The sequence below is a fragment of the Ranitomeya imitator genome, chromosome 5 (assembly GCF_032444005.1).
Source record: "Ranitomeya imitator isolate aRanImi1 chromosome 5, aRanImi1.pri, whole genome shotgun sequence".
In the NCBI taxonomy this organism is placed as follows: Eukaryota; Metazoa; Chordata; class Amphibia; order Anura; family Dendrobatidae; genus Ranitomeya; species Ranitomeya imitator.
The window spans coordinates 537,320,115-537,392,203 of NC_091286.1; positions in this window are offsets into that span (position 1 = coordinate 537,320,115).

The window sequence follows — 72,089 nt, forward strand, 5'->3', positions numbered from 1 at the left end:
TGGGCTACACACAAACAAAATAACTGATTAGGGAACATGGTAGGCCGCTCTGAACAAATGTGTTTTGAGGGAGTGCCTAGAACTATGCAAATTGTGGATGGTCCTAATTTCTTGGGGTAGAGCATTCTAGAGGATTGGCGCAGCACGGGAGAAGTCTTGTAGTTGGGAGTGGGAGGTACGGATTAGTGCAGAGGTTAGTCGAAAGTCATTTGCAGAGCGCAGAGGTTGGTTATGCCGATAGACAGAAATGAGAGAGGAGATGTAAGGGAGTGCCGCACTGTGAAGATCTTTGTGGGTGACAACAAGTACTTTGAATTGTATCCTGTAGTGAATGGGCAGCCAGTGTAATGACTGGCGAAGAGCGGACGCGTTTGAGTAATGATTAGCTAGATAGATGACCCTGGCTGCTGCATTAAGGATAGACTGGAGAGGGGAAAGTCGAGTGAGGGGGAGGCCAATTAATATAGCATTGCAATAGTCCAGGCGGGAGTGGATCAGGGCGACAATGAGGGTTTTTGTTGTTTCTATAGTGAGAAAAAGGCGGATTCTAGAGATGTTCTTTAGGTGTAAGCGGCATGAGCGGGCAAGTGATTGTACATGGGATGTGAAGGAGAGATCGGAGTCAATCATAACACCCAGACAGCGCACCTGCTTCCCGGGTGTTAATATGGTGCCACCCACGGAGAGGGAAACAACAGGTTTAGGGAGGTTAGTAGATGGTTGGAGCAGAAGAAGTTCTGTTTTTGAGAGGTTGAGTTTCAGATAGAGAGCAGACATGATGTCAGAGACTGCGGACAGTCAGTGGTGTTCTGTAGTGCAGCAGGGGTAAGGCCAGGGGATGACGTATATAGTTGTGTGTCATCGGCATAAAGATGGTACTGAAAGCCAAACCTGCTGATGGTCTGTCCAATTGGGGCCGTATAGAGGGAGAAGAGAAGGGGGCCAAGGACTGAGCCCTGGGGTACCCCGACAGTGAGAGAAAGAGGAGATGAAGTGGAGCCAGAGAACAGAACACTGAAGGAGCGGTCAGAAAGATAGGAGGAGAACCAGGAGAGCAGTGTCCTTAATGCCTAGTGACATGAGCCTAGAGAGTAGGAGACGGTGGTCAACAGTGTCGAAAGCTGCAGAAAAATCAAGAAGAATGAGCAGAGAGTGGTCACCGTTACATTTTTCTGTCAGAAGGTCGTTGGTCACTTTGATGAGTGCAGTTTCTGTCGAGTGTAGGGGGCGGAAGTCGGACTGTGAAGGGTCTAGGAGGGAGTGAATGGAGAGGTAACAGGTAAGGCGGGAGTAGTCTAGGTGCTGCAAGAGTTTAGAGATGAAGGGGAGATTGGAGATCGGTCTGTAGTTGTTTGTGCAGGATGGGTCGAGGGTGGGTTTCTTTAGTGATGTTATAATGATGGAGTGTTTGAAGGAGGATGGAAAATGCCTGAGGAGAGTGAGAGATTAAAGATTGTAGTTAGGTGAGTAGTGACGACTGGAGAGAGAGACTGGAGGAGATGAGAGGGAATGGGGTCGTAGAGCATGTAGTCGGACGAGAAGAAGAGAAGAGCCAGGAGACTTCTTCTTCTGTGATGGGGTCAAATGCGGAGAGTGAGCCAGTGGAGATGCAGGGAGGAATGGGAGTCACTGAACTTGGTGTCTGGGAGCGGATTTCCTGATGGATATTGTCTATTTTCTCTATAAAGTGGGAGGCCAGGTCATCAGCAAAAATGTCTGTGATAGGGGCTTGAGCTTTTGGCCTGAGGAGGGAGTGAAAAGTGTCAAAAAGTCTCTTGGGGTTGTTAGATAGTGAGGAGATCAGAGTGGTAAAGTAGGTCTGTTTGGCGATGTAATAGGAACAAGAACCCAAAGTATGGAAGTCAATAACTACATGATGGAAAGAATGTATTGGTATAAATCTGCAAATAAAGTGTAAAAAAAAATAGCAATATAATAAGAAAAGTGTAATGGTATAAATACAGGAATAAATTACGGACAAGGAAAGGTACCATGCAATAAAAATGCCTTTATTGAAAATATTATACAAATATATATATATTTTGGGCAACAAATGGCAACCACAAAAGGTGTGCCTATAACTGGAGGAAAATAAAATATATATAATCCAGCAAAATAGCAATATTGAGCGGACACGCAAGGAACTAGGTATATATATACAGAAAAAATAGGATAATAAAATATATATATGTTTTAAAAAAAGGTAATAGTACAAAAATAAATGTACATAAATGGCCAGAATAGAAAGCACTCAGCAAATATAGGGAAAGCTGCAATATATACAAATAACTATATGTATAAATAGAAAAGGTATAATAAAATATATGTACTGTACAAAATAATGTGCAAAGCCTAGCAAACAAGGTGCAAGAAAAAGTGCATGAAAAAGTGGCCCAAGTCTATGTAATCGATATATAAGGGAACCACCTGAGATAAAAAAACAGAAGTGCATGCAGGTTCACACCGTAGCATATAAAAGGAGTGAACAATATGCCAGGAATGGCAGAAAGTGCTGAGTGCAAAGTCTATATAAGGCCAAGATAATTACCTATTCCTACAGGGGGGTCCGATCCTCCAGGTACAGCGCACCCCGACGCGCTTTTCGGACTGTGTCCTTCGTCAGGGGGTCAATGGGGTCGTAGAGCATGTAGTCGGATGAGAAGAAGAGAAGAGCCAGGAGACTTCTTCTTCTGTGATGGGATCAAATGCGGAGAGTGAGCCAGTGGAGATGCAGGGAGGAATGGGAGTCACTGAACTTGGTGTCTGGGAGCGGATTTCCTGATGCATATTGTCTATTTTCTCTATAAAGTGGGAGGCCAGGTCATCAGCAAAAATGTCTGTGATAGGGGCTTGAGCTTTTGGCCTGAGGAGGGAGTGAAAAGTGTCAAAAAGTCTCTTGGGGTTGTTAGATAGTGAGGAGATCAGAGTGGTAAAGTAGGTCTGTTTGGCGATGTGAAGGGCAGAGTTATAGGTCTTTAACATAAATTTGAAGTGTATGAAGTTAGGGTTAGGCCATGTTCAGAATTTAGTCAGTGTTTTACCTCATTATTTGGAAGACCAAGCCAGGAGTGGGTGATATACACAGAAGTGGTGACATGTTTCAATTACACTGTGTGCAGAATTATTAGGTAAGTTGTATTTTAGAGGATTATTTTTATTATTGATCAACAACTATGTTCTTAATCAACTCAAAAGACTCATAAATATCAAAGCTTAATATTTTTGGAAGTTGGAGTGGGTTTTTTTTAGATTTGGCTATCTTAGGAAGATATCTGTTACACAGGTAACTATTACTGTGCAGAATTACTGGCAACTTAATAAAAACTAAATATATTCCCATCTCACTTGTTTGTTTTCACCAGGTAAACCAATATAACTGCACAAAATTTAGAAATAAACATTTCTGACATGCAAAAACAAAACCCCTTAAAAATTGTTACCAATATAGCCACCTTTCTTTATGATGACACTCAACAGCCTTCCATCCATAGATTCTGTCAGTTGCTTGATCTGTTTATGATCAACACTGCGTGCAGCAGCCACTACGGCCTCCCAGACACTATTCTGAGAGGTGTACTGTTTTCCCTCTCTGTAGATCTCACCTTTTATGAGGGACCACAGGTTCTCTATGGGGTTCAGATCAGGTGAACAAGGGGGCCATGTCATTATTTTTTCTTCTTTGAGACCTTTACTGGCTAGCTACGCTGTGGAGTAGTTGGAGGCATGTGATGGAGCCTTGTCCTGCATGAAAATCATGTTTTTCTTGAACGGTTCCGACTTCTTCCCGTACCACTGCTTGAAGACGTTGCCTTCCAGGAAAAGGCAGTAGGTCCGGGAGTTGAGTTTCACTCCATCCTCAACCTGAAAAGTTCCACAACTTCATCTTTGATGATACCAGCCCATATCAGTACCCCATCTCCACCTTACTGGCGTCTGAGTCGGAGTGGAGCTCTCTGCCCTTTACTCATCCAGCCTCTGACGCATCCATCTGGCCCATCAAGAGTCACTCTCATTTCATCAGTCCATAAAACCTTTGAAAAGTCAGTCTTAAGATATTTCTTGGCCGAGTCTTGACGTTTTATCTTATGTTTCTTGTTCAAAGGTGGTTGTTCTTAAGCCTTCCTTACCTTTGCCATGTCCCTGAGTATCGCACACCTTGCACTTTTTGTTACTCCAGTAACGTTGCAGCTCTGAAATATGGCAAAACTGGTGGCAAATGGCATCTTGGCAGCTTCATGCTTGATTTTCCTCAATTCATGGGCAGTTATTTTGCGCCTTTTTTTCCCAACACGCTTCTTGCAACCCTGTTGGCTATTTGCCATGAAACGCTTGATTGTTTGGTGATCACGCTTCAAAAAAGTTTGGCAATTTCAAATCTGCTGCATCCCTCTGCAAGACATCTCACAATTTTGGACTTTTCAGAGCCCGTCAAATCTCTCCTCTGACCCATTTTGCCAAAGGAAAGGAAGTTGCCTAATAATTAAGCATACCTTATATAGGGTTTTGACGTCATTAGACAACATCCCTCCTCATTACAGAGATGCACATCACCTGATTCACTTAACTGGTAGCTGGCTCTCAAGCCTGAACAGCTTGGAGAAGGACAACATGTATAAAAAGTATCATGCGATCAAAATACAACTTGCCTAATAATTCTACACACAGTGTATACTTTTCCTCTATTTGTTCCATTCCTGATTTTGGCTTACAAATACTGATGTAAAATACTGACCAAATACTGAACTCGTGGACAAGTTCGTAATATATGGCTACAATGCATTTAACACAAATAATGCTGCAAAATAAAAATAATTGATGCCATATTAATTTCTTGAAAGCATTTTCGGAGATGAAGTCATAAAAGATCTTACAAAAATATGAGCAATCAGAAAGTAAAAAAAATAGTACTACACAGGATAAAACTCACTTTACCTCTTGTCAGTCATAACTTCATCATTGATGAAATTAGAATTTTCAGCACTGATCATTTTAATGGGGCTTGTTTATAATCTCCACCAATCATGTCAATGTCATTTCGCATAAGCTATGGCTAATTGTGAAAAAGTAACAGAGAATTAAACTTGGTTGAATCAACTACTTTCTGGAATAAGTAAAGTATACCTTGCATTTCAAATGAAGATATTAATTTCTCTCTTTAGTCTGGGAGCTATTACTGGGCCTCTTATTAAAATACTTTCATGTCATAATTTTCAAAGTAAATTACAACTTAGCTACTACATGTCATGTTCCTCACTTTCATGTTAATCATCGAGATATTTGACATGTTTTACAAGTGTTTCCTCTTCACTTCTTCGCAGAAAAGATTAGCTAACTGAGGTTTTCAGTGGATATAATAAAAACTAACGTCCATTTCTCAGTTTTATTCGAATCCACTGGCATTTTTCTTTTAACCCCTCTGTGACCTTAGACGTACTATCCCGTCGAGGTGCCCTGGGCTTATCTGACCCTGGACGGGATAGTACGTCATAGCCGATCGGCCGCGCTCCCGGGGGGAGTGCGGCCGATCGCGGCCGGGTGTCAGCTGCTTATCGCAGCTGACATCCGGCACTATGTGCCAGGAGCGGTCACGGACCGCCCCCGGCACATTAACCCCTGGCACACCGCGATCAAACATGATCGCGATGTGCCGGCGGTGCAGGGAAGCACTGCGCAGGGAGGGGGCTCCCTGCGGGCTTCCCTGAGCCCCCCGCAGCAACGCGATGTGATCGCGTTGCTGCGAGGGTCTCACCTCCCTACCTCCTTCCTCCAGCCCCTGGATCCAAGATGGCCGCGGATCCGGGTCCTGCAGGGAGGGGGGTGGATTCACAGAGCCTGCTCAGAGCAGGCACTGTGAAGGCTGCAGCGCTGCATGTCAGATCAGTGATCTGACAGAGTGCTGTGCAAACTGTCAGATCACTGATCTGTGATGTCCCCCCCTGGGACAAAGTAAAAAAGTAAAAAAAATTTTTTCTAAATGTGTAAAAAAAAATAAAAAAAAATATTCCAAAATAATGAAAAAAAAAAATATATTATTCCCATAAATACATTTCTTCATCTAAATAAAAAAAAAAACAATAAAAGTACACATATTTAGTATCGCCACGTCCGTAACGACCCGACCTATAAAACTGTCCCACTAGTTAACCCCTTCAGTAAACACCGTAAGAAAAAAAAAAAAAAAACGAGGCAAAAAACAACGCTTTATTATCATACCGCCGAACAAAAAGTGGAATAACACGCGATCAAAAGGACAGATATAAACAACCATGGTACCGCTGAAAGCATCATATTGTCCCGCAAAAAATGAGCCGCCATACAGCATCATCAGCAAAAAAATAAAAAAGTTATAGTCCTGAGAATAAAGCGATGCAAAAATAATTATTTTTTCTGTAAAATAGTTTTTATCGTATAAAAGCGCCAAACCATAAAAAAATGATATAAATGAGGTATCGCTGTAATCATACTGACCCGAAGAATAAAACTGCTTTATCAATTTTACCAAACGCGGAACGGTATAAACGCCTCCCCCAATAGAAATTCATGAATAGCTGGTTTTTGGTCATTCTTCCTCACAAAAATCGGAATAAAAAGCGATCAAAAAATGTCACGTGCCCGAAAATGTTTTCAGTAAAAACGTCAACTCTTCCCGCAAAAAACAAGACCTCACATGACTCTGTGGACCAAAATATGGAAAAATTATAGCTCTCAAAATGTGGTATTGCAAAAAATATTTTTTGCAATAAAAAGCGTCTTTCAGTGTGTGACGGCTGCCAATCATAAAAATCCGCTAAAAAACTCGCTATAAAAGTAAATCAAACCCCCCTTCATCACCCCCTTAGTTAGGGAAAAATAAAAAAATATGTATTTATTTCCATTTTCCCATTAGGGCTAGGGTTAGGGCTAGGGTTAGGGCTAGGGTTAGGGCTAGGGCTAGGGTTAGGGGTAGGGCTAGGGTTAGGGCTAGGGTTAGGGCTAGGGTTAGGGCTAGGATTAGGGCTAGGGTTAGGGTTAGGGCTAGGGTTAGGGTTGGGGCTACATTTAGGGTTGGGGCTAAAGTTAGGGTTAGGGTTTAGATTACATTTACAGTTGGGAATAGGGTTGGGATTAGGGTTAGGGGTGTGTCAGGGTTAGAGGTGTGGTTAGGTTTACCGTTAGAATTAGGGTTAGGGGTGTGTTTAGATTAGGGTTTCAGTTATAATTGGGGGGTTTCCACTGTTTCGGCACATCAGGGGCTCTTCAAACACGACATGGCGTCCGATCTCAATTCCAGCCAATTCTGCGTTGAAAAAGTAAAACAGTGCTCCTTCCCTTCCGAGCTCTCCCGTGTGCCCAAACAGGGGTTTACCCTCACATATGGGGAATCAGCATACTCAGGACAAATTGGACAACAACTTTTGTGGACCAATTTCTCCTGTTACCCTTGGGAAAATACAAAACTGGGGGCTAAAAATAATTTTTGTGGGAAAACAAAAAGATTTTTTATTTTCACGGCTCTGCGTTATAAACTGTAGTGAAACACTTGGGGGTTCAAAGTTCTCACAACACATCTAGATAAGTTCATTGAGGGGTCTAGTTTCCAATATGGGGTCACTTGTGGGGGGTTTCTACTGTTTAGGTACATTAGGGGCTCTGCAAACGCAATGTGACGCCTGCAGACCAATCCATCTAAGTCTGCATTCCAAATGATGCTCCTTTCCTTCCGAGCCCTCCCATGCGCCCAAACGGTGGTTCCCCCCCACATATCAGGTATCAGCGTACTCAGGACAAATTGGACAACAACATTTAGGGTCCAATTTCTCCTGCTAACCTTGGAAAAATACAAAACTGGGGGCTAAAATATAATTTTTGTGGAAAAAAAAATATTTTTTATTTGCACGGCTCTGCGTTATAAACTGTAGTGAAATACTTGGGGGTTCAAAGCTCTCACAACACATCAAGATGAGATCCTTAGGGGGTCTACTTTCCAAAATGGTGTCACTTATGGGGGGTTTCTACTGTTTAGGTACATTAGGGGCTCTGCAAACGCAATGTGACGCCTGCAGACCATTCCATCTAAGTCTGCATTCCAAATGGCGCTCCTTCCCTTCCGAGCCCTCCCATACGCCCAAACAGTGGTTCCCCCTCACATATGGGGTATCAGCGTACTCAGGACAAATTGGACAACAACTTTTGGGGTCCAATTTCTCCTGTTACCCTAGGGAAAATACAAAACTGGGGGCTAAAAAATAATTTTTGTGGGAAAAAAATTTTGTTTTATTTTTATGGCTCTGCATTATAAACTTCTGTGAAGCCCTTGGTGGGTCAAAGTGCTCATCACACATCCAGATAAGTTCCTTAGGGGGTCTACTTTCCAAAATGGTGTCACTTGTGGGGGGTTTCAATGTTTAGGCACATCAGTGGCTCTCCAAACGCAACATGGCGTCCCATCTCAATTCCTGTCAATTTTGCATTGAAAAGTCAAACGGCGCTCCTTCCCTTCCGAGCTCTCCCATGCGCCCAAACAGTGGTTTACTGCCACATATGGGGTATCAGCGTACTCAGGACAAATTGGACAACAACTTTTGAGGTCCAATTTCTTCTCTTATCCTTGGAAAAATAAAAAATTGGGGGCAAAAATATAATTTTTGTGAAAAAATATGATTTTTTATTTTTACGGTTCTGCATTATAAACTTCTGTGAAGCACTTGGTGGGTCAAAGTGCTCACCACACATCCAGATAAGTTCCTTAGGGGGTCTACTTTCCAAAATGGTGTCACTTGTGGGGGGTTTCAATGTTTAGGCACATCAGTGGCTCTCCAAACGCAACATGGCGTCCCATCTCAATTCCTGTCAATTTTGTATTGAAAAGTCAAACGGCGCTCCTTCCCTTCCGAGCTCTCCCATGCGCCCAAACAGTGGTTTACTGCCACATATGGGGTATCAGCGTACTCAGGACAAATTGGAAAACAACTTTTGGGGTCCATTTTCTCCTGTTACCCTTGGTAAAATAAAACAAATTGGAGCTGAAGTAAATTTTTTGTGTAAAAAAGTTAAATGTTCATTTTTATTTAAACATTCAAAAAATTCCTATTAAACACCTGAAGGGTTAATAAACTTCTTGAATGTGGTTTTGAGCACCTTGAGGGGTGCAGTTTTTAGAATGGTGTCACACTTGGGCATTTTCTATCATATAGACCCCTCAAAATGACTTCAAATGAGACGTGGTCCCTAAAAAAAAATGGTGTTGTAAAAATGAGAAATTGCTGGTCAACTTTTAACCCTTATAACTCCCTACCAAAAAAAAATTTGGTTCCAAAATTATGCTGATGTAAAGGAGACATGTGGGAAATGTTACTTATTAAGTATTTTGTGTGACATATCTCTGTGATTTAATTGCATAAAAATTCAAAGTTTCAAAATTGCGAAATTTTCAAAATTTTCGCCAAATTTCCGTTTTTTTTCACAAATAAACGCAGGTACTATCAAAGAAATTTTACCACTATCATGAAGTACAATATGTCTCGAGAAAACAATGTCAGAATCACCAGGATCCGTTGAAGCGTTTCGGAGTTATAACCTCATAAATGGACAGTGGTCAGAATTGTAAAAATTGGCCTGGTCATTGACGTGCAAACCACCCTTGGGGGTAAAGGGGTTAATAAAAAACCTCTAAAACTGTAAAATTCAATGACATAGGAGTATACGTACTACTACTGGCCTGCAATATTAGTAATAATAATCATCATTATATAGTAAGAGTAGTATGGTCACAATTTCCAAAAATTTCCAAGTATAATCCACCTTAATTCAGTGTTCAACAAACCAAGAAAAAATCCAAGAGTGTTGTTTTTTATTATTCCTACAGCATAATAATTGATACAGTTTAGGCAATGTTTTACGTTATACGATCAAAAGACTTTTGCAATATTAACAAATGTTCTCTTTTTGTAGGATAAAACCTTTTTGAAGCTGGCAAGTAAATCACTAACTCCAGCTCAATTTTCTAAAGAGCATTGCATACAAAGTGCATAACATATTTTCTTTCCACGGGAGGTAGTTATGACAAATTAGAAGCCGAAATATTTTCGGATGGTGTAAAGATCCCAGCTGTCACTTGGGACATAGTGATCAGATTTCTTATAACCAAGGACCCCATGGTGCATTTGAGAGTTCCATATGGTCATCCAAATGTTTCAGCTAAATCCACCTAAAACGTATGATATAAAATTTTACAAGCAGAAAATAAAACTCTTCCTGTCAAGACACTGTACTGCAGATTTCCAGAATTCAGAAAGCTTAAAGCTCCCTGCTTACATTTAATCAAGTTGTTACAAAAGACCTAACTGCTTAGACTAGAGGACTGTAAAAATGTATAATCACCGGACTGCACAAAGTAGAACAATACTAATAATATAATGAATGTAAAATATACATGTATATATGTATAGACACATACACAGTTATATGCATCCAGATACATTTGAATATGCATTTATACACATAGATACACACCTATATATCATATAAATATATATATATATATATATATATATATTACAGTATATACACATTTTATGTGAACCTAGATACTAAGATCTATCTATACAACTAGATACAGATATATGTAAAAAAATAAAAATAAAATATATTTCTTACATTACATTTATTTTACATTCTTTTGTTAAAATTGAATACATCCTTTTTGTTTTTGGTGTTAAATTAATATTTTAGATGCCTTAGATGTCTTTATGCATGGTTATTTTGTAAAGTGCTGTTTTGTTTCCATTTTTCTAAACTCTATCTACCTTGAATTATTAATATCTTAACTTTGGACAAAACACTTCCATTGACATAAGTGATGTCTGCATGAGCCATGCACATTAAATGACCAATGCATAATTTATTAATTTATAAATGTATGTGTCCATGAAAGTATTTGTCATACGTAACTGTCAAGCATACATCTGTTTCCCAAAACAGAGCAACTCCGAGCAACATCTGCCTAAAAAATATCAATTTTGTCCTCAAAGACATAAAAAATAGGGTTATTTTCTGCAAAATCCCCTTCATGGATATTTAAATAAATAAAATAAGTATATATTTCTACTAAAAAAGATTACCGTATATACTCGAGTATAAGCCGAGATTTTCAGCCCATTTTTTTGGGCTGAAAGTCCCCCTCTCGGCTTATACTCGAGTCATATACCCGGGTGTCAGCAGGGGAGGGAGAGCGGGGGCCGTGTAATCATACTTACCTGCTCCCAGCGCGGTCCCTGCAGTCCCTGGCTTCTCCGGCGCTGCAGATTCTTCCTGTACTGAGTGGTCACATGGCACCGCTCATTACAGAAATGAATAGGCAGCTCCACCCCCATAGGGGAGGAGCCGCATATTCATTTCTGTAATGATCGGTGCCATGTGACCGCTCAATTACAGGAAGAAGCTGCAGCGCCGGAGAAGCCAGGGACTGCAGGGACCGCGCCGCAGCAGGTAAGGGGAGCGCAGCGCTATAATTACCTGCTCCTCGCTCCGGCTCCGTCTGCAGCGTCCTCTAGCAATGACGCTCAGGTTAGAGGGCGCTGTGACGTAGTCAGTGCGCGCCCTCTGCTGAGCGTCAGTGCTGGAGACGGAGCCGCACGAGGAGCAGGTAATTATTGAAAGCGCCGGCGTCCTGAGAAGAGAGGTGAGTATGTGATTTTTTTTTTTTATTTCAGCACCAGCAGCATTCTAAGGAGCACCTATGGGGCCATAAAGGTGCAGAGCATATATGGGGCACAGCATTATAAGGAGCATCTATGGGGCCATAAAGGTGCAGAGCATATATGGGGCACAGCATTATAAGGAGCACCTATGGGGCCATAAAGGTGCAGAGCATATAAGGGGCACAGCATTATAAGGAGCACCTATGGGGCCATAAAGGTGCAGAGCATATATGGGGCACAACATTATAAGGAGCATCTATGGGGCCATAAAGGTGCAGAGCATATATGGGGCACAGCATTATAAGGAGCATCTATGGGGCCATAAAGGTGCAGAGCATATATGGGGCACAGCATTCTAAGGAGCATTTATGGGGCCATAATCAAAGGTGCAGAGCATATATGGCACAACATTATAAGGAACATCTATGGGGCCATAATCAAAGGTGCAGAGCATATATGGCACAGCATTATAAGGAACACCTATGGGGCCATAAAGGTGCAGAGCATATATGGGGCACAGCATTCTAAGGAGCATTTATGGGGCCATAATCAAAGGTGCAGAGCATATATGGCACAGCATTATAAGGAACATCTATGGGGCCATAATCAAAGGTGCAGAGCATATATTGCACAGCATTATAAGGAGCATCTATGGGGCAATAATGAACGGTATGGAGCATCTATTTTTATTTTTGAAATTCACCGGTAGCTGCTGCATTTCCTACTCTAGGCTTATACTCGAGTCAATAAGTTTTCCCAGTTTTTTGTGGCAAAATTAGGGGGGTCGGCTTATACTCGGGTCGGCTTATACTCGAGTATATACGGTACATAGATAAATGCGTTATGACTTTTAATATAAACAGAAAATTTGAAAAAAAAAATAAAGAAATATTGTGAAAGCATTATATACTGTATAATAAACAATGCAATGTTCCATTACAGTGAGTCATTTTGAGGATTTATTTGCATGGAATTGTGATAGCATCGCATATCACATTGGCTTCAAGCAAATACTCAATCACTGCTTGGTTAGGAATTCTATTATTTGATTGAAGTAAAATTAAATTCAATTCTGAAAAATCTAGTCACAGTGGCTGCCCACTATTAGGCAAACCCTTTTGGACAAACCCTACATGAACCAGCGCTGATGTACTCGCTGATTGTCTGCAGCGCTCATGTGACAAACATTGCCACAAGATCACCAGAGGTCACAAAAGATTCAGGACATTGAAGTTGAATATAAGTATGTTTTGTTTTTTTTTTATAAAAATGGGGAAAGATTTGGACACAAGTCCAGGGTAATTCAATATTTAGGCTTCTTTCACACTGTGTCCTTGCCCATATTCACTTGTCCCATCAAGGTTTTCGTTCAAATCCTCTTTCAAAATGTGATTTGGCAAAATACGCCATTGGGGCCATAGAGCCAACCTGTGCTCTGACGTGTATCATTTTGGACATGCATGCCTCCTGGAGGCTGACACCCAGACGTAGTGACTCTGTCAACATTATAATTTATGACCTTTCGGCGCATAAGCTCGAATCCAGTTTTGCAGGTGGTTCGGTCGCAATCTCTGACTGGACCACAGAACTTGGGCAATAACCCAATGTGAAAGCACCCTTACTGAAATTGTTGCTTCACAGTAGTATGTTTAAAATATTGTAGGTTGCCTCCATATGCCCCAATTTTCATAGGAAAGAAAAGATTGCAGGCTGCTTCTTCAGATGCCTTCTGTATGGAGATATTCTGCTCTAGTAGAATTGTGTATGAAGGAAAAAAATCTCTTTATGGCTTCCAACAATGCTTGTTCAGTAGCATATGAAAGCAGTCATATGGTCTTCATAAGTTCACATACGTGCTCCACAATATGTGGGTTTTTTGTGTACATGAGGCCTAAGGCCATTGTCCCATGTGCTTTCTTTCCGCTGTGTTTTTTTTTTGCTGTTTTTTATGCAAGTGTGCGCAGTAAAATATGCAATATAAACCTGATTTGATTATTATATCTTAGTGACTTTTTTAAGCATTTTTTCCATTTGTTTCTTGTGAAGAAATAAATGCAATTAATTTCTGGGATTCTGCACTCTGAAAACAACTGCATTTTTGCATCAATTTTTCAGCTCCCCATATAGACCTATAGTAAAAAATGCAACATCATTTTTAAATGCTCAGTGGCCATGAGTTTTCATGAAATCACATCCGCTCTGTTTGAACCGTTAAGTTTTGCAGTGGATTTTCTGCACGCAAGAAAAGAAGTGGAAAAAAAGCAGCTGAAAAAATTCCGTGGGAGTCTTTGTAAAGAAAAATAAATTTAAAAAATATTTAAAATATTCTAAGTATGACAAATCTATCCTCAATTATTCTGTAATAAGAAGTAAAAATGGGTAAATAAATAACAACAGCAATAAAACTAATATGAAATCCTTATATATAACACTTTAATTCATGAGAATGATAATGACTTGTACCAGTAGTATGGAGCTAAAGATGATGTAATTGAGCAGGTTCACAATATTTCCCAGGGACATCTGAATGTTACAGAATTCTGTGTTCTTGTGGAATCAATTTTCCAGAATGTCGTACAATCGTTTGCCAGACACACATCTTACAGCTGACTTGGGAAGCTTATTCTGCCTTATGGTTATGTATAACACACAATTATTTTAACCTAAAAAGTAAAATATTTAAATTAAACAAGAACTAAATCTATCCTAGGCTACATACTAGGAATCAGTGAGCTGCAGGCTAAAGAAGTTATCTATTCTTGGTATACATTATGTTGTTCTTTGTCGATAACTTCATTTTTTATGTTTGTATTTCACCTTGTATAATACACAAAGGTTTAATTAACTGAGGATTAATAGAGGTAGTTTATAATTAAACTGAAGTATGAACTGATGTCATCATCTCAGTATGATGATATACTTTTTCATGCCAAAGCACCTGTTGTTTTGGAAGAAAACAGCTGATATCATTATCTACTCAGTCTGATAGTCCTGTATCCTGCTGCTTAAAAAATTATTGCAAGGATTACCTGAGATGGGGCATCTATTTTTCACGCATTAAAAAGTCTAAAAATTCTCTTTTTTTTATGAAATAATCATTTAAGGCTTTTGAAAGAGATACAATGCTTTTAAAACGTAATGCTAAATAGTAAAACTATGGAAATGTGTATTTTCCACTGATCTATTTAGAAATATTTAGATATTTACAGCAACAGTTTTTCATCGGCAATGTAAAAATTCCATGTAAGATAATTTATACTGTAGATAAAAAAAATGCTATGTACGCAGAACATACAATATAAATGAAAAATCTTCTAAAAATAGGTAGAAGATAATTTGAAATGTAAAAAATTCCACAAAAGCAAACTTTGAACAATCTCTTTTTATGGAACCCAGTGGTAATATTAATCTAAATTTTTATACAAACTAGGAACATGTGAGGTGAATGCTAGCAAATATTAGGCTGCCGTCACACTAGCAGTATTTGGTCAGTATTTTACATCAGTATTTGTAGCCAAAACCAAGAGTGGAACAAATAGAGGAAAAGTATAATAGAAACATATGCACCACTTCTGCATTTATCACCCACTCCTGGTTTTGGCTTACAAATACTGATGTAAAATACTGACCAAATACTGCTAGTCAGTATTTGACATCAGTATTTGGAAGCCAAAACCAGGAGTGGAACAATTAGAGGAAAAGTATAATAGAAACATATGCACCACTTCTGTATTTATCACCCACTCCTGGTTTTGGCTTACAAATACTGGTGTAAAATACTGACCAAATACTGCTAGTGTGACGGCAGCCTCAGACCTGAGTGAATTCACCAGTTTCACTCAATTTTCTCCAAAAATTCAAATTGCAGCAAATTGATGTACACTGAATTTAAAGTACTGCACACATTTTCCTGAGGGCCATAGCAGGGACATTTTATGAAAGCCCAGTGCTCGTAGTGTTGCACTGCCAGGACACCCCCTCCTCCCAGCACGGGGCCCACCGCATCGCTCCACTCCTGACGCCACTGCCTGCCTCCTGTGACCATGCTGCACCTCACTCGTCCTCACAGGTAACTGCATTCGGATTATAAGACGCACTCCCATAAGTGCACCTTATAAACTGAAAACTAAGGTAAATACCTTCATGCCGAAAAAAAGACAAACATACCCTAGGAGTGATACCTTTATCTTATCTCGGTAAGTCGCTTTATGAAGGAGCCTTTGTGTGCAAAATGTAAAGTGCTGCGGAATATGTTAACGCTATATAAAAATAAAGATTATTATTATTATTATTAATCATAGGATCATAAAATGTTAGAGTTAGAAATAACATTAACGGCCATTTTGTCCAACCCACTGCTCAATGCAGAATTCACTAACACATCTCAGACAGATGTCTGTCCAGCCTCTGTTTGAAGACTTCCATTGAAGGAGAACTCATCACCTCTCATTTCAGCCTGTTCCACTCATTGATCACTCTCACTATCAAAAAGTTATTTCTAATATCTAATCTGTATCTTCTCCCTTTCAGTTTTATTCCAATGCTTCTCATATTTCCATGTGCAAATGAGAATAATGGTGATCACCCTACACTGTGACATCCCTTCAGATATTTGTAGACAGCTAATAAGTCTCCTTTCAGCCTTCTTTTTTTAAAGGGAAATATTCTCAGATCTTTTAACCGTTCCTTGTAGGACATTCTTTGCAGTCCGCTCACCATATTGGTAGCTCTTCTCTGAACATGCTCCAGTTTTTCAATGTCTTTTTTAAAATGTAGTGCCCAGAACTGGATGCAGTATTCCAGATAAGGCCTGACCAAGGAGGAGTAGAGGGGATAATTACTTCACGTGACCTACACTCGAATGCCTATGTGATCGTAATATGCAAATTGCCTCTTTTGAGAAAAGGAGGACTTAAACTCTATAGCGCCACCTGTTGGAAGTAGCTATCCTACAAGTCACAATCAACCCTTTAACGAGTCGTGCAATATGACTTAGGATAAAAGCCAAATTAGTATCTCAATTCGCAGACACGGTGTTTTGGGCTGTTGGCCCTCGTCAGTGCGAAGCATGAGAACTAATTTGGCTAGGTGAGAGGCTCTGGACTTGGGTCTAAGGGCACTCTCCATAAGGAGAAACGATACCCCTATGTGATTGTAGCCATTCTTTACTGATGTGCTGCCATGCACACTATTTGCACATTTTATTCAGTGCTTTATAGATTTATTTTTCTATCACTTTTTCTAAGCTGTGATGTCCTCTTAGTATCTTGATTCATCCCAAAAGGGCTGTTGCATTGATTGCTTTTGATAGTCCCTCCTGATTGGTGTTTGTATAACATAGGATGTGATAGATGCAAAACATAAGGAAACCAACCCAGCTATGCATAAGATCAAGTGAGTCTTCTCTCACTGATGAAATCTGCTACAATTCACAGTAGCCATTTTAGTCAGGTCACTGATTTCACAATTGTTCAATGAATTCCTAAAAATTTTGCACAAATTCAATTTACCTTGAAATGCTTCAGTCAAATCTAGTGCATATGCAAAAAAAAGTATTTTTATGTTTTTTAAAACTAATTGTTAAATGCCTTACTAGGAAGTAATGATGGGCAAACCTGTGGATGTTCAGGTCTAGCGGGTTCAGTCGAACATCTAAAAAAAAACTTTGGTCCTGGTACCAGAACGGTCCTTGAAACCGGACTCCATTCAGAGGAATAGAGGGCCCCAACATCCATTGTCTGCCATGCTGTCATCTGAATGATCATTACCATCTGTCAGATAGCTGTGTTTCCCAAGCTGTCATGACAGCGTGAGACCGAACTGTGACCAACAGTAAAAAGTTTACGAAAGATCACAGGCATTGGGTAATGAGAAAGTACTATTCCTATCAGCCTACATCTGCTGTCGCTGATAACAGTGAGAGCAGGCGCTGCTAATGGGAGTATTCATTAGCCGGTTTCTGTGCTGTAAATTAAAAAAAAATAATGATATGGGGTCTCTCCTATTTTTGATAACCAGTGCAGACAAAAATGAAAGCTGCAGGCTTCACCCCTAAGCTGTCAGCTTTATCATGGCTGGTTATCAAGAATAGAAGGGTTCCCACAACACTTTTTAATATGATTTAAATAAAAAATATAAAAAAGTGGGGTCCCTCCATTTTTGACAACCAGCCAAGCTAAAGCAGACAGCTGGGGGCTGGTATGCTCAGGCTAAAAATAGTAGCCCGCAGCTGCCCCGGGAAAGGTGCATCTATTAGATGCAAATATTCTAAAGTTTTAACCAGCTCTTCCCACTTGCTTGGTGCAGTGGCAAGTGAGGTAATGGTTGTGTGGTTGATGTCAGCTGTTTTATGACCGTCAACATCAAGTTCACATGTTAGTAATGGACAGATGTCTATAAGACACCCACATTACTAAACCCATAGTTAGATTAAAAAAAGAAATAGCCAAAATAAAATCTTTTAAGACACAGACTTCTTTATTTGAAAATTGTATGTGCTATTTTTAGGCAGGGCTCCAATATCCATAGCCCCTTGCCAACCTGACAATACCAGCCCCAGCTGTTTGCTTCAGCTTGACTGGTTGTCAAACATTTGGGAAACCTAATGCTGTTTTTTTAAATTATGTATTTAAATGATTAAAAACAAATGTATAAGGACTCCTCTATTCTTGATAACCTGCCTTGATAAAGGTGACAGCTGATGGTTGCAGCCCGCAGCTGTCAGTTTTGTCTGTGCTGGTTATCAAAAATAGAAGAGACCTCACATCATTTTTTAAATTTATTTATAACACAGTCACCAGCTGATAAATACTCCCACCAGTGGCACCTACTCTCGCTGTTATCAGTGTAGGCTGCAGGGAGTAGAACTCTCTCATCAGCTGACGCTTGTGACCTTAGGTTAACTTTTTAATGTCGATCGCAGCTGATCTTACACTGATCAGAGCTGCCGTATTTCTAATGCTGTCCTGAAGATAACTGAGTGGGAAACAGCCAATTTTTAGGGTGCGGAATCTAAATAGTAACATGGATTTCCTGGAGAAGTTTGTGTTCGGGGTCCATGCTTCAACACTATGTGTTGGTACGGACCACGAACTTTACTGTTCAGGTTTGTCCATCACTTCTGGGAGGTGTTGATTTAAAAGGGTGGACTAAAACTAAATTCTTTTTTCTTATATACTTTGAATAAAAATTTCCTATCCTTCCCTGACTACTCTATCCAACGGCTTTATTTTTTTTTCTACGTCAGCTTTCCCTCTGCTGATTATGAAAATAAGTGGGGACCCACACGAGTTTTTTTCAATTACTTTTTTAATTGTCAACAAGAACAGTAAAGTCATTTGAGTGCATAGTAGCTGTTTCTCTTGCTTTGCAAGTGCCGGACTGATGAATAGTGTTGAGCATTCCGATACCGCAAGTATCGGGTATCGGCCGATACTTGCGGTATCGGAATTCCGATACCGAGATCCGATACTTTTGTGGTATCGGGTATCGGTATCGGATACATAGAGATGTGTAAAATAAAGAATTAAAATAAAAAATATTGATATATTTACCTCTCCGGCGGCCCCTGGACTCAGCGCGGGTAACCGGCAGGCTTCGTTGTTCAAAATCAGCGCTTTTAGGACCTGAGAATCACGTCCCGGCTTCTGATTGGTCGCGGGCCGCCCATGTGACCGCCACGCGACCAATCACAAGCCGCGACGTCACCGCAAGCTATTAACACGCTCATTTTTTTAAAAATGAGCGCGTTAATGGCTTTCAAAGACGTAGCGGCTTGTGATTGGTCGCGGCCACGCGACCAATCACAAGCCGCGACGTCACCGCAAGCTATTAACGCGCTCATTTTTAAAAATGAGTGCGTTAATGGCTTTCAAAGACGTAGCGGCTTGTGATTGGTCGCGGCCACGCGACCAATCACAAGCCGCGACGTCACCGCAAGCTATTAACGCGCTCATTTTTAAAAATGAGCGCGTTAATGGCTTTCAAAGACGTAGCGACTTGTGATTGGTCGCGGCCACGCGACCAATCACAAGCCGCGACGTCACCGCAAGCTATTAACGCGCTCATTTTTAAAAATGAGCGCGTTAATGGCTTTCAAAGACGTAGCGGCTTGTGATTGGTCGCGTGGCCGCGACCAATCACAAGCCGCTACGTCTTTGAAAGTGATTACCGCGCTCATTTTTAAAAATGAGCGTGTTAATAGCTTGCGGTGACGTCGCGGCTTGTGATTGGTCGTGTGGCGGTCACATGGGCGGCCCGCGACCAATCAGAAGCCGGGACGTGATTCTCAGGTCCTAAAAGCGCTGATTTTGAACAACGAAGCCTGCCGGTTACCCGCGCTGAGTTCAGGGGCCGCCGGAGAGGTAAATATATCAATATTTTTTATTTTAATTCGTTATTTTACACATCCCTATGGATCCCAGGGCCTGAAGGAGAGTTTCCTCTCCTTCAGACCCTGGGAACCATGAGAATACCTTCCGATACTTGATGTCCCATTGACTTGTATTGGTATCGGATATCGGTATCGGCGATATCCGATATTTTTCGGGTATCGGCCGATACTATCCGATACCGATACTTTCAAGTATCGGACGGTATCGCTCAACACTACTGATGAACGATCGCCAGGCAGACACTCAACACTTCAGCATTCAACAGTCCAGCACTGGAGGTACTGTGAGACCCAGTGGCTCAAACTCAGGTAACCTTAGTTCACAGCAACTGGGTCTCCCAGCAGCTGCAAGGCCCAGAATCATAATTTGAAACTTTGAGGGACATGTTAAGGTTACTTAATATTCCAGCTGCTGGAATACCTGAAGGCTGTAAACTAAGGTTACCTTGGGTGTGTATTTTACTGTACTTGTTACTAAATAAAAAATATGAAAAAAGTGGATTAGGGTCCCCTGTAATTTTTCTAAACAATTGAGGGAAAGCCAACAGCTGGGGGCTAATGTGAATATTCTGGGAAAGAGACAACATTTATTTAGGTTCCTAGGCTATTAAAATCAGATCACAGCTTTGTGCTTAGCCTTTCCTGTTTATTACAATGTGTAATACCCCCAAAAAATTAAGTAGAGTCTTCCAATATTTAATAACCACCAAATGCTAGGCAGACAGCTGCGAGCTGATGTTAATAGCCTAGGAAAGGGCCATGTATATTAGCCCTCCCAGACTAAAAACATCAGCTCTCAGCCACCACAGAAATGGCGCATCAATAAAATGCGCCAAATGTGGCACTTAGACTAGGTCTTCCCACTTGCACTGGTGCAGTGGAAGGTAGAGTGATAGTTGGGAAGTTGATGTTACCTTTGTTTTGTCAGGAGTAGTGTTGAGCATTCCAATACTTCAAGTATTGGGTATTGGCCGATATTTGCGGTATCGGAACTCTGATACCGAGTTCCGATACTTTCAGTATATCGGATACCAGAATCGGACGTTCCCATAATTCAAAGAGCCTGAATTCAGCCAATGAGGAATGATTAGAAGTGTGAGCACATCCGATTCTGCATAGCAGGCATGTAACTACTGGCATGGCTGTGATTGGCTGCTGAAATGATGTCATGATGCACTATAAAAGTCGCCGCCGCCATTTTGGGTTCACTCTGCTGTGAATTCAGTTAGGGACAGGACGCTGTATTTTGACTGAGGGCCAGTTTAGAGATAGCGATTTGCTTCATTGTGCTTTACCCAGGCTAATTTAGCAACCGCTGTGTGAGAACCTTGTTTTTGCCTTGCAGTGCTGTTCACAACTGTCTGCAAGGTCTCTGTGTGAGTGCAGCTCACGCTGTTGTCTGTTCTACAGCCACCGCTGGTTGTAATCAGCTCAGCATGCGTCACTGCCTCGTACAGTTCAATTGTCCTTTTTTGCATTAGTGCTGCCCACAGCACATTTTTCCTGTTTTCTCCTATTAGTGGGTTTCCATCCGTATCCTGCTAGAATTTGGAAAAACACCATATAGGATTACATAGAGGAGCTTTTTTTGCCCTTGTAGCGCTGTTAACGGCTGTCTGCACGGCCTGTGTGTGAGTGCAGCTCACTCTGTAGTCTGTTCTGCCGCCACAGAAGGTTGTAGTCAGCTCAGGGTGCATCACTGCTTCATACTGTTCCATTGTCCTTTTTTCAATTAGTGTTGCCTGCTGCACATTTTTTCAAATTTAGCCTATTAGTGGGTTTCCATCCGTATCCTGCTAGATTGTGGAAAAACACTATAGGAGTACATAGAGGAGCTTTTTTGGCCTTGCAGCGCCGTTCACATCTGTCTGCACGGTCTGTGTGTGAGTGCAACTCACTCTGTACTCTGTTCTGCAAAAAAAAAGTTAATAAAGTTCATCAAGCACTCCACTTTACAGTTGTGTATGCCACATTAGCTCATATTAAAGTCTAGTCCACACTTTAGAAAATTAGTGTTTCTTATACCTGTTGGGAGCTGTTCAGGAATAAGCACACTAAGCCCTTAGTACTTTTCTGCCTTTCTTTATCAGTCTACCAAGATGAAGAAGGCAGGGAGTAAGGCATGTGGTCATGGAGCAGGGAGAGAACATGGGGATTCTGTGCCTGCTGCGGGCACCTGTGACTCATCATCCCCCAGTTTCAGCAGGGAACAGTCCTTCATGTGCAGCTTTGTAGGAGATCACTGTACCCCGCTGCTGTGGGATGAACAAATTGAAGCTGTTGTCGGATGGATGGCAGCTAATGCATCGACATCAATTAGTGCCACATCCTCTCAGGCACATAGCACTGGAGAGCACCCATCTGTCTCTTCACCACCTGCCAAATTGCCCAGGCAGTCAGAGAGCCCAGCACAGGAGCCATCTCTACTTCTGTTCTCTAAATCTATTGGCTTGGAAAGAGGAGGCCAGCCAAGCAGCATTCGAGAAATGGAAGAAGAGGCAGTATGCAGTGATGCCCAACAGCTTTGTCTCTCTGAATCTGAAGAGGCGGGTGGGCCAGTGCCTCCGGTCAGCACACCTCAGTATGCATCTGATGATGAGACTCAAGTGCCACTTTCTGGTGCACACTGTACTGCTGAGACTACCCAGGAGAAGCAGTTGGTGGAAGAGGGTACTGTAGATGATGAGGTCCTTGACCCATCATGGCGTGAGGTACAGGAAGGTGGTGGGAGCAGCTCTGAGGAAGAGATTCCTCGAACGGCCCAAAAAGGAGGGAGAGGGAGGGGGAAGACTGCGTTGCCTGTAGCCTCCACTTCGGCACTCATTAGGAGCATGCCTCTTCCAAAAGCCAAAACGGGTGCTCCCAAGACTTGCAGTGCCTGGTCCTTTTTTGACACAGTTGCAGATGACATTTGCTTTGTCAAATGCAAGGTGTTTCATCAGAAAGTCAAAAAAGGGAAAGCGTCAGCAACTTCAATACCACAAATATGCGGAAACATGTGTGGACCAAGCACGTGGTGGAGTTACAAAAACACACTGAAGACCTAGGCCAACCAACAGCGGCACCTACCACCTCTTCAGCTCGTGTTGTAGCCTCTTCCTCCAGCTCACACACAGCTGGTTCGGCTTCCTCACAGGATCGCCATGGAAGATTCTCTGGCACTGTTGTCCAGAAACCCAGTGTAATTCCACCCACAGCACCATGTTCCCAGTCATCCTCACTCTCCCAGCCCAGTCTTCAGCCATCGGTAGCACAGGCATGGGAGAAAAGGTGGCCATTCTCGGCAAACCACCCTCGAGCACAGGCTCTGAATGCTGTCTTTGCAAAACTACTATCCCTTGAAATGCTGTCATTTAGGCTGGTGGAGACTGACACCTTTCGTAACTTGATGGCATTGGCAGTCCCACAATACAACGTGCCCAGCCGCTTTTATTTCAGCAGGCAAGCCATCCCTGTCCTGCAAAAGCATGTGGAGGGAATCATTAAACATGCACTACTAAACGCCGTCAGTAGCAAGGTCCACCTGACCACCGATGCCTTGACCAGTCACCATGGACAGGGACGATACCATTCCCTCACTGCCAATTGGGTCAATGTTGTGTAGCCGGGTACAGATCTTGCGAGTAGCGCTGTACGTGTTCTGCCAACTCCAAGGATTGCAGGAATCCAGTCTGTACACATTGCCTCCTCATACTCCAGTTCCTATGAATCATCGCTGCAGGAGCTGTCACGGTCTACCTCCACCTTGACCCGTGAATGCTTACCTGTTACGACCGATATGAGCACAGCCGTGGCCAAACGTCAACAGGCCATATTGAAATAATTTCTTTGGGGAATCGAAGCCACACAGTGCAGGAGCTCTGGATTGCCATCAAGCAGGAGAGCGACGTGTGGTGTGTGCCAGCGAATCTCCAGCCTGGCATTGTTGTGTTTGACAATGGCTGAAATCTGGTGGCAGCTCTGGGCCAAGACAACATCACTCACATACCATGTCTGGCACATGTGCTCAACTTGGTCATGCAGAGTTTTTTGAGGGACTATCCGGATCTTGATGCACTGCTGCACAAGGTCGGCCTAGAGTGCGCTCACTTGCGGCGTTCCAGCATGGCAAGATCGCACCTTGCAGCTCTGCAGCGCCGATTCTGCCTTCCGGAACCACGCATCATATGTGACCTACCCACCAGGTGGAATTCAACATTACATATGTTGGAGCAGTTGCGTGAGCAGCAGCCAGCAGTAATGGAGTATCAGCTGCATCAGGTGCAAAGAAGTCGCACTGTGCGCCGTTTGGATTTCACATCCACTGAGTGGGCCACTATGAAGGACATCTGCAAGGTTTTGCATGCCTTCGATGATTCCACGCAGATGGCGAGTGCAGATGATGCACTAGTCAGCATGACTGTCCCCCTTATCTGCCTGCTTGAAAGAACACTGCAAGCACTAAGGGATGAGGTTGTGGAAGAGGTGGAGGATGAGGAGTCACAAATGCCATCTGCTTCTGGACAGACTGCGCGACGTGGTTCCTCACAAAGGCCTAGGCAGGGGACACCTTGTGAGGAGGATGAAGAAGAGTCAATGGAGGAGGAAGACATCTGTCTAGAGGAGGGAGTTACACAATGCTCCAGTAGTCAGTATGTAGAATGAGGGTGGGGAGATGCAAAGTAGGCAGAGATCACGCCTCAAGCAGGGGACAGTGTTTCTTGGCCAGTTGGCAGTCTGCAGCACATGGTTGATTTCATGCTGCAGTGCATGAGAAACGACCGATGCATCGCCCACATTCTCAACACGGCTGATTATTGGGTGTACACCCTCCTAGATCCACGCTACTGGGACAACTTACAAAGCCTCATAACACCATTGAACCGGGAGTGTAAAATGCGAGAGTACCAAGACACACTGGTGCATTCCATCATCTTCTCCAGTCCAACTGAGAGCAGTGCTGTAGTGCTTTACAAAGCAGCTCAGTGCGTCGAGGCAGTGGAGGAAGCTCAGCACAAACAGGGAGCAGAAGTAGTGCCTCAGCACAAAGCAAGACCAGTATGGCCCAACTGTGGCAAAGTTTTGTGTGCCCACCACAAATGTCTACACCATCACAGATGGCTCCAGTCAGCAGGAGGCAATGTTTCCCTCAGATGGTGACAGACTACATGCCTTGCCCTCTCAGTGTACCCCCACACGGCTCTTCCCCTTTCAAGTTTTGGGTCTCTAAGCTGGATACATGGCCAGAGCTTAGTCAATATGTATTGGAGGTGCTGGCTTGCCCTTCTGCTAGTGTATTATCGAAACGCGTCTTTAGTGCCACAGGTGGTGTACTAACAGACCGTCGCATGTGACTATCCTCCGATAACGTTGACCGGCTTACTTTCCTGAAAATGAATAAGGCCTGGATCTCGCAGGAATTTGCCACTCCTCTTCCAGATTAAATGGTTGGCAACAGTATCCAGGTCTCCTGTTGTGTTCATGTTTCTACCACCTGAACTGTAATCCCTGGGCTCCAACACCACCAGTTGCTGCTCAGAAGTGCGGTCTGCACAGTCAACCCATGACCCAGTGTTATTGGGTTTCAGTAATGTCAGCTGATCCCCTGCTGTGTATCCGGCAATTGCTCCTGCTACCTCCACACTCACACTATCACAGAAATGAAAGGGAACCTGTCCCCCCCCCAGGCATTTGTAACTGAAAGAGCCACCTTGTGCAGCACAAATGCTGCACCAGGAAAAGGTGGCTCTTTTAGTTTATGCTTCTTGCACATGCTGGACTTAACACTTATAAAATATGTGTCCCCTCATACCGTGAAACCGTCCCGGAGGTGGGACTTTCCTTTGTAATGAGACGCAGCACAGCTGGCATTCATACCCCCTTGGCGCTGGGTGCCGCCCCCTCAGCGTTGTTTGAATCTGTCCCGGAGCCTGCGCTGTTATGTTAAACCTTGGGCATGCGCAGTTAGCACTGCCTGTCTTCTGACATCATTTGATGTCAGGCTGATTGCTGCTGTGTGGTTGAGCTGCCAGAGATCCCGCCTTGTAATGTCTTCTAATTTATTCATACTGCGGGGCTGGGATTCATGGGCATGCACAGTGCATATCTTTGCGTCTCACTCATCTCCTTCCGCCTTCGTCAGACTATGCGGCATCATGGTGATTAGGGATCTGCTGACGGCGCACAGTCTGAAGAAGGCAGAAGGAGATGAGTGACAGGCAAAGATATGCACTGCACATGGCCTTGAATCCCAGCCCCACAGTGTGAATAAATCAGAAGACACTGCGATGCGGGATCTCGGGCAGCGCGGCCGCACAGGTGCAGTCAGCCTGACACCAAATTATGTCAGAAGACGGGCAGCGCTAACTGCCCATGCCCAAGGTTTAACATAACAGCACAGGCTCTGGGACAGATTCAAACAATGTTGAGTAGACGGTGCCCGGCGCCAAGGGGTATGAATGATGGCTGTGCTGCGTCTCATTATGAAGGAAAGTCCCACCTCCAGGACAGTTTCACGGTATGAGGGGACACGTTTTATTAGTGTTTAGTTCAGCATGTGCAAGAAGCATAACTAAAAGAGCCACCTTTTCCTTGTGCAGCATCACTGCTGCACAAGGTGGCAATTTCAGTTACTAATGCCTGGGGGGGTTAAAGGTTTCCTTTCAAATTGCTCCAATTAGGCCTCAGCCTACACTCTGCTTCCCCTGGATTCCCTGGGCTCCAACTCCGCCAGTTGCTGCTTGGAAGTGCCGTCTGCACAGTCAACACTTGCTGCCGTGTTATTGGGTTTCAGTAACGTCAGCTGATCCCCAGCTGTGTATCCAGCAATTGCTCCTGCTCCCTCCACGCTGACAACAACAAAAGATATTAAAATGCCTAGAGTGCAGGCCTCGGCCTACACTCTGCTTTTCCTGGATTCCCTGGGTTCCAACACCGCCAGTTGCTGCCCGCAAGTGCTGTCTGCACAGTCAACAGTTGCTCCTCTGTTATTGGGGTTCAGTAACACCAGCTGTACCCTTGCTGTGTGCAGCAAGTTCTCCTGCCAGTTTCTTGCATTGATCCTGGGCTCTAACACCGCCAGTTGCTGCCCGAGAGTGCTGTCTGCACAGTCAACAGTTGCTCCTCTGTTATTGGGGTTAAGTAACGCCAGCTTTTTCTTTCCCCTGCTGTGTGTGCGGCAAGTTCTCCTGCCAGTTTCTTGCATTGACCCTGGGCTCCAACACCGCCAGTTGCTGTCCGGAAGTGATGTCCGCACAGTCAACAGTTGCTCCTCTGTTATTGGGGTTCAGTAATGCCAGCTGTTCTCCTGCTGTGTGTGCGGCAAGTTCTCCTGCCAGGTTCTTGCATTGAAGCTGGGCTCTAACATCACCAGCTGTGGCCCAGAAGTGCTGTCCACACAGTCAACATTTTCTCCTCTGTTATTGGGGTTCAGTAACGCCAGCTGTTCCCCTGATGTGTGTGCAGAAAGTTCTCCTGCTCCCTCCACACAAAGACTGCATCAGATATTAAACTAGCTCCAATTACGCCTTGGCCTACACTCTGTTTCTAGCATTGATCCTGGGCTCCAACACCACCAGTTAGTGCCCAGAAGTGCTGTCCGCACAGTCAACAGTTGCTCCTCTGTTATTGGGGTTCAGAAAACACCAGCTGTTCCCCTGCTGTGTGTGCAGCAAGTTCTCCTGCCAGTTTCTTGCATTGACTCTGGGCTCCAACACCGCCATTTGCTGCCCGAAAGTGCTGTCCGCACAGTCAACAGTTGCTCCTCTGTTATTGGGGTTCAGTAACACCAGCTGTTCCCTTGCTGTGTGTGCGACAAGTTCTCCTGCCTAGGGTTGAGTGACCTAGACCTTTTTAGAGTCGAGTCGTGTTTCGCGAAACCCGACTATCTTAGAAGTCGAGTCGAGTGGAATCGGACGATTATGGCGAAAAGTCAGGTATCGCCCGAAACACGAAACCCAATGCAAGTCAATGGGGGAGCATAGTCGGCAGTGAGTGGAGGCCAGGAAAACACCTACACTGCCCATTTTAATGGCAAAAACATCCATTCTTGTTACAGAAGCTTGTCAATCGTAATTTAGCTTATAATAATTGGAAGGCATTTGAAATTGGGGGTCATTTGGCTAAAGTTGTGGGGGGTAGGGCTGGTTCAAGTAATTAGTGGGCCCAGTAAATCTGGACCACGTCACGGCAGTGGAGCAGGGAGAGGTAAGTATTTCAACTTTGCAAGTGCTGTGATCCTGAGCAAGCAGGGGGGGCCCACTCGTTGGCATTGGCACTGGCACAGGGCCCCTCAAAGTACAGCGGTGTGTTTGCACGGCGGGGGCGCCTCCCACCGGCAGCAACACTTTTGCGTACTATGAGAGGCCCTGTGCCAGTGACGTCGCCAACTAGTATTCCTCCCCCCACCTGATGAAGGAACCTGCACTTTCATCTGCACCTTCCTCTTTGTCCCGGTGTAAGGTGGTATGGTATGCGGGAAGAGGAACCTGACTTTCAGCAGGGTCACAATCTTGCTGTGTAGCGTGCACGGGGAATTTTGCGTTATGGGTCAATGTACCAGCAGACTCATCTATCACTGGCTGGGCAATGGGCAGGATGAGGAGGAAACACAGATATAGGCCCAAAGAATAAAGTTGGCTAAATGCAGTTCAAAATTGATAACACAGGACTAACCAGGGGGCATTGCAGTGGAGGACAACTGGAATGAGAGGCTGACACAGAGAGTAGGCCCAAATCAGTAAGTAGTCGAAATGCAGTTCAAAATTGGCAACCGTAGTAAACAGGCGGCACAGCTTTGTTCAGTGGAGGAGAACAGCAAGGAGTGGCAGACACCGATAGTAGGCCCCAACCCAACTAGTAGGCCAAATGCAGTCTAACATTAACAACTACTTAACGAGAGCCTGAAAATGGAATTTCAGGACAGGAAACCAGGAGAACAGCAAGGAGTGGCAGACACCGATAGTAGGCCCCAAACCAACTAGTACGCCAAATGCAGTTGTTCCATTTAACCACAATTTAATGAGAGCCTGAAGATAGAAGTTCAGGAAAGGCAACCTGGAGAACACCTTGGAGTGTAACACACCATCTCTCTACACCCCAAACCAAATTTGTAGGCCTAATGCAGTGTAGTTTTCAACAACTACTAAACGAGAGTCGGAAGATCGAAACAATGTGGACGAAACCTGGGGAACACCTTGGAGTGTAACACACCGTCTCTCTACACCCCATACCCAATTTGTAGGCCTAATGCAGTGTAGTTTTCTACAACTACTAAACGAGAGTTGGAAGACCGAAGCAATGTGGACGAAACCTGGGGAACACCTTGGAGTGGAACACACCATCTCTCTACACCCCATACCCAATTTGTAGGCCTAATGCAGTGTAGTTTCCAACAACTACTAAACGAGAGCATGAAGATCGAAGCAATGGACAGGAAACCTGATGAACACTTTGGAGTGGAACACACCATCTCTCTACACCCCATACCCAATTTGTAGGCCTAATGCAGTGTAGTTTCCAACAACTACTAAACGAGAGCATGAAGATCGAAGCAATGGAGAGGAAACCTGGGGAACACCTTGGAGTGGAACACACCATCTCTCTACACCCCATACCCAATTTGTAGGCCTAATGCAGCGTAGTTTCCAACAACTACTAAACGAGAGCCAGAAGATCGAAGCTCAGGAAAGGCAACCTGGAGAACACCTTGGAGTGGAACACACCATCTCTCTACACCCCATACCCAATTTGTAGGCCTAATGCAGCGTAGTTTCCAACAACTACTAAACGAGAGCATGAAGATCGAAGCAATGGAGAGGAAACCTGGGGAACACCTTGGAGTGTAACACACCATCTCTCTACACCCCATTCCCAATTTGTAAGCCTAATGCAGTGTAGTTTCCAACAACTACTAAACGAGAGCCGGAAGATCGAAGCTCAGGAAAGGCAACCTGGAGAACACCTTGGAGTGGAACACACCATCTCTCTACACCCCATACCCAATTTGTAGGCCTAATGCAGCGTAGTTTCCAACAACTACTAAACGAGAGCATGAAGATCGAAGCAATGGAGAGGAAACCTGGGGAACACCTTGGAGTGGAACACACCATCTCTCTACACCCCATACCCAATTTGTAGGCCTAATGCAGTGTAGTTTCCAACAACTACTAAACGAGAGCCGGAAGATCGAAGCTCAGGAAAGGCAACCTGGAGAACACCTTGGAGTGGAACACACCATCTCTCTACACCCCATACCCAATTTGTAGGCCTAATGCAGCATAGTTTCCAACAACTACTAAACGAGAGCATGAAGATCGAAGCAATGGAGAGGAAACCTGGGGAACACCTTGGAGTGGAACACACCATCTCTTTACACCCCATACCCAATTTGTAGGCCTAATGCAGTGTAGTTTCCAACAACTACTAAACGAGAGCCGGAAGATCGAAGCTCAGAAAAGGCAACCTGGAGAACACCTTGGAGTGGAACACACCATCTCTCTACACCCCATACCCAATTTGTAGGCCTAATGCAGCGTAGTTTCCAACAACTACTAAACGAGAGCATGAAGATTGAAGCAATGGAGAGGAAACCTGGAGAACACCTTGGAGTGTAACACACCATCTCTCTACACCCCATACCCAATTTGTAGGCCTAATGCAGTGTAGTTTCCAACAACTACTAAACGAGAGCCGGAAGATCGAAGCTCAGGAAAGGCAACCTGGAGAACACCTTGGAGTGTAACACACCATCTCTCTACACCCCATACCCAATTTGTAGGCCTAATGCAGTGTAGTTTCCAACAACTACTAAACGAGAGCATGAAGATCGAAGCATTGGCGAGGAAACCTGGGGAACACCTTGGAGTGGAACACACCATCTCTCTACACCCCATACCCAATTTGTAGGCCTAATGCAGTGTAGTTTCCAACAACTACTAAACGAGAGCATGAAGATCGAAGCAATGGAGAGGAAACCTGGGGAACACCTTGGAGTGGAACACACCATCTCTCTAGACCCCACACCCAATTTGTAGGCCTAATGCAGTGTAGTTTCCAACAACTACTAAACGAGAGCATGAAGATCGAAGCAATGGAGAGGAAACCTGGGGAACACCTTGGAGTGGAACACACCATCTCTCTACACCCCATACCCAATTTGTAGGCCTAATGCAGTGTAGTTTCCAGCAACTACTAAACGAGAGCATTAAGATCGAAGCAATGGCGAGGAAACCTGGGGCACACCTTGGGGAGGCAGACACTGTTAGTAGGCCCTACCAAAGTTGTACCCCCAATGCAGTTTTAAAATTCCTAGAGGCTGAAAACAAGACTATTGACGCTCAGCTTTTTTCAAAGGAACACAGCTGAATTGAGTGGCGCAGACAGACACAGGTAGTAGGACTTAAACCAAAAATGTGGCTCACTGCAGCTTAAAAAAGTTACAGGGGTACACAAGCAGCAGTGCTCTGGGCAGTGGAGGACAATTTCAATAGTGGACCGCAGACAGACTTTGTACGCCTAATATTAAAAAAAGGATGCTCTATGCAATTAAAAATAGGTTCCAGGGGTCCACGGGCAGCAGTGGCGTGGTCAGTGGACGAGTATTGGAAGGAGGGACCGCAGACAGGCGTAGTAGGCCTAACATAACAAAATTAGGCTGTAGACACTGTAAAATTGGTTCCAGGGGTACACGGGCAGCAGTGGTGTGGTCAGCGGAGGAAAATTGGAATTAGGGACTGCAGACAGACTTTGTAGGCTGTCCCCTGTGGACCATGCATCCAACACATTAACCCAGTGCGCCGTAATGGACATGTAACTTTTTGTGGACATGCCTACTGGTCCATGCGTCTCTTGTCAGGTGCACCTTTCTACTGTTTGATTGCCTGAGTGCTATGACAATGCAGACTTTTTCATGCCGCTGGAGGGCTGGGATGGCTTTTCTCGCAAAAGAAATGTCGACTGGGTAGCTTGAACCGTTGCACAGCGTAGTTCATCTGGGCTTTCTAAATATAAAACAAAGAAAAAAAGGAGGCTACATGCACTTTCAGCTGGGTTCCAGGGGTACATGGCCAGCATTGGTCTGGTCAGTGGAGAACTATTGGAAGGAAGGACCGCAGACAGGCTTCGAAGACCTAACATAATAACAGATGGCTGTAGGCAATTTTAAATTGGTTCCAGGGGTACACGGGCAGCAGTGGTGTGGTCAGTGGAGGCCTAGTGGAAGGAGTGACCGCAGACAGGCATCGAAGGCCTAACATAATAACAGATGGCTGTAGGCAATTTTAAATTGGTTCCAGGGGTACACGGGCAGCAGTGGTGTGGTCAGTGGAGGCCTAGTGGAAGGAGTGACCGCAAACAGGCATCGAAGGCCTAACATAATAACAGATGGCTGTAGGCAATTTTAAATTGGTTCCAGGGGAACACGGGCAGCAGTGGCCTGGTCAGTGTAGTAGTAGTAGAAAGAACGGACCGCAGACAGGCTTCGAAGGCCTAACATAAAAAAATTGGGCTGGCTGTAGGCAATTTTAAATTGGTTCCAGGGGTACACGGGCAGCAGTGGTGTGGTCAGTGGAGGCCTAGTGGAAGGAGTGACCACAGACAGGCATCGAAGGCCTAACATAATAACACATGGCTGTAGGCAATTTTAAATTGGTTCCAGGGGAACACGGGCAGCAGTGGCCTGGTCAGTGTAGTAGTAGTAGAAAGAACGGACCGCAGACAGGCTTCGAAGGCCTAACATAATAAAATTGGGCTGGCTGTAGGCAATTTTAAATTGGTTCCAGGGGTACACGGGCAGCAGTGGTGTGGTCAGTGGAGGCCTAGTGGAAGGAGTGACCGCAGACAGGCATCGAAGGCCTAACATAATAACACATGGCTGTAGGCAATTTTAAATTGGTTCCAGGGGAACACGGGCAGCAGTGGCCTGGTCAGTGTAGTAGTAGTAGAAAGAACGGACCGCAGACAGGCATCGAAGGCCTAAAATAAAAAAATTGGGCTAGCTGTAGGCAATTTTAAATTGGTTCTAGGGGTACACGGGCAGCAGTGGTGTGGTCAGTGGAGGCCTAGTGGAAGGAGTGACCGCAAACAGGCATCGAAGGCCTAACATAATAACAGATGGCTGTAGGCAATTTTAAATTGGTTCCAGGGGAACACGGGCAGCAGTGGCCTGGTCAGTGTAGTAGTAGTAGAAAGAACGGACCGCAGACAGGCTTCGAAGGCCTAACATAATAAAATTGGGCTGGCTGTCGGCAATTTTAAATTGGTTCCAGGGGTACACGGGCAGCAGTGGTGTGGTCAGTGGAGGCCTAGTGGAAGGAGGGACCGCAGACAGGCTTCGAAGGCCTAACATAAAAAAATAGGGCTGTTGGCAATTTAAAATTGGTTCCAGTGGTACAAGGGCAGCAGTACAATGGTCAGTGGAGGCCTAGTGGAAGGAGCGACCGCAGACAGGCTTCGAAGGCCTAACATAAAAAAATAGGGCTGTTGGCAATTTAAAATTGGTTCCAGGGGTACACGGGCAGCAGTACAATGGTCAGTGGAGGCCTAGTGGAAGGAGGGACCGCAGACAGGCTTCGAAGGCCTAACATAAAAAATAGGGCTGTTGGCAATTTAAAATTGGTTCCAGTGGTACAATGGCAGCAGTACAATGGTCAGTGGTGGCCTAGTGGAAGGAGGGACCGCAGACAGGCTTCGAAGGCCTAACATAAAAAAATAGGGCTGTTGGCAATTTAAAATTGGTTCCAGTGGTACACGGGCAGCAGTAGAATGGTCAGTGGAGGCCTAGTGGAAGGAGGGACCGCAGACAGGCTTCGAAGGCCTAACATAAAAAAATAGGGCTGTTGGCAATTTAAAATTGGTTCCAGGGGTACACGGGCAGCAGTACAATGGTCAGTGGAGGCCTAATGGAAGGAGGGACCACAGACAGGCTTCGAAGGCCTAACATAACAAAAATGTCAATACAATGGTATTGTCAGTGTCAGGCATTGAAGGATGTCAGCGCATAGACTAAACATTGGTGGAGCTGTGAGAGATAATTTTGCAAGTGGTAGATCACTGTTTGAGCTGGGGGGGGGAACTGTCTTGTGGCCGGCGGTACAGGCCCAGGGCCCTTCATATTACAACGGTGTGTCTGACGTTGGGTGCGCACCACCACCGCCAGAGACACTTTATTGTACTATGAGGGACCCAGTGGCAGTGCCGTCGACCAAAAGCGGGCACACCCACCTCTTCAGACAAACAGCACTCTCACGGGTGCTGGCGCCAAGTGGCGATACCACGGCCCCGTGTGGGGAGTTTGGCCATTTAGTGAGGTGTAAACATGTCGTATGCTGGACAATCAGGTGCAGAAAATTACAAGATTGGAAAAGTCATTCAGAATAGTCCACAGGCAAGACCTTTTCATAGGAAAGCTAGGTGTCAGCCGGGCAAGGTGGGGCAAAAGATTTCGAAATCCAGTTGTGGTTCATTTTAATGAAGGTTAGATCATCTACATTTTGGGTAGCCAGACGAGTCCTTTTTTCTGTTAGTATTGAACCTGCAGCACTGAATACTCTTTCTGATAGGACACTAGCTGCCGGGCAAGCAAGCTCCTGCAATGCATATTCTGCCAATTCTGGCCAGGTGTCTAATTTGGATGCCCAGTAATCAAATGGGAATGACGGTTGAGGGAGAACGTCGATAAGGGATGAAAAATAGTTTGTAACCATACTGGACAAATGTTGTCTCCTGTCACTTTGAATTGATGCTGCAGTACCTGTCCTGTCTGCGGTCATAGCAAAATCACTCCACAACCTGGTCAGAAAACCCCTCTGGCCAACGCCACTTCTGATTTCTGCCCCTCTAACTCCTCTGGTCTGCTGGCCCCTGCAGCTCGTGTGAGAACGATCACGGGCGCTGTGTGCAGGGAATGCCAGAAGCAAACGGTCAACAAGAGTTGATTGTTTGGTTGCTAATATTATTTCCAAGTTGTCATGTGGCATTATATTTTGCAATTTGCCTTTATAGCGAGGATCAAGGAGGCAGGCCAACCAGTTATCGTCATCGTTCATCATTTTAGTAATGCGTGTGTCCCTTTTGAGGATACGTAAGGCATAATCCGCCATGTGGGCCAAAGTTCCAGTTCTCAAATCTGCGGTTGTGCTTGGTTGAGGGGCAGTTTCAGGCAAATCCACGTCACTTGTGTCCCTCCAAAAACCAGAACCCGGCTTTGCCGCGCCAACAATTTCCAGTGGCCCCGGAAAAGCTTCCTCATTAAAAATATAATCATCCCCATCATCCTCCTCGTCCTCCTCCTCCTCTTCGCCCGCTACCTCGTCCTGTACACTGCCCTGGCCAGACAATGGCTGACTGTCATCAAGGCTTTCCTCTTCCTCAGCTGCAGACGCCTGATCCTTTATGTGCGTCAAACTTTGCATCAGCAGACGCATTAGGGGGATGCTCATGCTTATTATGGCGATGTCTGCACTAACCAGCCGTGTGCATTCCTCAAAACACTGAAGGACTTGACACATGTCTTGAATCTTCGACCACTGCACACCTGACAACTCCATGTCTGCCATCCTACTGCCTGCCCGTGTATGTGTATCCTCCCACAAAAACATAACAGCCCGCCTCTGTTCGCACAGTCTCTGAAGCATGTGCAGTGTTGAGTTCCACCTTGTTGCAACGTCTATGATTAGGCGATGCTGGGGAAGGTTCAAAGAACGCTGATAGGTCTGCATACGGCTGAAGTGTGCGGGCAAACGGCGGATATGTGAGCAAAGTCCACGCACTTTGAGGAGCAGGTCGGATAACCCCGGATAACTTTTCAGGAAGCACTGCACCACCAGGTTTAAGGTGTGAGCCAGGCAAGGAATGTGTTTCAGTTGGGAAAGGGAGATGGCAGCCATGAAATTCCTTCCGTTATCACTCACTACCTTGCCTGCCTCAAGATCTACAGTGCCCAGCCACGACTGCGTTTCTTTCTGTAAGAACTCGGACAGAACTTCCGCGGTGTGTCTGTTGTCGCCCAAACACTTCATAGCCAATACAGCCTGCTGACGTTTGCCAGTAGCTGCCCCATAATGGGAGACCTGGTGTGCAACAGTCGCAGCTGCGGATGGAGTGGTTGTGCGACTGCGGTCTGTGGACGAGCTCTCGCTTCTGCAGGAGGACGAGGAGGAGGAGGAGGGGGTGCAAACGGCTACAGCCAACTGTTTCCTAGACCGTGGGCTAGGCAGAACTGTCCCAAACTTGCTGTCCCCTGTGGACCCTGCATCCACAACATTCACCCAGTGTGCCATGATGGACACGTAACGTCCCTGGCCATGCCTACTGGTCCATGCATCTGTTGTCAGGTGCACCTTTGTGCTCACAGATTGCCTGAGTGCATGGATGATGCGCTCTTTAACATGCTGGTGGAGGGCTGGGATGGCTTTTCTGGAAAAAAAGTGTCGACTGGGTAGCTCGTAGCGTGGTACAGCGTAGTCCATCAGGGCTTTGAAAGCTTCGCTTTCAACTAACCGGTAGGGCATCATCTCTAACGAGATTAGTCTAGCTATGTGGGCGTTCAAACCCTGTGTACGCGGATGCGAGGCTAAGTACTTCCTTTTTCTAACCATAGTCTCATGTAGGGTGAGCTGGACTGGAGAGCTGGAGATCGTGGAACTAGCGGGGGTGCCGGTGGACATGGCAGACTGAGAGATGGTGGGAGATGGTATTGTTGCCGCCGGTGCCCTAGATGCAGTGTTTCCTACTACGAAACTGGTGATTCCCTGACCCTGACTGCTTTGGCCTGGCAAAGAAACCTGCACAGATACTGCAGGTGGTGCGGAAAATGGTAGCCCTACACTGCCGGAAGGGATGTTGTGTTGATGACTAGCTTCATTGGCCGAGGGTGCTACAACCTTAAGGGACGTTTGGTAATTAGTCCAAGCTTGCAAATGCATGGTGGTTAAATGTCTATGCATGCAACTTGTATTGAGACTTTTCAGATTCTGCCCTCTGCTTAAGGTAGTTGAACATTTTTGACAGATGACTTTGCGCTGATAAATTGGATGTTGTTTAAAAAAATGCCAGACTGCATTCTTTCTAGCATTGGATACCTTTTCAGGCATTGCAGACTGAGCTTTAACCGGATGGCCACGCTGTCCTCCAACAGGTTTTGGCTTTGCCACGCGTTTTGGGCAAGATACGGGCCCGGCAGATGGAACCTGTTGCGATGTTGATGCCTGCTGCGGCCCCTCCTCCTCCGCTTCAAAACTGCTGCCGCCTGCACCCTGTTCCCCCAATGGCTGCCAATCGGGGTCAAGAACCGGGTCATCTATTACCTCTTCTTGTAGCTCGTGTGCAACTTCGTCTGTGTCACCGTGTCGGTCGGTGGTATAGCGTTCGAGATGGGGCAACATAGTCTCATCAGGGAATGATTCTTGATCATTACCCTGCGAGGGCAATGTTGTGGTCTGAGTCAAAGGACCAGCATAGTAGTCTGGCTGTGGCTGTGCATCAGTGCACTCCATGTCAGATTCAACTTGTAATGGGCATGGACTGTTAACTGCTTCACTTTCTAAGCCAGGGACGGTATGTGTAAAGAGCTCCATGGAGTAACCCGTTGTGTCACCTGCTGCATTCTTCTCTGTTGTTGTTTTTGCTGAAGAGGACAAGGAAGCGACTTGTCCCTGACCGTGAACATCCACTAACGACGCGCTGCTTTTACATTTACCAGTTTCACGAGAGGAGGCAAAAGAGCTAGAGGCTGAGTCAGCAAGATAAGCCAAAACTTGCTCTTGCTGCTCCGGCTTTAAAAGCGGTTTTCCTACTCCCAGAAAAGGGAGCGTTCGAGGCCTTGTGTAGCCAGACGACGAACCTGGCTCCACAGCTCCAGACTTAGGTGCAATATTTTTTTTCCCACGACCACCTGATGCTCCACCACTACCACTACCCTCATTACCAGCTGACAATGAACGCCCCCGGCCACGACCTCTTCCACCAGACTTCCTCATTGTTTTAAAAACGTAACCAAACTAACGGTATTTGTTGCTGTCACACAACTTACACGGTGAGCTATAACTTCAGTATGATTTAGCTACCCCTTTACAGGTGGGTGAGACCACAACGAAAATCAGGCACAATGTTACACACTCTGTTTTTGGTGGCACCAAATGAGAGAGATGCAACACACGCTGACTGTCACTGAAGCACAAATGTTAATATTGATCTCCCACGGTTTTTTTTTTTTTTTTTTTCAGGGAGACTTTAGAAACAAAATAAAATAAAATGATTTTTTTCAGGAAGAATTTAGAAACCAAATAACATAAAATGATTTTTCCAATGACAATTTAGAAACCAAATAAAAAAAAAATAAAAAAAAAAGTCTTTCTATGCCCCACTGAGTGAGAGATGCCACACACAGGAGTCAGGAGTGGCACACAAGCCCAGAGGCCAATATTTTTCTCCCAATGATTGATGTAGTGATTTTTTCAGGTAGATTTTGGAACCCAAATCAAGCAAAAAAAATAATAGGCTTTCTATGGCCCACAATTGGAGAGAGAGAGAGATGGCACACCCAGGAGTCAAGACTGGCACACAAGCAGAAAGGGCAATATTAATCTCCCACTGATTTTTTTTTTTTTTTTCAGGGAGACTTTAGAAAAAAAAAATAATAGAATAAAATGATTTTTTCAGGAAGAATTTAGAAACCAAATAAAATAAAATGATTTTTTCAGGGAGAATTTAGAAAACAAATAAAACAAAAAATAGGCTTTCTATGGCCCACTGAGTGAGAGATGACGCACACAGGAGTCAGGAGTGGCACACAAGCCCAGAGGCCAATATTGTTCTCCCAATGATTGATGTAGTGATTTTTTCAGGTAGATTTTGGAACCCAAATCAAGCTAAAAAAATAATAGGCTTTCTATGGCCCACAATTGGAGAGAGAGAGATATGGCACACCCAGGAGTCAAGACTGGCACACAAGCAGAAAGGGCAATATTAATCTCCCACTGATTTTTTTTTTTTTTTTTTTTCAGGGAGACATTAGAAAAAAAAAATAATAAAAAAAAATGATTTTTTCAGGAAGAATTTAGAAACCAAATAAAATAAAATGATTTTTTCAGAGAGAATTTAGAAAACAAATAAAACAAAAAATAGGCTTTCTATGGCCCACTGAGTGAGAGATGACGCACACAGGAGTCAGGAGTGGCACACAAGCCCAGAGGCCAATATTGTTCTCCCAATGATTGATGTAGTGATTTTTTCAGGTAGATTTTGGAACCCAAATCAAGCTAAAAAAATAATAGGCTTTCTACGGCCCACAATTGGAGAGAGAGAGAGAGATGGCACACCCAGGAGTCAAGACTGGCACACAAGCAGAAAGGGCAATATTAATCTCCCACTGATTTGATTTTTTTTTTTTTTCAGGGAGACTTTAGAAAAAAAAAATAATAAAAAAAAATGATTTTTTTCAGGAAGAATTTAGAAACCAAATAAAATAAAATGATTTTTTCAGGGAGAATTTAGAAAACAAATAAAACAAAAAATAGGCTTTCTATGGCCCACTGAGTGAGAGATGACGCACACAGGAGTCAGGAGTGGCACACAAGCCCAGAGGCCAATATTGTTCTCCCAATGATTGATGTAGTGATTTTTTCAGGTAGATTTTGGAACCCAAATCAAGCTAAAAAAATAATAGGCTTTCTATGGCCCACAATTGGAGAGAGAGAGAGAGATGGCACACCCAGGAGTCAAGACTGACACACAAGCAGAAAGGGCAATATTAATCTCCCAGTGATTTGATTTTTTTTTTTTTCAGGGAGACTTTAGAAAAAAAAAATAATAAAAAAAAATGATTTTTTCAGGAAGAATTTAGAAACCAAATAAAATAAAATGATTTTTTCAGGGAGAATTTAGAAAACAAATAAAACAAAAAATAGGCTTTCTATGGCCCACTGACTGAGAGATGGCACACACAGGAGTCAGGAGTGGCACACAAGCCCAGAGGCCAATATTAATCTCCCACTTTTTTTTTTTTTTTTTTTCAGGGAAAATTTATAAACCCAATAAAAAAAATTATAAATAGGCTTTCTATGGCCCACTATCTGAGAGAGAGAGATGGCACGCTTAGGACTGGCACAAAAGCCCAAAGGCCAATATTAATCTCCCTTTTTTTTCAGGGAGAATTTATAAAACCAAAAAAAAAAAAATAAATAGGCTTTCTATGGCCCACTATCTGAGAGAGAGAGATGGCACGTTCAGTACTGGCACACAAGCCCAGAGGCCAATATTAATCTCCCACTGATTAATTTATTGATTTTTTCAGGTAGAATTTAGAACCCAAATAAAGCAAAAAAAAAAAATAGGCTTTCTATGGCCCACTGAGTGAGTGATGATGCACACAGGAGTCAGGAGTGGCACACAAGCCCTGAGGCCAATATTTTTCTCCCACTGATTGATGTAGTGATTTTTTCAGGTAGATTTTGGAACCCAAATCAAGCAAAAAAATAAATAGGCTTTCTATGGCCCACTGAGTGAGAGATGGCACAGACAGGGATGGCACTCTAGCAGAAATGCCAATCTTAATCTCCCACAAAAAAAAAAAAAAAAAAAGGAACTGTCCTTCAATTATTATCTCCCTGCAGTAATCTCAGCCAGGTATGGCAGGCAGCAATAAGGAGTGGACTGATGCACAAATTAAATAAAAAGTGTGGACAAACAAACAAGATAGCTGTGCAGAAAGGAAGGAACAAGAGGATTTGTGCTTTGAAAAAAGCAGTTGGTTTGCACAGCGGCGTACACACAGCAATGCAGCTATCAGGGAGCCTTCTAGGGCAGCCCAATGAGCTACAGCGCTGAGGAAAAAAAAAAATGTAGCTTCCACTGTCCCTGCACACCGAAGGTGGTGTTGGACAGTGCAAATCGCTACAGCACAAGCGGTTTGGTGGTTAATGGACCCTGCCTAACGCTATCCCTGCTTCTGACGAAGCGGCAGCAACCTCTCCCTAAGCTCAGATCAGCAGCAGTAACATGGCGGTCGGCGGGAACGCCCCTTTATAGCCCCTGTGACGCCACAGACAGCAAGCCAATCACTGCAATGCCCTTCTCTAAGATGGTGGGGACCAGGACCTATGTCATCACGCTGCCCACACTCTGCGTTTACCTTCATTGGCTGAGAAATGGCGCTTTTCGCGTCATTGAAACGCGACTTTGGCGCGAAAGTCGCATACCGCATGGCCGACCCCGCACAGGGGTCGGATCGGGTTTCATGAAACCCGACTTTGCCAAAAGTCGGCGACTTTTGAAAATGAACGACCCGTTTCGCTCAACCTTTCTCCTGCCAGTTTCTTGCATTGACCCTGGGTTCCAACACTGCTAGTTGCTGCCTGGAAGGGCTGTCCGCACAGTCAACAGTTGCTCATCTGTTATTGGGGTTCAGTAACGCCAGCTGTTCCCCTGCTGTGTGCGGCAAGTTCTCCTGCCAGTTTCTTGCATTGACCCTGGGCTCCAACACTGCCAGTTGCTGCCCGGAAGTGCTGTCCATACAGTCAACACCTGCTCCAGTGTTTTTGGGTTCAGTAACGTCAGCTGATCCCCAGCTGTGTATGCGGCAATTTCTCCTGCTCCCTCCACATTCACACTACTACAGATTTGAAACTTGCTACAATTAGGCCTCGGCCTACACTCTGATTGACCCTGGGCTCCAACACCGCCAGTTGCTGCCCAGAAGTGCCGTTTGCACAGTCAACACTTGCTGCCATGTTATTGGGGTTCAGTAACATCAGCTGCTCCCCTGCTGTGCATCCGGCAATGTGTCCTGCTACCTCCACGCTGACATTACAACAGAAATTAAAGGGAACCTGCCCCCCCAGGCATCTGTAGCTGAAAGAGCCACCTTGTGCAACACTAATGCTGCATTTCGACAAAGTGGCTCTCTTAGTTATTCTCCTTGCACACGCTGAACTAAACACATAGAAAATGTGTCCCCTCATACCTTCAAATGGTCCTGGAGGTGGGACTTTCCTTCTTAATGAGACGCAGCACAGCCATCATTCATACCCCCCTGGCACCGTGCACCGCCTCCTGACCATGGTTTTTTCTGTCCCGGGGCCTGCACTGTTAGGTTATCCCTTGGCCATGCACAGTTAGCGCTGCCCATCTTCTGACATCATTTGATGTCAGGCTGTCTGCGCCTCTGCGGTCGTGCCGCCCGAGAACCCACCCCGCAGTGTCTTCTGATTTATGAACACTGCGGGGCTGGGATTCATGGGCATGCGCAGTGCATATCTTTGCCTCTAACTCATCTCCTTCCGCCTTCTTCAGACTGCGGCATCACGGCCATGGCATGTGATTAGGGATCACCTGACGCCACACAGTCTGAAGAAAGCAGAAGGAGATGAGTGATAGGCGAAGATATGCAATGCGCAAGGCCATGAATCCCAGCCCCGCAGTGTGAATGAACCAGAAGACACTGTGGGGCTGGGATTCATGGTCATGCGCAATGCATATCTTTGCCTCTCACTCATCTCCTTCTGCCTTCTTTAGACCGTGCATCGTCACGGCCGTGCCATGTGATTAGGAATCAGCTGACGCCACACAGTCTGAAGAAGGCGGAAGGAGATGAGTGAGAGGCGAAGATATGCACTGCGCATGGCCATGAATCCCGGCCCCGCAGTGTGAATAAATCAGAAGACACTGCGGGGTGGGATCTCGGGCAGCGCGACCGCACAGGCGCAGTCAGCATGACATCAAATGATGTCAAAAGATGGGCAGCGCTAACTGCGTATGGCCAAGGGATAACATAACAGCGCAGGCTCCGGGACATAAACAAACAGTATCCGTTGGGTAGCTGTGGCAGCTGCCTTCACTAATCGCCTTGCCTGGGTTTGTTATTTAAACCTGCTCTGGGCTTTAGTCCATGCCTGCTGTCAATGTTCTTGGTTGGATTTGATTCTTCCCTTGGATTTCTCATATGGCCAGTCCTTGTCTGCAAAAGATGAGTTTTGCTAGTTTTGTTTGTCCATTTGTTTGGACTCTATTGCTTTGCATTTTGTCTCTTTTGTCCAGCTTGTCACTCTGTCTTATTCAGGCTAGCTGGAAGCTCTGGGAAAGCAGATTGGCCCCTCCACACCGTGAGTCGGTGTGGAGTTCATTTTTGTAAACTCTGCGTGGATTTTGTAGTTTTTAATACTGACCGCACAGTATCCTTTGCTCTCTGTCTATCTAGTTTAGTATTGGCCTCCCTTTGCTGAAATCTAATTTCGTTTCTGTGTTCGTCATTTCCCTCTCCTTTCACAGTCAATATTTGTGGGGGGCTGTCTTTCCTTTTGGGGGTTTCTCTGAGGCAAGATAGCTTTCTATTTCCTTCTTTAGGGGTAGTTATATCTGAGGCTGTGACGAGGTGTCTAGGGAGTGTCAGGAACATCCCACGGCTATTTCTAGTTGTGTTGTTAGGATTAGGGACTGCGGTCAGTAGAGATACCACCTTCTCAGAGCTCATTCCATGTTGCGTTTTAGCCACCAGGTCATTTCAGTGTGGCCTCTTAACCACCAGGTCATAACAGATGACCCTGAAGATCACCCCAAAGAAGATGGCGACCCCGCAGATGACAACCCCGGAGACGACGACCCTGGAGACGACGACCCTGAAGACCAAGAAGCAGAAGAACAAGAAGCTGCAGAACAAAAAGCAGAAGTACATTAATTTAAGCATAAGACTAAAAATCAGAGCAAAGATATCTAAATTATAAGCAGAAGAAGACTAAGCAGTGTATGGGGGTGAGTCCGTTCCTCCTCGTGGTGCCCCTGGAAAAAGCCTGCTGCTGCAGGTCAAACTGAACGCGTACAAATTCTGTTGTAACTCTTTTGTGACACACAGAACGGAAGGTGTAATCTTCAAACTTTTATAGAAAACAACTACAGGAATGGCTGTCACAAATAAGAATATGATGAAGAAGAATATGTAGAAGATGAAGAAGTAGAATATGAAGAATAATAGTTGAATAAAAAGAATATGAAGAATATAACAAAAAAGAATAATAGGAAGAAGGTGAAGGAGAAGATGAATTAGGTGAAGAAGTTGACGAAAAAGATGCTGCTGCTGAGGATGATGAAGAAGAAATTGAGGGAGAAGTAAAAAAGAAGGTGAAGAGCATGGAATTAGTGAATCATAAATAAGTGACAAAATATAAAAAAATCTTAACATAGTCAATATCTTTGTAACTCCGAACGTCTTAAAAAAAAATGTAATTCCTGCCCTTCTATTTGATTGGCCTAAACCTCTATGCCTTAAATGTCTCCTCCACCTCCCCAAATACAACCTACATTATTCTTAGTTGTTTTCCTTCATGTAGAATTAACCTACAAGGAAAGAAAGGGTTTATTTTAATTCCAATATTTTTGTCCCGTTGACTTGCATTAGTATCGGGTATCGGTATTGGCGATATCCGATATTTTTTGAATATCGGCCGATCCAATCCGATACCAATATTTCCAAATATTGGAAGGTAACGCTCAACACTAGTCAGACTTCAAGCCTAGAGGTTAGAAATGGAGAGCAGTCTATGAGACACCCCCATTAATAACCCCATAATCATATTGTATAAAATAGCTCACATCCAGAAAAAGTCCTTTAATTTAAAGAATGACAATAACTCTTTAAATTAATATAAATTAAACCATACTCACGTCATCACCAAGTCCACAGAAGTCAATGTCTCAGAATTAAAGTAATAAAATTAAAATAATAAACAACAATATTCCTCACCTGTCCGCAGAGAAGATAATAATTATTAATGGGTGAGCACTAAAATGCTCGAGTGCTCGTTGCTCGGGTCGAGCAAATTGGAATACTCTGGTACTCGACCCGAGCAACAAGCCCAATGTAAGTCTATGGGAAACCCGAGAATTTTTGTCACGATACCCCCCAGGGGTCCTTTTAGGGTTTAAAAATGTCAGAAATCGATGGGAACAGTGCTCAAATGACACAGGAACATCATGGGGAAGATTTTTGAAAGCATTCCTGACTACTAGGTCACAGCTGTGACCAATGTTGTCAGAGTGTGAAACCACTTTTACAGAAGCACACTAAAATATACAAAAACGAAATCAAACTGAATTTTCCTGGGAAATATGTTAAGGAACATCCTTTCCAGGGTAATAATTTGTGTGTAAGGCAAAATAAAGACACCCCAAAAAATAAACCTCCACCACTTTGGCTATGTTCACAAGTAGCATTTTTGGTGTGTTTTTCAACTTTAGCATTTCTTTCAACCAATACAAATGCATTCACAGGGAAATTTCATTGTAAAATTTAACAAGCTTAGCTGGCCATGTGGTGCGTGACACATCATCAGACATTTCATTTATAAAGGAGTGACTCTAAAAAGCACAAAGCTTATTTTCATAGTGGCATCAGGCGGCATTAATATTCTTAAAGGGCCATTATTATACACAATGTCTCCTATACTGTTATTGCATATGCAGTGAATGGCTGGGCTGCCAAAAATTAGGATGCACCCCAATACCTCTTTCATGAGACATACAGGAGAGCCTCCTGAAAAATGTTCCCATTATAAGAAAGTGGGTCTCCCCTAATGTTTGCCTATGGATTTAATGCAAGGCCTGCCCTGCCCCAAAGTTACACGCACCCCAATAAGCCTTTGAGCCCACATACTGGATGGCCACAGGCAAACCAAGTTCACATTATTCATTTGGTATGGCCATACTGTTTGCCTATGTATTGAATTCAAGGCCTGCACTGCAGAAAAAAGATACATGCACCCCAATAAGGCTTCGATCCAACGTACTGGATGGCCACAGGAAAACCTAGCTCACATTATTCATTTGGTAGTGCCATACTGTTTGTCTATGCATTGAATGCAAGGCCTGCCCTGTCCCAAAATTACACGCACTCCAATAAGCCTTTGAGGCCATGTACTGGATGGTCACAGGAAAACCAAGGTCACATTATTCATTTGGTACTGTCATACTGATTTCTTAAGCATTGAATGCAAAGTGTGCCCTGCCCTAAAGTTACACGCACCCCAATAAGCCTTTGAGCCAATGTACTGGATGGCCACAGGAAAACCAAGTCCACATTATTCATTTGGTACTGCCATACTGTTTGATTATGCATTGAATGCAAGGCCTGCCCTGCACCAAATTCACACGCAACCTATTAAGCCTTTTAAACCATGTAATGGATGGTCACAGGAAAACTAAGTTTACATTATTATAGGGTAGTGCCATACTGTTAGCCTATGCATTGAATGCAAGGCCTGCCCTGAACCAAAGTTAGATGCACACCAATAAGCCTTTGAGCCCATGTACTGGATGGCTACAGGAAAACTTAGTTCACTTTATTCATTTGGTACTGCCATACTCTTTGCCTATGCACTGAATGCAAGGCCTGCCCTGCCCTAAAGTTACACGCACCCCAATAAGCCTTGGAAGAGATGTAGAAGTGGGCCTCCTGAAAGCAATGTTCCCATTATTATGAAGTGGGTCTCCCATAGTGTTAACCTATGCAGTAAATGCAAGGCCCCTTTGAAGAGATATGGAGGAGGGCCTAATAAAAAAATGTTCCTATTATATGAGGAGCGGGTCTCCTATACTTGTAATGCCCATACACTAAGTGTATGGGCTGACAATCATTTCCCCCTGGGGGTTCCCCTATTTATGTTTTTCAAAAAAATTTCTAGGCATCATAAACACCCTTGCCAAAAAATAGACTGACAGTTGCATCACGGAATATGTTCACCTTGGTGTTCTAGTAGTGGTGTCTGAAGAGATGTGGAGGATGTCCTCCTATGAATCTATTCCCAAATTAAAGGAGAGGGTCACCTATATTTGGAATGCCCATATACTATGTGTATGAGCTGACAAACATTTCCCCCTGGGAGGTACACATTTAAAAAAAAATTATTTACAGGCATCATAAACACCCTTGCAAAAAATTAGAGTGGCTGTAGCATCATGGAACACGTTCATCCTGGTGTTCTAGTGGTGGTTGACGATGAGGATGAGAAGAAAGAAGAGGAGGATAGCGCCAAATAGCCCAAATCAGTAAGCATATACCCATGTGTGGGTGTGAAGAGGTGCATGGGAATACACCTCCCCAAAAAAACGACACTGTATTGTAGATTACGTTTTGCTGTTATAATTCGGTGGTGTACAGAAGTCTGGCCCAATCCAGCTTTTGTTCATTTTATAAGAGTCAGCCTGTCAGCATTTTCAGTTGACAGGCGGATGCAATTATCAATTACAATTCCACCAGCGGCACTATAAACCCAACAAAATGCTAGCGGCAGGGCAGGCCAGGACCTATAAGGCGTAGAGAGCCAGTTCATGTAACGTGTCCAGTTTGGATACCCAATAATTAAAAGGCACAGAGGAATCCTGGAGGACATTGGTACAGTCAGCAAGGTACTCCCTCAGCATCTTCACAAACATTGCACTCCTTGTGACAGTACCCCTTGCCTTTAGGCCAGGGTGATGGCAGGGTCTGAGAAAACTCCCACTGTTTGACACTGTTCCCCTGCCTCTGCTGGATTGGAGTTGTGTCTCTCACCTGTACTCCTTGGTTGTCCAACAAACTATGACATCTGCCGACAGCGTTCTCAGATGGGAGTTTTATTAATATTTCCCCAGCAAGGGCCCTCTGGTACTGCACCAATTTAGTACACCTGTCTGCCTCTGGAAGAAGATATTGAAAGTTCTCCTTGTAGCATGGGTCTAGAAGTGTCACCAACCAATAATGAGTGTCACCGACAATTTTCATATTGCGAGGGTTGCGGGAAAGGCAGCACAACATAAAGTCAGCCATGCGTGCCAGACTGCTAAAAGGCAAGACTTCCGTGTCCTCACCAACAGGATAACTGACCATGCTGTCCTCCTCCTCCTCCCTGTCCTCAGGCCATCCATGCTGAACAAACGGTATGACAGTTGTGTTTGTAGTACCGTCGATAATGCATGAAAGTAGCTCCGGTTCTTCCTCCTCCTCCTCTTCCTCATTGTCTACCAATCCACGTTGGGATGACATGAGGCTGGGCTGTGTGTAATCAACCTGTATGGGTCCTTGCTCCATGTCCTTGAGCTCCGCCTGCAATGCATCCTCTTTCATTGTGAGCAGAGAGCTTTTCAGAATGCAAAGAAGTGGGATGGTGATGCAAATTATGGCATCATCACCGCTCACCATCTTGGTGCAGTCCTCAAAGTTTTGGAGGATGGTACATATGTCTGAAATCCATGTCCACTCCTGAGATATTATGTGTGGAGTCTGAACTGAATACCGATGGCCTTGTTGATGCTGGTAGTCAACATCTGCCGTCTTCTGCTCACAAATCCTTTCCAACATATGCAGTGTGGAGTTCCAACACGTGGGGACATCACACACCAGTCGGTGAGCCGGAAGCTGCAAACCCTGCTGCTGAAGCATGACAAGGGCAGCTGAAGCTGTAGCTGACTTTCTAAAATATGCACACAGGTGGCCTACTTTCACAAGTAGATCCGGCAGCTCCGGGTACCTTTTCAGAAACCGTTGAACATGGGCCAGGCAAGGTACAGGTGTGAGCTCACCTCGCCTCAGAGCTACCACCAGGTTCTGGCCATTGTCACACATATCCATGCCTGGCTGTAGGTTCAGCGGTGTCAGCCACAAATCTGACTGCTCTTTCTGAGCTGTCCACAACTCTTCAGCATTGTGCGGTTTGTCACCTAAGCCGATTTTCTTCAGCACAGCCTGTTGCCGCTTGGCTGAGGCAGTGCTGCAGTGCTTCCAGCTTGATTGATGTGCTCATTTCAGAGATGGAAGATGAAGAGGAGGAGGAGGTGCTGGAGCTGTAGACTACCACAATCCTCCGCGTTGGGAGGACATGTTCCATCCTAAGGCCCAACTGGGTCCCAGCTTCCACTATGTTAACCCAGTGTGCTGTCAGTGAGATGTACCATCCCTGCCCACAAGCACTTGTCCACGTGTCCATAGTTAGGTGGACTTTCCAAGTAACAGCATTGTTGAGGGTACGGGTAATGTTGTGGGACACGTGCTGGTTTAATGCCGATCCGGCACACTTGGAGAAATAGTGGCGGCTGGGGAACAAGTACAATTGGACAGCTGTTGCCATCAGGTTGCAGAAAGTTTCCATCTCCATGAGCCTAAAAGGCAACATTTCGAGTGCAAGCAGACAAGAAATGTGTGAATTTAGTAATGTGAAATGTGAGGTATTGGCTGCGTATTTCCGCTTGCGTTCTAAGGACTGGGGTAAGGACAACTGAAGGCTGCGCTGGGACAAGGACATGGACATGCTTGATTATGGTGCTGGTTGACTGTGGACAATGACAGGTGCAGGGCATGAGGCATCTTCACATGCACCATGGACAAGGGATTAAATTGCATGCAAAACAGTGGAAGAAGCAGTGGTGTCACCCACAGACACTATTCCTGGAGCCTGGGGTTCAGCCCACAAAGTTGGATGCTTTGTTGCCATGTGCCTGATCATGCTGGTGGTGGTCAGGCTGGTAGTTTTGCTACTGCTGCTGATGCGGGCGTGGCAGGTGGTGCAAATGGCCTGTTTGGGGTTATCTGCAGAGTCTTTAAAAGCAACCAGACTCGGGAAGACCTAAAAGTTGGAATGGCAACTTCTGTCATGGGGGTGTTATGGGGAATAGATGCACCCCTTCTGTCTGCGGCCACCACACTGCTTCTTCCTGCCTTTTGGGGTACTATGCCTCCTTCCCCATGTGTGCTTCTATCCTTGCTCTGCATGTCCTCCTGCCAGGTTGGGTCAGTTATATTATATCATCCACTACCTCGTCTTACACATCCACACCCTGGTAGTCTTCCTGACTCTCTGGCAATTGTGTCTCATTATCATCCATCTCTTGTGACACTTTCCCACTGTTGCCTTCATGTGACCCTTGATGCTCAAATATTTGGACATTGCTACATGCAATCTCATCTGGCCTCGCTTCAAGTGTACTGGCCGAGAGTCCCGAATCTATAAATGTAAATGTGAACAGCTCTTCGGAATATCCAAGTGTGGGACCAGTTGTCTCTGGGCACTTGGCATGGTGGGAGGAAGGAGGGTCACGCGGAGTAATATGCGGTCCAGACTCACGGCTACTCAGACTTGACCGTGTGGAAGACATCATGGTGATGGCAAAGTGACTGGAAGCATTATCCGCTATCCAACCAACAATCTTTTGACACTGCTCTGGGTTCAATAGTGGTGTGCTGCAGTCCCCTAGTCATTGGGACAGGAGGGTTGAGCAAGAATATGTGGGTGTTTGTTGTGGCCCACTGTCAGCTTGTCCACGACCTTAAGTAAATAAGGCAGCACACTGCAGCGCTAAAACATGTAAACTTGAAAACACGAAATTTGAACTGCATTACTGCACCAGAAATATGAAAAATGAGAGCTTTTAGCGCATAAAAATGGCCAATTTTATGTGTACCTGGTAGCCCCTTTACGGCATCTCTCTTATACCAGGTCCTAAAACTTGCCTTACCTCGCTGAGAATAAATGTCTCCATTTAGCCCACAGATAGAGGAGGCGTTTGACAGAGATATCACACTGTTTAATATGTGGCCTGTATAGTTTTAATTTAAACAGAAAAATACTGTATAGAACTAGGGTAACATACGGCAAGAAAACGTGAATGTATGCCTGAAATGCCCAAATTTGTAGCCCACAGATAGATCAGGTGTCTGACAGAGGTACCACACTGTTCAATCAGTGGCCTCTATTTTTATATTTTTTACCCCAAAGTACTGTATAGACCGAGTGTAACAGACAGTAAATACAGTGGAAAGGAGGCGTTAAATGCCCAAATTTGTAGCCCACAGATAGATCTGGTGTTTGACAGAGAAACCAATGATCAATATGTGGCCTCTATCTTTGCATTTTTTACCAAAAACAAAAAACTGTATAGAGCGAGGGTAACACGCAGCAAATGCAGTGGAATGGAAGCCTGAAACGCCCATATTTGTAGCTCACAGATAGATCAAGCGTCTGACAGAGGTAACCAAAATGCTCAATATGTGGCCTCTATTTTGGTATTTTTTTTACTCCAAAATACTGTGTAGAACTAGGGTAACAGACAGCAAATGCAGTGGAATGTAGGCCTAAAATGCCCAAGTTTGTAGCCCACGGATAGATCAGGCGTCTGTCAGAGGTACCGCAATGCTCAATATGTGGCCTGTATTTTTGTATTTTTTACCCCAAATTACTGTATAGAACTAGGGTATCAGACAGCAAATACAGTGGAATGGAGGGCAGAAATGCTTAAATTTGTAGCCCACAGATAGATCAGGGGTCTGACAGAGGCACCACACTGTTCAATATGTGGCCTGTATTTTTTACCCCAAAATACTGAATAGAACAAGGGTTACAGGCAGCCAATACAATGGAATGGAGGTCTGAAACGCCGAAATTTGTAGCCCACAGATATATCATGCATCTGACAGATGTACCACACTGTTCAATATCTGAACAAACAAAAAAAGAGGGCTCTGGATTGCTTTGCAATAAAATGATCAGGATTAAGATGCCTAAAAATGTTTTCCTAGCCACTGATACCTGGGGCTAGGTATTTATGTAATAAGCAGTAGCAGCAGCAGACAGTAATGGAATGAACCTAATTGGTATATACAATGATATCTATATACTCACATACACTTCCTGCATGCCTTGCATTGATATGTATAGAGCCACATACACTCACCTACCTACCTAGCACTGCAATCTATATACTCGGTAATTAGTCTTTAGAAGGACTGTTACTTTAGCTGGATTTGTGGATTCTATGATGGTTGACCCACACTAAGGCCAGCATCACACCTAAGGTATAAAAATACGGTCCGTTTTTTTCGCCGAGATACGCAGAAATGTTAATGAACAATGATCTGCATGTCAACCGTATTCAATGCGAGGATGCGATTTTTTCTCCAAAAGGTATCCGTGTGTCAACCGTATGGCATCCGTATGGCATCCGTACAGCATCCGTATGTTGAAATTTTCATGAAAACATATATATACAGTCTATATATATATATATATATATGTCATTGAGACACATATATATATATATGTATATATATATTTATATTTCATACAGAGCTAGATAACATAAAAGCCGGTAATTCAATTGTCGGCTTTTGCTAAATCATTACCGAACCCGACAGGGTATGAGAAATGGTTTACATACAGTAAACCATGGCATATCCGTTATATTTTTACATATCCCTCGCTAATAATGTTAGTAGTTTGTGTCTAAAATTTGGGAGCTCTAGGTGTTAATTAAAGGGTTAATTCACGGAAAAAACTGGTGTGGGTTCCCATGCAATTTTCTCTGCCAGAAAAGGAAAGCCAGTGACTGAGGGCATATATTAATAGCCTAGAGAGGGACCATGATTATTGCGCCCCCTGGCTAAAAAAAATCTGCCCCAGCCACCCCAGAAAAGGCGCATCTGTAAGATGCACCTATTCTGGCACTTAACCTCTCTCTTCCCACTGCCCTATAGCATTGGCATATGGGGTAACAAGGGGTTAATGTCACCTTGTTATTGTAAGGTGACATTAAGCCTGGTTAATAATGGAGAGGTGTCAATAAGACACCTATCCATTATTAAGCCACTAGAATGAAGGGGTTAAAAAACCACACACGTTAAGAATAAAGTATTTTTATAAAACAAATAAACACACAGGTTTTATTATCTTTATTTTACGCTCAATCCAACTGAAGACCCTCATTGTCCTGTAAAAAATTCCAAAATAAAAAAGCAATAATATCCCATACCTGTCCGCTGTACAGTCAAGTCCCACGCTGTAAATCCATCACAAGGGGTTAAATACATTTACAACCGGGAGCACTGCTAATGCTGCCACTCCCGGCTGTTAAAGACTGGGGAATGAATGAAATCCAGGGAACGGAGCTTCGGTAGCTAGCGGTGCCATCACCAAAGCTGCGCCCCCTGGAGCACTGTGCAAGCAATCATATTGAAATGGAAGGAGTATTGTTGTGAATTCTGTGGCTGAATTCACTCCTGTGGTCACAAGTGGTACTGCAGCTTCTGAGCTTCCTCCCTCAGGTGTTCTGGTGAGCTCGTTGGCTGCTTTGTTATTTAACTCCACCTGATTCTGTCTTCCTTGCTCCTTGTCAATGTTCCAGTGTTGGATCTGAGCTTCTGGATCTTTCCTGTGGCCTGCTGCTCTGCTTAGATAAGTGCTTCTTTGCTTTTGTTGCTACTTTTTCTGTCCAGCTTGTCTTTTCGTTTTGCTGGAAGCTCTGAGACGCAAAGGGTGTACCGCCGTGCCGTTAGTTCGGCACGGTGGGTCTTTTTGCCCCCTTTGCGTGGTTTTTTGCTTTAGGGTTTTTTGTAGACTGCAAAGTTCTCTTTGCTATCCTCGCTCTATCTAGAATATCGGGCCTCACTTTGCTGAATCTATTTCATCCCTACGTTTTGTCTTTTCATCTTGCTAACAGTCATTATATGTGGGGGGCTGCCTTTTCCTTTGGGGTATTTCTCTGAGGCAAGTCAGGCTTGTTTTTCTATCTTCAGGCTAGTCAGCTCCTCAGGCTGTGCCGAGTTGCATAGGTAGTGTCAGGCGCAATCCACAGCTGCCTTTAGTTGTGTTTAGGTTAGGTTCAGGTATTGCGGTCTACAGAGATTCCACGTCTCAGAGCTCGTTCTATTGTTTTTGGGTTATTGTCAGATCACTGTATGTGCTCTGATTGCTGGCACACTGTGTCACTGGATTGCCTACATAACAGTACAAGGAGCCAACCTAATGATTCTCAATAGAGGGAAAAAAGAAGTTCTGACATCATTTTTTTTTCTCAGCTCTGTGTTCAGTCTTTTTTTTCCCCTAGACATTTGGGTGTTTCAGGACACAGGTGTGGACATGGATATTCAGGGTCTGTGCTCTTCAATGGATAATCTCGTTACACATGTACAAAGGATTCAAGATACTATTGATCAGAAATCTATGTTAGAACCAAGAATTCCTATTCCTGATTTGTTTTTTGGTGATAGAACTAAGTTTCTTAATTTCAAAAATAATTGTAAGCTATTTCTGGCCTTGAAACCTCATTCTTCTGGTAATCCTATTCAACAGGTTTTGATTATTATTTCTTTTTTGCGCGGCGACCCTCAGGACTGGGCATTTTCTCTTGCGCCAGGAGACCCTGCATTGAGTAATGTCAATGCGTTTTTCCTGGATTACTTTACGATGAGCCTAATTCAGTGGATCAGGCTGAGAAAAATTTGCTGGCTTTGTGCCAGGGTCAGGATGATATAGAAGTATATTGTCAGAAATTTAGGAAGTGGTCAGTACTCACTCTGTGGAATGAATCTGCGCTGGCAGCGTTGTTCAGAAAGGGTCTCTCTGAGGCTCTTAAGGATGTCATGGTGGGTTTTCCTATGCCTGCTGGTTTGAATGAGTCTATGTCTTTGGCCATTCAGATCGGTCGACGCTTGCGCGAGCGTAAATCTGTGCACCATTTGGCGGTATTGTCTAAGATTAAACCTGAGCCTATGCAGTGCGATAGGACTATGACCAGAGTTGAACGGCAAGAACACAGACGTCTGAATGGTCTGTGTTTCTACTGTGGTGATTCCACTCATGCTATTTCTGATTGTCCTAAGCGCACTAAGCGGTTCGATAGGTCTGCCGTCATTGGTACTGTACAATCCAAATTCCTTCTGTCCATTACCTTGATATGCTCTTTGTCATCGTATTCTGTCATGGCGTTTGTGGATTCAGGCGCTGCCCTGAATCTGATGGATTTGGATTATGCTAAACTTTGCGGGTTTTTCTTGGAGCCTTTGCGGTGTCCTATTCCGTTGAGAGGAATTGATGCTACACCTTTGGCCAAGAATAAACCTCAGTACTGGACCCAGCTGACCATGTGCATGGCTCCTGCACATCAGGAAGTTATTCGCTTTCTGGTGCTACATAATCTGCATGATGTGGTCGTGTTGGGGTTGCCATGGCTGCAAACCCATAATCCAGTATTGGATTGGAACTCTATGTCGGTGTCCAGCTGGGGTTGTCAGGGAGTACATGGTGATGTTCCATTTTTGTCTATTTCGTCATCCACTCCTTCTGAGGTCCCAGAGTTCTTGTCTGATTATCAGGATGTATTTGAAGAGCCCAAGTCCGATGCTCTACCTCTGCATAGGGATTGTGATTGTGCTATCAATTTGATTCCTGGTAGTAAATTCCCTAAAGGTCGATTATTTAATTTATCCGTGCCTGAACACGCCGCTATGCGCAGTTATGTGAAGGAATCCCTGGAGAAGGGACATATTCGCCCATCGTCATCACCACTGGGAGCAGGGTTCTTTTTTGTAGCCAAGAAGGATGGTTCGCTGAGACCGTGTATTGATTACCGCCTTCTTAATAAGATCACTGTTAAATTTCAGTATCCCTTGCCATTGTTATCTGACTTGTTTGCTCGGATTAAGGGGGCTAGTTGGTTCACTAAGATAGATCTTCGTGGTGCGTATAATCTGGTGAGAATCAGGCAAGGAGATGAATGGAAAACTGCATTTAATACGCCCGAGGGTCATTTTGAGTATCTAGTGATGCCGTTCGGACTTGCCAATGCTCCATCTGTGTTTCAGTCTTTTATGCATGACATCTTCCGTGAGTATCTGGATAAATTCCTGATTGTTTTCTTGGATGACATTTTGATCTTCTCAAATGATTGGGACTCTCATGTGAAGCAGGTCAGAATGGTTTTCCAGGTCCTGCGTGCTAATTCTTTGTTTGTGAAGGGATCAAAGTGTCTCTTCGGTGTGCAGAAAGTTTCATTTTTGGGGTTCATCTTTTCCCCTTCTACTACCGAGATGGATCCGGTTAAGGTCCAAGCCATCCAGGATTGGACTCAGCCGACATCTCTGAAAAGTCTGCAAAAATTCCTGGGCTTTGCTAATTTTTATCGTCGCTTCATCTGTAATTTTTCTAGCATTGCCAAACCATTGACCGATTTGACCAAGAAGGGTGCTGATTTGGTTAATTGGTCTTCTGCTGCTGTGGAAGCTTTTCAGGAGTTGAAGTATCGTTTTTGTTCTGCCCCTGTGTTGTGTCAGCCAGATGTTTCTCTTCCGTTCCAGGTCGAGGTTGATGCTTCTGAGATTGGAGCAGGGGCGGTTTTGTCACAGAGAGGTTCTGGTTGCTCAGTGTTGAAACCATGTGCTTTCTTTCCAGGAAGTTTTCGGCTGCTGAGCGTAATTATGATGTGGGCAACCGAGAGTTGCTGGCCATGAAGTGGGCATTCGAGGAATGGCGTCATTGGCTTGAAGAAGCTAAGCATCGCGTGGTGGTATTGACTGATCATAAGAACCTTACTTATCTCGAGTCTGCCAAGCGCTTGAATCCTAGACAGGCCCGTTGGTCGTTATTTTTTGCCCACTTCGATTTTGTGATTTCGTACCTTCCGGGCTCTAAAAATGTGAAGGCGGATGCTCTGTCTAGGAGTTTTGTGCCCGACTCTCCGGGTTCATCTGAGCCGGCGAGTATCCTCAAGGAAGGAGTCATTGTGTCTGCCATCTCCCCTGATTTGCGGCGAGTGTTGCAAAAATTTCAGGCGAATAAACCTGATCGTTGTCCGGCGGAGAAACTGTTCGTCCCTGATAGGTGGACTAGTAAAGTTATCTCTGAACTTCATTGTTCGGTGTTGGCTGGTCATCCTGGAATCTTTGGTACCAGAGAGTTAGTGGCTAGATCCTTCTGGTGGCCATCTCCGTCACGGGATGTACGTACTTTTGTGCAGTCCTGTGGGATTTGTGCTAGGGCTAAGCCCTGCTGTTCACGTGCCAGTGGGTTGCTTTTGCCCTTGCCGGTCCCAAAGAGGCCTTGGACACATATTTCGATGGATTTCATTTCTGACCTTCCCGTTTCTCAAAAGATGTCAGTCATTTGGGTGGTCTGTGATCGCTTTTCTAAAATGGTCCATCTGGTGCCCTTGGTTAAATTGCCTTCCTCCTCTGATTTGGTGCCTTTGTTCTTCCAGCATGTGGTTCGTTTGCATGGCATTCCTGAGAATATTGTTTCTGACAGAGGTTCCCAGTTTGTTTCAAGGTTTTGGCGAGCCTTTTGTGGTAGGATGGGCATTGACCTATCTTTTTCCTCGGCTTTCCATCCTCAGACTAATGGCCAGACCGAACGAACCAATCAGACCTTGGAAACATATCTGAGATGTTTTGTTTCTGCAGACCAGGATGATTGGGTGTCCTTTTTGCCGTTGGCTGAGTTCGCCCTTAATAATCGGGCCAGCTCGGCTACCTTGGTCTCTCCATTTTTCTGCAATTCTGGGTTCCATCCTCGTTTCTCTTCAGGACAGGTTGAGTCTTCGGACTGTCCTGGTGTGGATTCTGTGGTGGACAGGTTGCAGCAGATCTGGACTCAGGTAGTGGACAATTTGACCTTGTCCCAGGAGAAGGCTCAACTTTTCGCTAATCGCAGACGCCGTGTGGGTCCCCGACTTCGTGTTGGGGATCTGGTTTGGTTATCTTCTCGTCATATTCCTATGAAGGTTTCCTCTCCTAAATTTAAACCTCGTTTTATTGGTCCGTATAGGATTTCTGAGATTCTCAATCCTGTGTCTTTTCGTCTGACCCTCCCAGACTCCTTTTTCATACATAATGTATTCCATAGGTCGTTGTTGCGGAGATACGTGGCACCTATGGTTCCATCTGTTGAGCCTCCTGCCCCGGTTTTGGTGGAGGGGGAATTGGAGTATATCTTGGAGAAAATTTTGGATTCTCGTGTTTCTAGACGGAAACTCCAGTATCTGGTTAAATGGAAGGGTTATGCTCAGGAAGATAATTCCTGGGTTTTTGCCTCTGATGTCCATGCTCCAGATCTTGTTCGTGCCTTTCATGTGGCTCATCCTGGTCGGCCTGGGGGCTCTGGTGAGGGTTCGGTGACCCCTCCTCAAGGGGGGGGTACTGTTGTGAATTCTGTGGCTGAATTCACTCCTGTGGTCACAAGTGGTACTGCAGCTTCTGAGCTTCCTCCCTCAGGTGTTCTGGTGAGCTCGTTGGCTGCTTTGTTATTTAACTCCACCTGATTCTGTCTTCCTTGCTCCTTGTCAATGTTCCAGTGTTGGATCTGAGCTTCTGGATCTTTCCTGTGGCCTGCTGCTCTGCTTAGATAAGTGCTTCTTTGCTTTTGTTGCTACTTTTTCTGTCCAGCTTGTCTTTTCGTTTTGCTGGAAGCTCTGAGACGCAAAGGGTGTACCGCCGTGCCGTTAGTTCGGCACGGAGGGTCTTTTTGCCCCCTTTGCGTGGTTTTTTGCTTTAGGGTTTTTTGTAGAAAAAATCTGCCCCAGCCACCCCAGAAAAGGCGCATCTGTAAGATGCACCTATTCTGGCACTTAACCTCTCTCTTCCCACTGCCCTATAGCATTGGCATATGGGGTAACAAGGGGTTAATGTCACCTTGTTATTGTAAGGTGACATTAAGCCTGGTTAATAATGGAGAGGTGTCAATAAGACACCTATCCATTATTAAGCCACTAGAATGAAGGGGTTAAAAAACCACACACATTAAGAATAAAGTATTTTTATAAAACAAATAAACACACAGGTTTTATTATCTTTATTTTACGCTCAATCCAACTGAAGACCCTCATTGTCCTGTAAAAAATTCCAAAATAAAAAGCAACAATATCCCATACCTGTCTGCTGTACAGTCAAGTCCCACGCTGTAAATCCATCTCAAGGGGTTAAATACATTTACAACCGGGAGCACTGCTAATGCTGCCACTCCCGGCTGTTAAAGACTGGGGAATGAATGAAATCCAGGGAACAGAGCTTCGGTAGCTAGCGGTGCCATCACCAAAGCTGCGCCCCCTGGAGCACTGTGCAAGCAATCATATTGAAATGGAAGGAGTATTGTTGTGAATTCTGTGGCTGAATTCACTCCTGTGGTCACAAGTGGTACTGCAGCTTCTGAGCTTCCTCCCTCAGGTGTTCTGGTGAGCTCGTTGGCTGCTTTGTTATTTAACTCCACCTGATTCTGTCTTCCTTGCTCCTTGTCAATGTTCCAGTGTTGGATCTGAGCTTCTGGATCTTTCCTGTGGCCTGCTGCTCTGCTTAGATAAGTGCTTCTTTGCTTTTGTTGCTACTTTTTCTGTCCAGCTTGTCTTTTCGTTTTGCTGGAAGCTCTGAGACGCAAAGGGTGTACCGCCGTGCCGTTAGTTCGGCACGGTGGGTCTTTTTGCCCCCTTTGCGTGGTTTTTTGCTTTAGGGTTTTTTGTAGACTGCAAAGTTCTCTTTGCTATCCTCGCTCTATCTAGAATATCGGGCCTCACTTTGCTGAATCTATTTCATCCCTACGTTTTGTCTTTTCATCTTGCTAACAGTCATTATATGTAAGGGGCTGCCTTTTCCTTTGGGGTATTTCTCTGAGGCAAGTCAGGCTTGTTTTTCTATCTTCAGGCTAGTCAGCTCCTCAGGCTGTGCCGAGTTGCATAGGTAGTGTCAGGCGCAATCCACAGCTGCCTTTAGTTGTGTTTAGGTTAGGTTCAGGTATTGCGGTCTACAGAGATTCCACATCTCAGAGCTCGTTCTATTGTTTTTGGGTTATTGTCAGATCACAGTATGTGCTCTGATTGCTGGCACACTGTGTCACTGGATTGCCTACATAACAGAGTATCATACCACTGCAAATCTACCAAGACACGGCTGTCCCTTTAAACTTTTATCTCAAACAAGGAGAAAACTTATCATAGATGCAGCCAAGAGGCCCATGATTACTCTGAATGAACTGGAGAGATCTTCAGCTGAGGTGCAACAGTCTGTCCATAGGACAACAATCAGTCGTACACTGCACAAAGCTGGCCTTTATGGAAGAGTGACAAAAAGAAAGTCATTTCTCAATTATATTCAAAAAAGTGCTGTTTAAAGTTTGCAACAAGCCACCTGGGAGACACACCAAACATGTGGAGGAAGGTGCTCTGGTCAGATGAAACCAAAATCGAACTTTTTGGCAACAATGCCAAAAGATATGTTTGGCGTAAAGGCAATACAGCTCATCACCCTGAACACACCATCCCCACTCTCAAACATGGTGGTGGCAGCATCATGGTTTGGGCCTGCTTTTCTTCAGCAGGGACAGGGAAGATGGTTAAAATTGATGGGAAGATGGATGGAGCCAAATACAGGACCATTCTTGAAGAAAATCTGTTGGAGTTTGCAAAAGACCTGAGACTGGGATGGAGATTCGTCTTCCAACAAGACAATGATCCAAAACATAAAGCAAAATCTACATTAGAATGGTTCACAAATAAATGTATCAAGGTGTTAGAATGGCCAAGTCAAAGTCCAGACCTCAATCCAGTCGGGAATCTGTGGAAAGAGCTGAAAACTGCTGTTCACAAATCTCCATCAAACCTCACTGAGCTCGAGCTGTTTGCCAAGGAAGAACGGGCAAGAAATTCAGTCTCTTGATGTACAAAACTGATAGAGACATACCCCAAGCGACTTGCAGCTGTAATCGCAGCAAAAGGTGTCGCAACAAAGTATTAAGTTAAAGAGGCCGAATAATATTGCACGCCCCACTTTTCAGTTTTTGAATTTCCACAAAAATTTTAAATAACCAATACATTTTATTCAGTCTCACAACTGTTTTCCACTTGTTGTTGATTCCTCACCAAAACATTACATTTGGTATCTTTATGTTTGAAGCATGATATGTGGGAAAAGGTTGAAAAGTTCCAGGGGGCCAAATACATTCACATGGCACTGTATATATATATATATATATATATTTATGTGTGTGTCAATGACATACACTGTGTGCAGGATTATTAGGCAAGTTGTATTTTGATCACATAATACTTTCTATAAATGTTGTCGTACTCTAAGCTGTTCAGGCTTGAGAGCCAACTACCAATTAAATAAATCAGGTGATGTGCATCTCTGTAATGAGGAGGGGTGTTATCTAATGATGACATCAAAACCCTGTTTAAGGTGTGCTTAATTAATAGGCAACTTCCTTTCCTTTGGCAAAATGGGTCAGAAGAGAGATTTGGTGGGCTCTGAAAAGTCCAAAATTGTGAGATGTCTTGCAGAGGGATGCAGCAGACTTGAAATTGCCAAAGAAACGTGTTGGGCAAAAAAGGCGCAAAATTACTGCCCATGATTTGAGGAAAATCAAGCGTGAAGCTGCCAAGATGCCATTTGCCACCAGTTTTGCCATATTTCAGAGCTGCAACATTACTGGAGTAACAAAAAGCACAAGGTGTTTGATACTCAGGGACATGGCCAAGGCAAGGAAGGCTGAAAAACGACCACCTTTGAACAAGAAACATATGATAAAACATCAAGACTGGGCAAAGAAATATCTTAAAACTGACTTTTCAAAGGTTTTATGGACTGATGAAATGAGAGTGACTCTTGATGGGCCAGATGGATGGGCCAGAGGCTTGTTCAGTAAAGGGCAGAGAGCTCCACTCCGACTCAGACGCCAGCAAGGTGGAGCTGGGTTACTGGTATGGGCTGGTATCCTCAAAGATGATCTTGTGGGACATTTTCAGGTTGAGGATGGAGTGAAGCTCAACTCCCAGACCTACTGCCAGTTTCTGGAAGACAACTTCTTCAAGCAGTGGTACAGGAAGAAGTTGGTATCGTTCAAGAAAAACATGATTTTCATGCAGGACAGTGCTCCATCACATGCCTCCAACAACTCCACAGCGTGGCTGGCCAGTAAAGGTCTCAAAGAAGATAAAAACTAATGACATGGCCCCCTTGTTCACATGATCTGAAACCCATAGAGAACCTGTGGTCCCTCATAAAAGGGAGATCTACAGGGAGGGAAAACAGTACACCTTTCGGAACAGTGTCTAGGAGGCTGTGGTGGCTGCTGCACGCAATGTTGATCATAAACAGATCAAGCAACTGACAGAATCTATGGATGGAAGGCTGTTGAGTGTCATCATAAAGAAAGGTGGCTTTATTGGTCACTAATTTTTTGGAGTTTTGTTTTAGCATGTCAGAAATGTTTATTTCTAAATTTTGTGCAGTTATATTGGTTTACCTGGTAAAAATAAACTAGTGAGATGGGAATATATTTGGTTTTTAATACATTTCCTAATAATTCTACACAGCAATTGTTACCTGCACAAACAGATATCCTCCTAAGATAGCCAAATCTTTGCAAACTCTTGGCACTCTCTTGATGAGCTTCAAGAGGTAGTCACCGGGAATGGTTTTCACTTCACAGGTGTGTCCTGTCAGGTTTAATAAGTGGGATTTCTTGCCTTATAAATGGGATTGGGACCATCAGTTGTGTTGTGCAGAAGTCTGGTGGATACACAGTTGATAGTCCTACTGAATAGACTGTTAGAATTTGTATTATGGCAAGAAAAAAGCAGCTAAGTAAAGAAAAACGATTTGCCATCATTACTTTAACCCCTTCCCAACCTGTGACACAGCGTATGCGTCATGAAAGTTGGTGCCAATCCGACCTGTGACGTATATGCTGTGTCACAGAATGATCGCGTCCCTGCAGATCCAGTGAAAGGGTTAACTCCCATTTCACCCGATCTGCAGGGACAGTGGGAGTGGTAGTTTAGCCCAGGGGGGGTGGCTTCACCCCCCCGTGGCTACGATCGCTTTGATTGGCTGTTAAAAGTGAAACTGCCAATCAGAGCGATTTGTAATATTTCACCTATTATAACTGGTGAAATATTACAATCCAGCCGATGCTGCAATATCATCGGCCATGGCTGGAAACACTGATGTGCCCCCACCCCACCCCACCGATTGCCCCCCCCAAGCCACCGATCTGTCCTTTACACTGCTCCGCTCCCCTCTGTCCTCCTGTCCACTCCCCCCATGCTCTTGTCTGCTCACCCCCGTGCTCCAATCCCACCCCCGTGCTCCAACCACCCCCCCTGCACTCCGATCCACCCCCCTGCAGTCCGATCCACCCCCCGGTGCTGCAATCCACCCCCTGTGCTCCGATCCGACCCCCCGTGCTCCGATCCACCCCACCATGCTCCCCCCACCCCATCATACTTACCGAGCCTCCCGTGGTCCGTCCGTCTTCTTTCCTGGGCGCCGCCATCTTCCAAAATGGCGGGCGCATGCGCAGTGCGCCCGCCGAATCTGCCGGCCGGCAGATTCGTTTCAAGTGCATTTTGATCACTGCGATAAAACCTATCACAGTGATCAAAATAAAAAAAATACTGAATGACCACCCCCCCCTTTGTCACCCCCATAGGTAGGGACAATAAAAAAATAAAGATTTTTTTTTTTCTTTCACTAAGGTTGGGGTAAGAACTAGGGTTGGGGTTAGAATTAGGGTTTCGGTATGTGCACACATATTCTGGTCCTCTGCGGATTTTTCCGCTGCGGATTTGATAAATCTGCAGTGCTAAACCGCTGCGGATTTATGGCAAATTTACTGCGGTTTTTCTGCGCATTTCGCTGCGGCTTTACAACTGCGATTTTCTATTGGAGCAGTTGTAAAACCGCTGCGAAATCCGCAGAAAGAAGCGACATGCTGTGGAATGTAAACCGCTGCGTTTCCGTGCAGTTTTTCTGCAGCATGTGTACAGCGATTTTTGTTTCCCATAGGTTTACATTGAACTGTAAACTCATGGGAAACTGCTGCAGATCCGCAGCGTTTTCTGCAGCGTGTGCACATACCTTTAGAATTAGGCCATGTGCACACGGTGCGGATTTGGCTGCGGATCCGCAGCAGATTGGCCGCTGCGGATTCGCTGCAGTGTTCCATCAGCTTTACAGTTCCATGTAAACCTATGGAAAACCAAATCCGCTGTGCCCATGGTGCGGAAAATACCACGCGGAAACGCTGTGTTGTATTTTCCGCAGCATGTCAATTCTTTGTGCGGATTCCGCAGCGTTTTACACCTGTTCCTCAATAGGAATCCGCAGGTGAAATCCGCACAAAAAACACTGGAAATCTACGGTAAATCTGCAGGTAAAACGCAGTGCCTTTTACCCGCGGATTTTTCAAAAATGATGCTGAAAAATCTCACACGAATCCGCAACGTGGGCACATAGCCTTAGGGTTAGGGTTGGAATTAGGGTTGTGGTTAGGGTTGTGATTAGGGTTAGGGGTGTGCTGGGATTAGGGTTAGGGGTGTGGGGGGTTAGTGTTGGAGGTAGAATTGAGGGGTTTCCACTGTTTAGGCACATCAGGGGTCTCCAAACGCAACATGGCGCCACCATTGATTCCAGCCAATCTTGTATTCAAAAAGTCAAATGGTGGTCCCTCACTTTAGAGCCCCGACGTGTGCCCAAACAGTGGTTTACCCCCACATATGGGGTACCAGCATACTCAGGACAAACTGCGCAACAATTACTGGGGTCCAATTTCTCCTGTTACCCTTGTGAAAATAAAAAAATGCTTGCTAAAACATCATTTTTGAGGAAAGAAAAATGATTTTTTATTTTCACGGCTCTGTGTTGTAAACGTCTGTGAAGCACTTGGGGGTACAAAGTGCTCACCACATATCTAGATAAGTTCCTTGGGGGTCTAGTTTCTAAAATGGGGTCACTTGTTTGGGGTTTCTACTGTTTAGGCACACCAGGGGCTCTGCAAACGCAACGTGACACCCGCAGACCATTCCATCAAAGTCTGCATTTCAAAAGTCACTACTTCCCTTCTGAGCCCCGACGTGTGCCCAAACAGTGGTTTACCCCCACACATGGGGAATCAGCGTACTCAGGAGAAACTGGACAACAACTTTTGGGGTCCAATTTCTCCTGTAACCCTTGGGAAAATAAAACATTCTGGGCTAAATAATTATTTTTGAGGAAAGAAAACGTATTTATTATTTTCACGGCTCTGCGTTATAAACTTCTGTGAAGCACTTGGGGGTTCAAAGTGCTCACCACACATCTAGATAAGTTCCTTTCGGGGTCTAGTTTCCAAAACGGGGTCACTTGTGGGGGGTTTCTACTGTTTAGACACATCAGGGGCTCTGCAAACGCAATGTGACGCCCGCAGATCATTCCATCAAAGTCTGCATTTCAAAACGTCACTACTTCACTTCCGAGCCCCGGCATGTGCCCAAACAGTAGTTTACCCCCACATATGGGGTATCACCGTACTCAGGAGAAATTTCTCCTGTTACCCTTGGGAAAATTAAAAAATTCTGGGCTAAATAATTATGTTTGAGGAAAGAAAACGTATTTATTATTTTCACGGCTCTGCGTTATAAACTTCTGTGAAGCACTTGGGGGTTCAAAGTGTTCACCACACATCTAGATAAGTTCTTTTCAGGGTCTAGTTTCCAAAATGGGGTCACTTGTGGGGGGTTTCTACTGTTTAGCCACATCAAGGGCTCTGCAAACGCAGCGTGACGCCCGCAGAGCATTCCATCAAAGTCTGCATTTCAAAACGTCACTACTTCACTTCCGAGCCCCAGCATGTGCCCAAACAGTAGTTTACTCCCACATATGGGGTATCACCGTACTCAGGAGAAACTGGACAACAACTTTTGGGGTCAAGTTTCTCCTGTTACCCTTGGGAAAATAAAAAATTGCAGGCTAAAAGATCATTTTTGAGAAAATATTTTTTTTTTTTTCATGGCTCTGCGTTATAAACGTCTGTGAAGCACTTGGGAGTTCAAAGTCCTCACCACACATCTAGATTAGTTCCTTTGGGGGTCTAGTTTCCAAAATGGGGTCATTTGTGGGGGATCTCCAATGTTTAGGCACACAGGAGCTCTCCAAACGTGACATGGTGTCCGCTAATGATTGGAGCTAATTTTCCATTTAAAAAGCCAAATGGTGTGCCTTCCCTTCCGAGCCCTGCCGTGCGCCCAAACAGTGGTTTACCCTCACATATGGGGCATCAGCGTACTCAAGACAAACTGGACAACAACATTTGGGATCCAATTTCTCCTATTACCCTTAGCAAAATAGGAAATTCCAGGCTAAAAAAATCATTTTTGAGGAAAGAAAAAATATTTTTTTATTTTCATGGCTCTGCGTTATAAACGTCTGTGAAGCACCTGGGGGTTTAAAGTGCTCAATATGCATCTAGATAAGTTCCTTGGGGGGTCTAGTTTCCAAAATGGGGTCATTTGTGGGGGAGCTCTAATGTTTAGGCACACAGGGGCTCTCCAAACGCGACATGGTGTCCGCTAACAATTGGAGCTAATTTTCCATTCAAATAGTCAAATGGCGCTCCTTCCCTCCCGAGCCTTACCATGTGCCCAAACAGTGGTTTATCCCCACATGTGAGGTATTGGTGTGCTCAGGAGAAATTGCTCTACAAATTTTAGGATCCATTTTATCCTGTTGCCCATGTGAAAATGAAAAAAATGAGGCTAAAAGAATTTTTTTGTGAAAAAAAAGTACTTTTTCATTTTTACGGATCAATTTGTGAAGCACCTGGGGCTTCAAAGTGCTCACTATGCATCTAGATAAGTTCCTTGGGGTGTCTAGTTTCCAAAATGGGGTCACTTGTGGGGGAGCTCCAATTTTTAGGCACACGGGGGCTCTCCAAACGTGACATGGTGTCCGCTAAAGAGTGGAGCCAATTTTTCATTCAAAAAGTCAAATGGCGCTCCTTCCCTTCCAAGCCCTGCCGTGCACCCAAACAGTAGTTTACCCCTACATTTGAGGTATCAGCGTACTCAGGACAAATTGGACAACAACTTTCGTGGTTCAGTTTCTCCTTTTACCATTGTGAAATCAAAAAAATTGTTGCTAAATATATTTTTTGTGACTAAAAAGTTAAATGTTCATTTTTTCCTTCCATGTTGCTTCTGCTGCTGTGAAGCACCTGAAGGGTTAATAAACTTCTTGAATGTGGTTTTGTGCACCTTGAGGGGTGCAGTTTTTAGAATCGTGTCACTTTTGGGTATTTTCAGCCATATAGACCCCGTAAACTGACTTCAAATGTGAGGTGGTCCCTAAAAAAAATGGTTTTGTAAATTTTGTTGTAAAAATGAGAAATCGCTGGTCAAATTTTAACCCTTATAACTTCCTAGCAAAAAAAAAATTTGTTTCCAAAATTGTGCTGATGTAAAGTATACATGTGGGAAATGTTATTTAGTAACTATTTTGTGTCACATAACTCTCTGGTTTAACAGAATAAAAATTCAAATTGTGAAAATTGCGAAATTTTCAACATTTTCGCCAAATTTCCGTTTTTATCACAAATAAACGCATAATTTATTGACCTAAATTTACCACTAACATGAAGCCCAATATGTCATGAAAAAACATTCTCAGAACCGCTAGGATCCGTTGAAGCGTTCCTGAGTTATTACCTCATAAAGGGACACTGATCAGAATTGCAAAAAACGGCCAGGTCATTAAGGTCAAAATAGGCTGGGTCATGAAGGGGTTAAGAAATGAAGGTCAGTCAGTCCGAAAAATTGGGAAAATTTTGAAAGTGTCCCCAAGTGCAGTTGCAAAAGCCACCAAGCACTGCAAAGAAACTTGCTCACATAAGGACCGCCCCAGGAAAGGAAGACCAAGAGTCACCTCTGCTTCTGAGGATAAGTTTATCCGAGTCATCAGCCTCAGAAATCGCAGGTTAACAGCAGCTCATATTAGAGACCAGGTCATTGCCACACTGAGTTCTAACAGCAGACACATCTCTACAACAACTGTTAAGAGGAGACTTTGTGCTGCAGGCCATCATGGTAAAATAGCTGCTAGGAAACCACTGCTATGGACAGGCAACAAGCAGAAGAGACTTGATTGGGCTAAAGAACACAAGGAATGGACATTAGACCAGTGGAAATCTGTGCCTTGGTCTGATAAGTCCAAATTTGAGATCTTTGGTTCCAACCACTCTGTCTTTGTGCGATGCAGAAAAGGTGAGCCGATGGACATGCCAGGTTCCCACCGCGAAGCATGGAGGAGGAGGTGTGATGGTGTAGGGGTGCTTTACTGGTGACACTGTTGGGAATTTATTCAAAACTGAAGGCATAATGAACCAGTGTGGCTACCACAGCATCTTGCAGCGGCATGCTATTCCATCCGGTTTGTGTTTAGTTGGACCATCATTTATTTTTCAACAGGACAATGACTCCAAACACACCTCCTACCTGTGTAAGGGCTATTTGACCAAGAAGGAGAGTGATGGGGTGCTATGCCAGATGACATGGCCTCTACAGTCACCAGACCTGAACCCAATCGAGATGGTTTGGGGTGAGCTGGACCGCAGAGTGAAAGCAAAAGGGCCAACAAGTGCTAAGCATCTCTGGGAACTCCTTCAAGATTGTTGGAAGACCATTTCCGGTCACTACCTCTTGAAGCTCATCAAGAGAATGCCAAGAGTGTGCAAAGCAGTCATCAAAGAAAAAGGTGGTTACTTTGAAGGACCTAAAATATAAGACAGATTTTCAGTTGTTTCACACTTTTTTGTTAAGTATATAATTCCACATGTGTTAATTCATAGTTTTGATACCTTCAGTGTGAATTTACAATTTTCATAGTCATGAAAATACAGAAAAATCTTTAAATGAGAAGGTATGTCCAAACTTTTGGTTTTTACTGTATTTATATATATATACCATATGTAGCCATTTATTCTATCTATTCTATTTTAACCTGTCACTGTGTTTTTACTGTACAACCCACTGAATTGCCAGCTTTTCTATAGAACACCATTGCGTATTTCTCGCAAGTCATGCTGATGGTCCGTGTGGTGTGAGAGTTTTTCTCGCACCCATAGACTTGCATTGGCGTATTTCGGGCGTAATATGGTGACAATTGCAGCATGCTACCATTTCAGTCGCACGCATAATACGTTAGTCCGAGTGCTATGAGATATTTTATGGCATAGCATCGGTCCATATTACGCTCTAGTGTGACCCCGGCCTAATAATCCAAATCTGACCCTACCTCAGCAGCAGCTCTCCCTACACTGTCTGAATCCGGATCTGAATGCGCTGAGCTGGGTGGCGCCAGGTCTCTTATAGACCTGATGACGCTGTGTGGCCAGCCAGCCAATCACTGTAATACCACAACAAAGATGGCTGTGGAATTACAGTGCATGGCACACAATCCCTGCATGTTGATTGGCTCTGGAAAGAGCGGCAATCATGCAGGGTGGAGACCCGAGCTCCCACAGAGCAAACCCAGAAATGCTCGGTGCTCGCCGAGTACAATGAGCACAGTGAAGCTGGGGCGAGTAACGAGCATTACCGAGTATGCTCGCTCACCACTAACAATCCATTCGTACCCCAACAGGTCTAGATCTCTACACCTAGATGGCAGGCTGCACTGTTGCATGGTGTGACTATATAGCCTGACATCCAGCAGAAACGCTGAGCAGCATGTGCTGCCGCTGCTCAGTGTCTCACAGTGAACTGCTGTGACCTGACTGACATCACTGCGAGAGTGAGAACATTTTCATGCTCGCAATGCCATCAGAAAGGTCCTGGGATTTCACAGCCAAGGAATTCAGTTCAACTCACTGATGTCAGCAGGAGCGCCATTACAACATTTCCCATGGCGCATGCGCTGATGTCAGTGATTATTGACTGCCACCTTCTCCTGCTGTTAACAGTTGAATACATCTCTCAACATTGCCCCCTGCTAGTGCTGATCACAGCACAAGCAGGGGAAATAGATGTGAGCTCTCTTCAGCACCTGGCACTGGGGAACAGTGCGAGCAGTACCGCTGATTTCCAGGTGCTGGTATGTGTCACACCAATGACATTGGGATGTCATGCGTGTGTCATAAGTGTGCACATGTGCGGGATGTTTTGCAGACGGTGCTGCTACCAGAAACTCTGACAGCTGAAAGAGCCCTTAGGGAACAAGATCATTTACCAAACTATGGCTGACTTTTGATGATTTTTAGGAAAAACATGAATCCAAATGTGCAACGTTTATGAGGAATTTGAGATTGGCGAATGTTTTAAGAACAAGTTCACTCATCTCTAGCTGAAACATCAACACTGTACCAAGAAATATCTGACAACAAATGTTTTAAATGTTTTATGGACTGATGACATGAGAGTGACTCTTGACAGACCATTTGAATGTGCCAGTGTCTAGATCAGTATCGGGTACAAACATCTTCTTCGACTCAGACGCCAGCAAGGTAGATGTGACCTACTGCTATGGTTTACAGTGAAAGAGAACATTACACTTCTCTGAACAGTATTTGGGAGGCTGTGGTTGGTGCTGCCCAAAAAGTTGATCGGTGACATATTGAGAAGTTGACAGACTCCATGGATGTAAGGCTTACCACTGTTATTGAAAAGAAGGGTCGTTATATTAGTCAATTATTTTCTTTTAAATTTCAGAAACATATTTTAATACAATTTCAGTTGTTTGGTTAATATTCTCACTTCGATAGAAGGATACAAACAATTTTTTCAAATAGTCACATAATAATTTGGCACACTGGTTGTTGCCCAATAATTCTGCACACAGATATTCTCTTAAGAAAAGCAAAACTTCACTTTTACTTACTTAAATTTTCAGATTTCACGTTTATTAACCGTTTGGATTGACTGACAGCACTGCAATTGTTCAATACTAAAAAAAAACATCAAAAAAACAAATAGACTAATATTTATGAAAACAGTGTATGCTAATGCAACATGGAAATATCACAACACAGAGATAATAATCTTATATTGCTACATTGTTTGTATTTACCTCAGTTAAAGTAAGTTTTACATTTTATTCTTGAAGAATGCATCTATTCCTCTCCTTGATCCTTTTGACATGTTAATTTGCTGCAAATCCTACTATAAATAATGTGCATGTGTGAAAGGCACGTCTTGTCACACTGCAAATTGTCACATCATTCGTTACAGTAACTTGAGCCATTGTGGCCTCAGATAGACCATAAACTTATGTTTATTCCAGGGAATGTAAGCTTCCTGTTCTTGATTCAACTACAAAACCTATACTGTGACCTAAAATCGATAATGAAAGCATAAAAATATTTTAATTTATCTATGTTGATACATTGTGAGGTAAATCATAACTCCATTAGTTATTCATTGTATGATTTTCAAAGATTTTAAGCATACACTTATGAAGTGCATATGTTAAAATGGGGAAAATCCACAAACAGTGATTCTTTTCTGTATCTTACATGGTTCAAATGGAAAAACTTTCTATTATTTGTTTTTTTACATTTTGCAGTCATGTGTTGGCATGACAATTTTTGCTAAAGAGTGGGCTACAATAAAAAAGCACACCTTGCTTTATACTTCATTTTTAACATTGTGACAAAAGGATGACATATGCCACTGTATGGCATAGCAACATATTGAATACTTCCTGTATATATTTCCAAGAAAAGGATTTGATGAGATCTGAGCAGGCTTCAATGTCTAATGCACATGACTATAAAATGGCTTCCAAATAGTTGCATGAGCCCTCTATAGTAGGGTTGAGTGAAACGGATCAGACAAATTCAAAAATCATGAAACCCGACCCGATCTTATTGTGGGATCGGCCATGAGGTCGGCGATCTGCGCGCAAAAGTCACATTTCATATGACGCTTTCAGCGCCATTTTCAGCCAATGAAGGAGGACGCAGTGTGGGCAGCGTGATGACATAGGTCTCGGTCCCCACCATCTTAGAGAACGGCATGACAGTGATTAGCTTGCTTTCTGCAGTGCCACAGGGGCTATAAAGGAGCGTGCACACCGACCGCCATCTTACTGCTGCCGATCTGAGCATAGGGAGAGGTTGCTGCAGCTTCATCAGAAGAAGGGATATAGTTAGGGAGGGAAGATTATACCCCAAACTGCTTGTGCTGTAGCGATTTCCACTGTCCAACACCACCATTTTTTTGCAGGGACAGTGGAGGCTATATTTTTGTGCATCAGCTCTGTAGTTTATTAGGCTGCCTGATAAGGCTCCCTGATAGCTGCATTGCTGTTTGTACGCCGCTGTGCAAACCAACTGCTTCTTTAAAAGCAAAAATCCTGTTGCTCCTTTCTGCACAGTTATCTTGTTTATTTGTCCAGACTTTTGTGTTCAGCAGTCCTTTTTATTGCTGCCATACTTGTCCTGAGATCATTGTAGGGAGATTGAAATTGTACTTCAGTCCTTGCATTTTTTCATACAGCTTCCAGCCACTTTCTACCACTTACA